This window comes from Crocodylus siamensis, chromosome 1 (assembly GCF_052110815.1).
Source record: "Crocodylus siamensis isolate JL-2025a chromosome 1, ASM5211081v1, whole genome shotgun sequence".
Taxonomy (NCBI): Eukaryota; Metazoa; Chordata; order Crocodylia; family Crocodylidae; genus Crocodylus; species Crocodylus siamensis.
The window spans coordinates 399651330-399722081 of record NC_143395.1 but is presented as its reverse complement, the minus strand read 5'-3'; the positions used below and the strand labels follow the sequence as shown (position 1 = coordinate 399722081).

General features: G+C 45.2%; 1 protein-coding gene across 2 annotated transcripts; it reads right to left on the bottom strand.

The window, feature by feature from the left end:
- Nucleotides 1-41352: 41352 nt before the first annotated feature.
- Nucleotides 41353-66506, bottom strand: CWC15 (CWC15 spliceosome associated protein). 2 transcript variants are annotated; one of them, XM_090030418.1, is made up of 7 exons: nt 66370-66506; nt 65639-65774; nt 62038-62150; nt 60269-60357; nt 57849-57959; nt 44891-45009; nt 41353-41814 (listed from the first exon to the last, which is right to left on the bottom strand). In XM_090030418.1, the coding sequence occupies exons 2-7, from the start codon at nt 65767-65769 to the stop codon at nt 41685-41687; spliced, it is 693 nt and encodes a 230-aa protein (XP_089886544.1). In that variant the 5' UTR covers nt 65770-65774; nt 66370-66506; the 3' UTR covers nt 41353-41684. The 2 variants fall into 2 exon arrangements, with proteins under 2 accessions (XP_089886544.1, XP_089886551.1); XM_090030425.1 differs by having other exon boundaries at nt 65639-65777; nt 66370-66501.
- Between the last annotated feature and the right edge of the window lie 4246 nt (nt 66507-70752).

Here is a 70752-nt window from a genome sequence, read left to right as displayed (position 1 = left end):
ACAAACTGTTTTTTTTCCAACCTGATCTTCAGTTTAAATCTTTGAAAAATGAGTTTTACTAAAAGCAAATTGTTCTCGGGTCAAATTAATGTTTGCTTAGGCCCCAAGTTAGCTGTGTGTCATATAGCTCTAATGAGAACCATGTGCTTGGAACAAAGGTAAGAGGAGTCAGCCTTAGCCAACTGGAAACAAATAAAGTACATTAAGTTTTCTAACCATAGATTATTATGTCTTCAGCCTATCTTGCACCTATTGAATTCAATGACAAAATAGAAAAAACAGAACTTGCCCCTACGATTGCGTTGCCAGTGCAATGAATTTACATGACACAAAAGAGAAAAGGGATAATGGAAAGTTCCTACGTCTTTTCACTTGGTATACTATTATAAATATTGCTGGTTCTGCAACTAAAACTACTGGAAATAGCAAATGTCACAAAAGGTTCCTCTCCATCCTTAGCAGAGGGTCATATGATGCACCAGTGAAATGGCAGGTGGCTATCCAACTAATCTCTTCATACCAAAACATTTGGCTAGACGGGACACTCAAGAGCTTCTTGTGAATTCTTGTTCTGACAAACCATGGGAATGATGAAGGGGATGTCAAGCCCAGCTGTATGGGAACAGTGAACTGGGCCAGGAGGTGAGCAGAAGAAGACGCGTGCAGTGGGAGAACCTAGCACCAGGTCATGCTGAGCCTTGTAGCTGAGGACAAGGAGTTTGAGTTTGATTCAGAAGTGGGAGTGGAGGGAAGCTTGTGCAGGCATTTGCCAATTGACTGGAAACAAGATACTGTTGTTGGCAGTTTTCTGAGTGGTTTAACTGGGAGTGAGGCAAGCATCAGGGAAGCTAGAGAACAGCAGCTAACAGTGCCTCTGAAGGGAGAGGATTTTGGAGAGGCTGGGGGTGGGAATGACTGGCAGGATCTAGCAACAGCATTAGTCAGGGGGTGAGGAAAAAGGAATGGAAGAAATACCAAGTATGTGGGCCTTTTAGAGAGCATCAACAGTGGTAGGAAGGGAGGAGTGGCAGTTTGGAAGGAGAGAAATATGAAGCGATTTCCTGAATAAAACAATCTCTTTGGATCTCTTTGAGGGATGATAGCAAAACAGTTTCTGTTGGGGTCATGTTGGGAGTTGCCAGGGTTGAAGCTGCATAGAGAGCTCTCTATAATGTTATTTGGGAGGGAAATACTGCTGGGGATTGTGCCAAATATAGGAATCGAGCCCTAGAATCCTAGGCGTGAACGCTGACTGATTTCTGCGTTACAGCCTATGAACTGACAAGATGACATGCTAATTTTAGACTTGGTTTCGGTAAAAAGCAAGGATCTCACAGAAGTGTCAGTCATAGAAAATAACCTTGGACTGGGTGATCACAAGTTGATTCAGTTTAAATTAAATGGAAATTTAAATAAGTAGGTAGGTCTGTTAATAGGTTCTTAATTTTAAAAGCGCATATTTGGAGAAAGTAGCAAGAGCTAGTTAGCAAAGTCACCTGGATTGAAGAACAGAGGAATAACTAGAGCAAGTTCAGTGCCCTGGGTAGAGATGCTGTTGAGTGCTAGGCTAAGGACAGACATTCAAGCCCGAGCCTGAATTGATTCAATCTTTGCAGGTTAGTCTCACCTGCCTAGGTTGAACCACTTTGCAACCCACAGACATTCCCTCAGGACTGAAGCAGTACAGGCACCTGCCTGCAGTGGCTCAAGCTAGAAGCCAGGGGGCGCTAGACTAGCACTCCTGTGTCTTCCTCAGTGCTGAAATGAGGGGGCGGGGTATGGCCAGGCCCTGGCAGGATGTTCTGATTAGGGTGGGGTTTAAATCCTCCACCCTGGCCTGCACCATCCCAGGCTTTTCCCCATGCATTGCTCAAGGGGCAGGAGTGGCGCCAGCCCCCAGCCCTGGGCTAGCGATCTGAGGCAAAGCTGGGGTATGCAGTGCATGCATCTGCTGATGACAATGAGCTTTTCAGTCTCCCTCTCTCTGCTTCCTCATGCTGTTTGCAAACCTGACAGGGCTGCAAATCAGCAGGGGGCCGATAACACAGTGTTTATCAGCCAGTCACCAAACAAAAGCCTCTCTCATTAGTTCAAGCTCCTCTTAAACAGCTTTTTGTAAGGGAGGAATGGGGGGATGTTACCAGCTGACCTGTTTTTAGCTCCAAAAAGCCCTAAGCAGACACTGTTCTATCTGCCTGTCCTAGCAAACTTTGAGACACCTCTCAGCATTAGCTAGCATACCACAAGCCTAGGGTCTGTGGGGCTGGGGTCCATGCTGTGGGAGAGGGGAGGGAGGCAGGGGGAGATCTGCTTGAGCAATGAGCAGCAAGGGAAGCCAGGCAGACCCTGCTGTGCCTGCAGTCCCCCCCGGACCTCTGGCTAGGGAGAACAGGGGCAGGACCAGCTTGTTCTCTGGAGCAGAGCACAGCCCCGGGCTGCAAAGCATCTGGGATGCTGCGGGACTCTGGTTTAACTTAAACCAAGAAGTGGTCTGGGACAGACATTGCATAAGCCAGTTTGACCCGCAACAGTGATCATTGCCTGCTGGAATTCACCATCCAGTGCAAGGTGGCAAAAGCATGCAGTAAGGCAGCGGCCCTAGATTTTAGAAGGGCAAACTTCAATGAGCTAAGGAGGATAGTTGGAGAAGCGCTGAGGTCCCAAGGGGGAGGGGAGCCAGGTGTCCAAGGAGAGTGGTCGCTCCTTAAGGAGACGATCTTCCAAGCCCAAAGGAAGGTAATCCCAACAAGGGTCAAAGGGAGCAGGAGAGCACACAAGCCTCCGCGGCTCACCAAATGCATCCGGGAATGTCTCCTTGCTTAAAAGGAGGCTTACACCCAATGGAAGGAAGGGGTCATCACCAGGGAGGACTATTCTGTAGTTGCTCGGGGATGTAGGGGGGTAGTTAGGAAGGCCAAGGCAGAGATGGAACTGGAGCTAGCTTCCCAGATTAAGGACAATAAGAAGTCCTTTTTTAAATACGTAGGGGGTAAAAAGAAGGTCCCGGGTAATGTGGGGCCCTTGCAGGACGCGATGGGAAACTTGGTTGTCACACCAGACGGCAAAGCTAACATGTTTAACAATTTCTTTGCCTCCGTCTTCCTAAGTAGGGACCAGAACAGCCACCTCCCTGCTGGGCCCCCCTCGGGCCCCGGGGGACGCACACCTGGGCCATGGGTTAGCGAAGATTTAGTTAGGGAGCTTCTGGAGGGGTTGGACGTATTCAAGTCAGCCGGCCCAGATGATCTCCACCCTAGAGGTCTAAAGGAACTGGCTGAGGTCATTGCAAGTCCCCTGGCACGGCTTTATGAGCACTCGTGGTGCTCTGGTGAGGTACCGGAGGACTGGAAGAGGGCCAACGTGGTTCCCATCTTCAAAAAAGGCAGGAAGGAGGACCCGGGAAACTATAGGCCGGTTAGTCTCACCTCTATCCTAGGCAAGCTGTTCGAGAAAATTATGCTGGCACACATCCAGGAGGGGCCAGCAGGAGACTGCATGCTTAGGGGCAGCCAATGCGGGCTCATCAGTGGCAGGTCCTGTCAGACCAACCTGGTGGCCTTTTACGATCAGATCACCAGATCATTAGATGCAGGGGTAGCAGTGGATATAGTCTTCCTGGACTTCCGGAAGGCTTTTGACACTGTCTCTCACCCCATTCTCATTAAGAAACTGGGGGGCTGTGGTGTAGACACCCACACAGTCAAATGGGTCGCCAACTGGCTGGAGGGCCGCACCCAGAGGGTGGTAGTGGATGGGTCCTTCTTAACCTGGAAGGACGTGAGCAGTGGGGTCCCGCAGGGCTCGGTCCTCGGCCCGCACTGTTCCACATCTTCATCAGTGATTTGGACAAGGGGGTAAAAAGCACCCTGTTCAAATTTGCTGATGACACTAAGATGTGGGGGGACGTGGGCACACTGGAAGGATGCAACAGGCTACAATCAGACCTAGACAGGTTACAAGGGTGGGCGGATGAGAATAGGATGGGTTTCAACGCCGACAAGTGCAAGGTGATGCACCTCGGGAGGAACAACCGGCACCATACCTACAGGTTAGGGAACTCCCCTCTTGTCAGCATGGAGGCGGAAAGGGATCTGGGGATCATCATTGACTCCAAGATGAACATGGGCCGGCAGTGTGGGGATGCAGTCAGGAAGGCCAACCGCACCTTGGCATGCATCCACAGATGCATCTCGAGCAGGTCCAGGGAGGTGATCCTCCCCCTCTATGCGGCACTGGTCAGGCTGCAGCTGGAGTACTGCGTCCAGTTCTGGGTGCCGCACTTCAAGAGGGATGTGGACAGCATGGAGAGGGTCCAGAGGAGGCCAGTCGCATGATCAGGGGACAGCAGGGCAGGCCGTATGAGGACAGGCTGCGGGACCTGAACCTGTTCAGCCTCCACAAGAGAAGGCTGAGGGGGGATCTTGTGGCCTGTTATAAACTAGTCAGGGGGGATCAGCAGGCATTGGGGAAGTCCCTGTTCCCCTGAGCACTGCCAGGAGTGACCAGGAATAATGGTCACAAGCTGGCAGAGGGTAGATTTAGGTTAGATATCAGGAGGCGCTACTTCACAGTCAGGGCGGCTAGGGTCTGGAACCAACTTCCAAGAGAAGTGGTGCAGGCTCCTACCTTGGGGGGTTTTAAGAGGAGGTTAGATGAACACCTTGCTGGGGTCGTTTGACCCCAGTACTCTTTCCTGCCATGGCAGGGGGTCAGACTAGATGATCTGCTCAGGTCCCTTCCAACCCTAGAAACTATGAAACTATGACCCAAATCAATTAAGCCTGATACTACTTTTAACCAGGTTTATCTTAAACCAGTTTCAGCCATTTTGAAACTGGTTTATATACACTGAACTTAAGTTCTGTTACAGCTTTAAACAAGTTTCTGATCACTTAACTGGGTTTATGTGTAATGTTTGTCCCTAGCCCTAGAGATCAGGGGTGAGGGGATGTCAAAGAGCCAGGGGAGTGGGGAGTGGAGGTGTAAAGTGCTATGGGATGCTGTTGCAGGGCTGTTGGTTTTGCCTGATGAAGGGTGTTTGTGCCCAAAAGCTTGCAAAGAACTTTTTAAATTGGTCTAATAAAAGGTATCACATCTAGTCAAAGAACCTTGCCTGCCATGGCATGCTGTTGGCACCTCTCCAAATTTGGATTTGGGACTGGTGCTACAACTCATCTCACCCTAACTATGAAGAGTTCAAGGACTTCAATGAGGAAAAGCTGCAGATGTATATTTTAGGTCAAAGATTTTGTCAAACAATGGGGAAAAAAATAATGGGAAAGGACTCCAAGCCTGCCTGGATGAATTATCACCTCAGCAAGAAGATTAAGAGTAAGCAAAGATCCTACAGGAATGGGAAAAACAGATGAATCAGCAAAGAAAGCTAAGTTTGTTAGAGGTCAGGAAGTGTAGAGGTAAAGTGAGACTTGCCAAATGTCAAGCTGAGTTAGATCTTGCAAAGGATATTAAAACAAACAACAAAAGGTCATATAAATAAAGAAAAAAAAGGAAAAAAAGGGGTAGCTATGCATGGGGAACAGACTAGCGATTCAAGATAATCTAGGTATAACAAATACTTTGCTTCAGTTTTCAGTTAAGACGATGGTGTTGATAAGGAGGCAAGAACTAGTAGGAATGAAGGTATGGGAGGGAAAATTAACTTTGTCATAACTCCATGATGAAAGCAGAGCTCAAGACCACGCGATCTCCATCTCAGAATACTGAAACAACTGGCACATGAAATCACAGGTCTGGTAGAGAGGATGTTTAATAAAACTACCCAGTGAGGGGTACTACTATGTGCTTGGAGTACAGCAAGTGCAATAACTATGTTTTAGAAGGGAGAAAAAAGTGGTCCAGGGAATTTCAGTCCCTTCAGTTTGATCCCAATAGCACTGCAAGGTTTTGGAATATATTTTTAAGGAAAGAATAATTAAAAGCATAGAGTTGAATGGAAAATGGAGTAAAATGCAGCATGGGTTTATCAAAGGAATATTATAACAGACTAATGTGATATCTTTCCAGTTGAAGGAAACGTGATACAGTATATCTAATCTATATGGACTTTGGTAGAACATTTGATATAGCGACATGTAAAAAATGGCTAGTTCAATTGAAAAAGATGGGGATAAATACAGAAATCTGAAGGCAGGTAAATTTGGCTAAAGGGGAAATGACAACAGGATGTGTTAAAAAGGGAAATATTAAGGTGAAGGGCGGTTACCAGTAGAGTTCCTCAAAGATTTGTCTTTAGAACTATCTATAAGACTGGAGTACTCTGGGATTGTACAACGGGTAGAAAAATAGGATAAAATTTAAAAACCAAAAAGGAAGATCACAAGCCTAAGGAATAATCAGAATTTTCTCTACAGTTGGGAACTCACCAATTTGAAATGATTAAGGTGAAGAAGGACCCCACAGGTATTAATTGATCACAAGATGACTGTCAGCCAGCCAAGAATGTGATGCTGCTATCAAAAGGTAAATGTGATCCTAGGTAAGAATCATCTTTATCAAAAGGTAAAATGTGAACGCATCAGATGAGGTGTTTCTAATAGGAGGCGGCATTCATGCCTTTTTATGAGGGATACAGGCTGTAGCCATATTGGTCTACAGGCAAAAGGAATCAGAACTCATGGTAGAGGTGATATCTTTTATTAGACCAACTAGAGATTTCCAAAAAAATGCCTTTATTTGCAAATCTCTAGTTGGTCTAATAAAAGATATCACCTCTACCATGAGTTCTGGTTCCTTTTGACTTTGTATAAGGCACATCTGAGACCTCATCTAGAATACTGTGTACAGCTGTGGTCACCCATGTGGAAGAAAGGTAAATTTAGATGGGAACAAGTGCAAAGAAGGGCTACAGTCAAGGGGAGAGGTCTGTCTTTCCAGAGGATCGTAAAAAGAGGTTGGCATATTTAGCTTAGCAAAATGAAGGCCAAGAGGCAATATGGTTGCCTTCTCCAAATACAGCAGGGAGTGCAAAGAACGCTTCAAGGACAATGCTAGCACAAAAAACAATGGGTATAAACTCACCATGAACAAATCTAGGATGAAAATTGGAAGATTGTAACCATCAGAGCAATGAGGATCTGGAATGATTTTCTGATAGGATTTGATGATTGAATTTATGTGCCACTTTGTGTGAAATATGGAGTGGAACAGACATTGTTATATATAACATCAAACATATACCAGTGATAGGCATGTGATAGACTGTACAGATACATGGTCAAGTTGCATTTATCCACAGATCATAGGAAAACAGCTGGAAATGATTTCATTAAATCATTTAGTTCAGCTCCCTGTTCAAGGCAGGAGCATCCCTGACTAAACCATCCCAGCTAATGGTGCCTGTGCACGTGCAGGAAGGCTGGTCTGATGTGCTGCACGTTGGAACAGACTTGATTAATTGCTAATTAGCATGCTCCAGCCAGCCTCCACATCTCATGCTTCAAAATGGTGGTGGGGGCACTTTAACTAAAGCACCGTGCCTCTCTACCATTTTGAAGGGCAGGGATGCTGATACATGAGACACTGTGGGCACTTTAATTAGAACAGCTCTCAGAACCACTGTAATTAAAGCACCCCCCGACCCCAATCCCACCCCTGGAGCACATGTAAAAATGCCCTAAGAGTGCATCCAGATGAGTGGGAATGTATTTCCCCAGGGACAAGAAGCAGCAGCACACCTTGTGCTGCTATTATTTGTCCCCCGAGAACACCCATGCCACATGTGCTCTGGCATGCAGCAGGTTACCCCAGGTGTGGTACAGGAGGCTGGGGTCAGCAACTGTGCTGGCCCCAGCAGCCTTACCTGGGGTCCTGGGGGCCTCCAGGAGCTGCAGCCGTGGCACTCCTGCAGCAGGAAGCCTGGATACCAGAGTGTGGCTCCAGCTGCCCAGGCTCTGGTTTTGGCCAGTGCACACTGCTGCCTTGCTTTTTGGCATAGGTTTTTTCTCCTGGGGTCAAACCTCCGCAGCCGCAACACCTGCATGTGCAGTGCGTGGCGCAGCAGACCGTCTGCAGCACCACATACATCACTTTCGCACTCGTCTGGATGCACCCTAAGGGTCTAACCTGCTCTTGAAAGGATGGAGAGTCCATAACTTCTCCAAATAGCCTGCTTCAATGCTTGACCACCCTCATAGTCAAAAAATTCCTCCTAATTTCCAACCTAAATTTCCTCTGCTTGAGACTGCAGCTTGAGACTGTTGCTCTTAGTCCTTTCCCGTACAGGTACAGGAGAAAAGCCCATCTCCATCCCCCCAGGATTTGAGGAGTTAGCAAATCCCTCCTCAGTCTTCTCCAGATTATCTATCTGCCTTTCCTCAAAAGTCTGCTTCCAAGGCCTAATCATTTTTGGTGTTTTGCTTGCCTTGTCCTGTTACAGAGGCAGGCTGGGTTACTGGTTAGGGCACTAGCCTGAGGTGTGGGTTCAAGTGCCTGCTTCAGCACGAACCTTTGAAGAGGTAGATGATCCTTGAGCTTCCTTCCAGCTTTCCGGTTCCTGGAATTGCCATTAGCATTCCAACCTCCAGGCAGATTCAAACAGCTAACACTTAAAAAACCTCACTGTCCCCAACATGTGGTGCACCTCTCTCCCCTTTCAAGATGATACGGTGCCAGAGCGCAGAACCCAGACCCATAAAGGAGCTGGGGAAGAGGCACATAAAGTCAGCAAGAGGCCAGTTCTCAGATCCTGTCTGAATGCTAGTCTGCAGAAAGATGGGAACGACCCTAGCCCTACTTGGATTCCTGAGCTTCAGTTTCACGAGGGCCTTAAGGGGACACAGCCTTGCAAAAGCAACACAAGTTTTCAAGGCACAGCTTTCCCCCAGAGGAATCAATTGGAAGCGTGGTAGCAAAAGCTCCCCCTCTTTGTGCCCTCCGCAATGTGAAAAGAAGCGGTCACAAGCATCTTGTTCCAACTGCAGCGAGGACTGCATTGAAGGGCTTCTTTTCATCTGGTTTTTAGTAACAGGGTCAGGAGGAACCTTTGGGATTTGCTGTTCTCAGAGACAAGACCATGAGAAAGCACTTCCCTGCACTATTTCCAGCTGCAAACACCCTGCCTTCTCTCAGAACTGCCCTGAGAAAGTGCTTTCCAGTGGGATTTGACAGGACGGGGTCCAGCATGAGGAGACAGGGAAATCCCCTGGGAATGGGAGGGGATGCGAGCAGCGAAAGGAATCGTAGGAGCTGGTGCTGTGTTCAGCTGTGCTTGGAGCCCACCAAAACCAGGAATTATTTTGCTTAAGAACTTAAAGTGGCTGCCTCCTCCCAGTCCATGCACCCTTTGAATAAAGAGGGGATTAATAATGATAATGATTAATAATGCTCTGGGAGTGTATAGAAGACTTCTGTCATCACTGTGTTTTGCCCATATCTAGATCCAGACAGTGGAAACCCTAATTGCTTAAGTCTACTATGACCATTAATGCTTGTTACTATCTCTGCTTCATTTCTAATAATGTGCCTTATTTTGGATTACTTAGCAATCTTAGAGTGCCCTACTTTTTCCTTCATCAACTTGCAGAAGCACTGAATGATGTATTGGAAAAGAACAGAAAATATCCGCCAAATAACATAAAAATCAACCATTATAACAGGGAATGTTAAAAACAAATTAATTCTAGATAATGCTTTTACAAATTCTTATTGCAGAATCTGTTGTATTACGTACATAGTCTAAAGAGGACTGCTGCAGAAGCAGAACTCTAGAGTCTTTTTCTTTTGCCAATACATTCCCACTGATGATTATATTAGGAGTCAGCAATTTAACTTGTTCAGATTATATCTTCAGTGCAGTACGAGATAGGAGGCTTTCTAACTATGGCCTTCACTTCTGGAATATGCTTCCCACTTTTATTTCTAAATCTCAGTCTGTGACAGCATAAAAAGCAAATGCATACGCTACTGCTACCAACCCTCATTTGTTTTAGTTGTCAGCAAAATATCAGTGCCCATATCCTCAACAACAACTGTGACTGGTTCAGGCTGAACATAAGAAAGAACTTCTTCGCTGTCCGAGCCCCCAAGGTTTGGACTAGACTGCCACCTGAGGCGGTTCAAGCGCCCACTTTGAACTCCTTCAAAACACATTTGGATGCTTATCCTGCTGGGATCCTGTGATCCTTGCTGACTTCCTGCCCCTGGGGCAGGGCCTGGGCTCGATGATCCTCCGGGGTCCCTTCCAGCCCTAATGTCTATGAAATCTGCTGGCCAGAAAATGAACTGCTGACTTGTGTCATGCACCCCATACAGTTAAAGAGAACAGCTAAGGGAAAGTATCCTTTAAGTGGTAATGACTGGACTTGAGGGTTTAATTTTTTTCCCTGCTCCTCTCAGAAAGTTGAGGGGCAATAAGCTGCACACAAACATAGTCACATAGCTTTAGAGTTGAAATGAGAGATGGTCCCAAACCAGTGGCCTGAATCTGAAAGGCAGAAATTCTGGGGTCATTCATATCCACTTTGCAGCTCAGTCTCATTCCTGCAGGATGGAAGTGAACCTGAAAACAAGATCTGAAACCACTCAAAACCTACAGCCACTTCTGAACACGTGTCTTGGTGCAGATTCATTTCTGCTACTACGGGATCACTCTGTACCAGGAGTTGGTAATATATGGCTGAGGTCTGGGAAGCAGCAGCAGCAACAGCAGTGACCCACCTCTGACCACAGCTGGGCTCCTCCAAACTCTCACTTAAAAAAAAAAATTACCAACTGCTGCTTCATGCAGATCCAATTCCTCAGTACAATACTAGCAAACTCTAAGCCTCCTGGCACTCTGATGGAGAAAGTGGGACCAGATTTTATTCCACCTATTAGATGGTAGAGGGGATTTGTGTGTCTACGTGTGATCCTATTCCAGCCTGCTCAAGTCCTTGAGGAACAGTGCGTCCTTCTCCTTCTCACTGCTTTTTTTGAGACTCGGTCTCAAGGGTCAGACAATGGTGCATTACAAAATCAGGTGCATTAACAGATTTTCAGGATTTGAACAAGATAGGTGCCCAAGTGTGAGTCTATTCTAAGTCCATTTAGACAACTAACAGGTAGAACAGAAGCTGGTCCTAGGACCCACAGTCTTAGTCCCTCAGCCTGACCAATAGATGATACTGCTTAAACGAGTGCTGCTTCTGATCCTCGTTGGTTCTGACATGGGACTGCTTAGGGACCTCCTTAGTCTCTGTTAGAGGGACTCCTCACTAAGAACCGATGCTCAGCTATGAGCAGGACTGGTTTATTCCAGTGCAACTATATATGATACTAGACCTTGCATTTCAAGAACTCCTTGAAATACTAAATAATAATACAACATATTTATTAGAGATGCCTCAACTAAGACTGGGGAATTGTATTAGGCATAAAATACTGAAAGCCAGTCACTGCTGTCATTGCCTGACAATCTAAATCTTACTCTGCTCATATTAGCATTTCTATATTAAGACTATAAGAAATGCCAGACTGGTTCAAGCCCATGGTCTGTCTAGCCCAGTATTGTGTCTCCAACAGTGGCAGAAATGGATGCTGAAGAGCAGAGGGTGTCAACCAGGGGTACTTGGGAAGGCTCTGGGGGTACGCGTGGGTGGGAGGGAATGGAGTGTGCCTCTCAGGAGCAGGGCCAGGGAGGCGAGGGGACGAGGGCAGTACTGCCTCTCTGCAGGCTGCACACACAGCATCCTCCCTGGTACCCATCATTACTGGGTTACAGATGCCAGCCAGCCCTCATGTTCAACAGCCACTAATAGGTCTATCCCTCATGAATTTATCCAGTCCTTTGTTGAACCTGGCTGTGCTATCTGTGTCCACCACCTCCTGCGGCAATGAATTCCACCAGTTACCTACATATTGTATTTTCTCTTGTTGGTTTTAAACCTGGTTGCCCCCTAGTTCCAGTATGTTGGGACTTGGGGAAGAACAGTTCCCTGCTTACTTGGTCCACACCCTGCATGATTTTATAGACCGCTGTCATATCTTTCTTCTGCCTTCTCCTTTCCAAACTGATGAGTCCTAGCCTTTTTGGCCTCTCCTCGTATGGCAACAGCTCCTGGTCTCTGAGTGTTTTGGTTGCCCTTCTCTGTATGCAAGGAACAAGAAATGATTAACACCATTCAGATTGCTGAGGCCCCTTAGACACTGCTAATTACAATAAAACTAGGTTAACGTGGTCCCCATCTTCAAAAAAGGGAAGAGAGAGGACCCGGGCAACTATAGACTGTCTTACCTCTAACTTTGGGAAACTCTTTGAGAAGATCCTCAAGGAGCACATCTGTGATGTGCTGGCTTCAGGGATGATGCTCAAGTGCAACCAGCACGGTTTCATTAGGTGCAGGTCATGTCAGACCAACCTGATTGCCTTTTATGATCAGGTCACAAAGGCAATGGATGCAGGTGTTACCGTGGACGTAGTCTTTCTGGACTTCAGCAAGGCCTTTGACACCGTCTCCCACCCCAGCCTCATTAAAAAACTAGGCGACTGTGGCATTGATGCCTACACAGTCAGATGGACTGCAGATTGGCTGAAGGGTCGGACTCAGAGGGTGGTGGTGGACAGGTCATATTCGACCTGGGGGGAAGTGGGCAGCGGAGTCCCCCAGGGCTCGGTCCTGGGGCCTGCACTGTTCAATTTCTTCATCAGCAATTTGGACAATGGGGTGAATTGCAACCTGTTTAAATTCGCTGATGATACCAAAATCTGGGGTGAGGTGAGCACGCTAGTAGGGAGGGAAAGACTGCAGCAAGATCTGGATAGGCTACAGGATGCGTTTCAATACTGACAAGTGCAGGGTGCTGCACTTGGGCAGTAGAAACCAGCAGCACACTTATAGAATGGGAAACTCCCTTCTTGAGAGCACAGAGGCAGAAAGGGATCTTGGAGTCATTACTGACTCCATGATGAACATGGGCCGACAATGCGAGGTCTTGGTTGGCAGGGCTAACCAGACCTTGTTGTGCATCCACAGGCGCATCTCAAGTAGAGCCAGGGAGGTGATCCTCCCCCTCTGCGACGCTGGTCAGGCCACAGCTGGAGTACTGCGTCCAGTTCTGTGCGCCCCATTTCAGGAGGGATGTGGACAACATTGAAAGGGTCCAGAGGAGGGCCACCCGCATGATCTGGGGACAGCAGGGCAGATCCTACAATGAGAGACTGCGGGACCTGAACCTGTCCAGCCTTCACAAGAGAAGGCTGAGGGGGGACCTGGTGACAGTCTATAAACTCACTGGGGGGGGGACCAGAAGGGTTTGGGGGAGACACAGTTTCCCCTAGCTCCCCCTGGCATGACAAGGAACAATGGACACAAGTTATTGGAGAGTAGGTTTAGATTAGACATCCGCAAGAACTACTTCACAGTTAGGGCGACTAGGAGCTGGAACCAACTTCCAAGGGAAGTGGTGCTGGCTCCTAGCCTGGGGATCTTTAAGAAGAGGCTTGATGACTACCTGGCTGGACTCATCTGAGTCCAGTCTTTTCTCCCACCCAGGCAGGGGTTGGACTTGAAGATCTACAAGGTCCCTTCCGACCCGACTTCTGTGATTCTATGATTATGAGTGAGGCACTGTTATCCAATGGCTAGTAAAAATACATTTCGAAGGGATGCATAAACAGCACCCACCATCACTGCCAGCCCAACTACCACAACTGGCCCAGTTCCTGCTGCTACCCTGCAGGTGCTCAGGGCACAGACTTTGGCTATTATACCTGGTAAAATGTGCTGGGAGCCCAGGAGCCTGCACTCTCTTTCTGAATTAAGTACTGGTGTGCTGTCAATAAGTCATTTCACTTCTCTGTGCCTGCGTCTCTCTGTCCATAAAATGAACACGTTAACACTGTTATTCCCTTTTCAAAAGTGCTTTGTGACCTATAGCAAAAAGTTCTCCAAGACCAAAAGTGCCAACCAGTAGATTTTCTTCCCCACATGGCATAATACAAACAGTGGGCACCATCCTGAAGAGTGACGAGTGATTCTGTGTCACAAAATCTGAGATGCCTGACTGGTAATACCTGAAAGGGCTTGTGTTGCAGAAGACACTCCATCTGAAAACCTCTGATTTTATGGTATTTCAAACTGGCTCAGCAAGGGCATCCAAAATTACTAGTTAATCTAATAAAAGGTATCATCTCTGAACCAGGAGTTCTAGAGTTTTGCATTTCTTTTCATCTCAGACCAACACAGCTACCAAATACATCTCCCAAATTACCAGTCACTGCTGAAAATCTTGGCCGGTTTGAATGTATGTTTTCCCCAGCTCCATTTCACATGCATCACCAATCCAGGTTGTGAACTGGGGTGCATAAAATGCACACTTTGGGAATAGAAATTACTGGCAGTTTAACTCTCAGTGGAAGAGAGGTGAGTTAATACAGTTTAGCTTCCACTTACCCTGGGTAAGTGTGTATTAGCAGTTGCTGCTGAGCTGCTGATGCTGCATGGTAAAACCCCACCTCTTTTACCTTGCGATAATTGTTCCTATGTCCATATCCTCAATTTGCATCACTATGCCCAGAAGACTCATGGAGTAAAACAATTATGCTATATGATTGTCTTGTGTGTGTGTGTGTGTGTGTGTGTATTCTAATATAATAAAAGACTTTGTCAGTCTATAAGGCTTTTGCCCAACTGCACATATGCCGATTGGCTGTGTGGGCCAGGGGTGGGGCTATCTGAGCTAAAACAGGAGCACCTCTGCTGTGTCACCTCCCTCCATCCCACCTCCACAGAGGCAACACAATAAAAATAAAAATTGGGTAGAGCATTTTAAAAGCAGCAGGGCCAGCTGAGAAAAGTGGGAGCCCCTCCATCATAGCAGGGTCGGACGCGAATCTGAGGGGAGAGGGGGGTGCCAGGTTGGAAGGGGAGGGGAGCAGGGGGTGAGGGGTGGGGTGTAGGTCTGGACACTATATCTTTCTTTTTTTTACTCCACAGCAAAGACTCTACCATGATGCTTCAGGCTTCTCACAAGAGTGCTGCCAAGAAAAGCAATTGCTTAATCAGATCAATTAGGAGCCCTCCCTTTACCCCAGTCACTCCTATTCCACATTCTCCTCTATCTAGCAGCAACCTCAAAACTGCTCCTTTAAGCTTGCTGCGTTACAGCAAACTTTCCAGGTGCAGGATCATTAGACTCCTACAGAACAGAAGCGCTCGTCATGAAGAGTTATTGCAGGCAATAAAAAAAATAATTCCATTAGATCTGCAAGCAAGCAGTTCCTTTTCACAGCTTTTATTATTTCCAATAGGGAAATGTTGCTATAGGCAACAAGGCAACACAACTGCCTTCTGGCAAGGTGGAATTAAAAAGGGAGTTGTGAGTTTGTCATCAGATTTAGCACTTCCAGAGCATGCTCTATCCAAGGATCGCATAGCACTTCACAAATCTCAGTGAATTAAGACTTGCAACACCTTGCTGAGAAAGCTCTGTATTATTGTCCGTTTGGCACAAAGGGGATCACAAGTGCAGAGAGCAACAATTTTTTCAAGCCTGGATGCATGAAGTTAGGGACTCACATTTGGCACCTAAAGCGGCCACATTTTTTAGAGGTGCAGCTCCAGCCCCACTTCCCATTGGCACCACCGAAAAGTTGTGGATGTCTGACCCCTCCAGACAGCTTCTCCCTTATTCAGGTTCCTTTTGGCTCCTAGGCTCCTACTACTATCTGTAGTAAAATCTGGTCCCTCACTGCTACTATAGGTACAGATGCATGGTATATTTACTACTGAGTAAATTGACTGTAGTTCATAATAAAAGTGGAGCAGACACAACCTTGCAATGTGTTAGTCATTCCTCTTGATACCCCTTGAAAAGTGAGGAGTAGCTATAGCCTGCTGTAATTTACACCAAGTGTCCACCACTTCACTCCCCCTAGCAACTGAATCCAGAGGTAGCCGTTTACTTGATACAAATGAGCTCCTGTACCACCTCGTGACCAGGAGAGCTACAAGAGGACCTACAGTAGGCAACCGATTTATGCAAGCTTGTCATGTGTCTACTCTTTACTAAGGAGTAAAATCCAGTGTAAATTACTTTGTAATAATTGTTTTGCGCCTTCACTCTATATTTCCCAATAGCATTGGTAATGCATAGGGGGTGCACGTATACCCCCTGAGCATGGCAGTGCACCCCCTATGAAAAGGCCCCTACAGTGCCGGTGGCGCCTGCAGGTGGTTGCTGCTTGCCACCCCACCCTACCCCACCCCTCACCGCTGACGGCATTTGCAGGTGGTCTGCTGGCCTCTGCAGACGCTGGCCAGTGGTGTCTGCAGGTGGTCACTGACCACTGGTCAGTGCCTGCCAGTCACCAGCTGCGACTGTGGGAGCTCCCCACTTACCATCACCGTGCTCCTGTCGCTGCCAGGGGCACACGTCATTTATGCCCAGTCAGCCTAAGTACCTTGCTGAATTGGACCCAAAGATCATGCATCCTTTAAGCAAGTAAGCAGTCTTACAGGGCATGTCTACACATGCACTTTTAATGTGTATTAAAATACACTAATACACATTATGTATCACAAAAAAAATGCACTTTTGCTAAATGCACTTTAAAATAGGCTAATGTGCCTTTTTCTAGTACCTCACAAGGGAGGTACTAAATTTAATGCACATTACCAAAAGCGCATTAATGAACATATAGATGTGAGCAACCATGTCCCAGATTAAAGTATTTAATTGGGTCAGTAAGAGAGAACTATTTTATAGACTATTGAGCTGGAACATTTTACACACTTTGGAAAGACCCAGAAATATCACCAACCTAGGGTCTGGACACCATGTTTATGGTGGTCTTACTCGTCTTAAATGAGTGTGGCTGTGACTGAAGAAAACTGCACTTTATTGTGGCCGAGATATTCGATAATGGTTCTCTGGCGACTGGTAAGCTGTTTTTGCCTGGAGCATATGGTTACTGGCTGAGCAGATGATAGTAGATATTGTGGACTGGGATAGTTGATCATAAGGTTTAAAATTTTAGCACAGATGCTTTGCTCTGCATTCCATATGCATTGGTTCTCAAAGTTACTTAAACCATCACACACCAAGTTGTATCATATCTTGCATTCACAGGCCGGGTCCACACAAGCAGGGGTGTGCCATTTCCAGCACCACAAATAGTAGCAGCACAAATTTGTACTGCGAATGTGTGTCCCAATGCACATCCCTGCCCATGTGCTTTGCAGTGGGACACATTGTCCCACTGTTCCATGTGGTGCAGTGGGGCTGGCTGGGGCACAGGGTGCCTCAGCAAGGGCTAGACATCCCCTGCGCTGAGGAATCCTGTGCCCTGGCCAGCCAGGGAGCAACACATGTGCTCCAGGGCCCTCATGCCTGGCAGCCACTCCCCACCTGGCTGGGGTGCAGTGTGCCTCAACATGGGGCCTCCATGTGCCCTGGTGCAGGGACTCCACAGTGGAGCCCGGTAGCAAATTGGTGCCTCAGTGCTGCAAATTAGCAGTGCCAAGCACTGATTAATGTGCAACTCATGTGGCTTGTGATGCTATGTAGAGGTTTGTATCACCACAAACCACATGTGCCTGCACATCTGGATACAGCCATAGAATTTTTGTTCTCTGTTTCAAGCATGAATACTGCATTGATTCAGGTTTTTTTTTTTTTTTTTTAAGTCTTTACCTTTTCTGCTGCTTACCATGTGATCTGCCAAGGCACGAACAATGCATGCCCCTGGCAGCTGGGGGGCATGGTGGTGCTGGCAGCAGCAGCAGCAGGAGCATGGGGTGATAAGCAGAGAGCTCCTGCAGATGCCACTAGCACTGTCGGCGGTGGGGAGGTGGTGCGCACCAACCAGGGGTTGGTGACCAACCAGACGCCACCAGCAGCAGCAGCAGTGGCCAACAGTAAATCACTGACCACCTGCAGATGCCTGGGGGGGACTTGCAGGCAAGGGGGAGGCATGGTGAGTGGCAACTGCCCACAGGCACTGCCGACACTGTCAACAGTAAATTTCCCCTTTTCCATCAGAAGGATGTTTCCACTGGAATTTATGATGAGGTAGAACCATTTGCATGTGCCCCATATATTGTTTTAAGAGCATCATCACATTTGGGCATCTGTTTCTGGTCAAAGTGAGGTAAAAAACTCTCTCTCGGTTCGTTTCTTTGGAAGCTCAATGCATATTAATGATCCTTCAGGCACACATTGTTGGTGATACAAAAGGGTATATATTTGCAACTAGGGTCAGAGAGAGAAGACAAAAGATCAAAACCCTCTGCCCCCGGGAACAATCATTAGCAGGCTTTTATCCCCTCTCTTCTGGCACGTGTACAGAAGCAGGAACTCTTACAACTCATTTCCGGTTCATACAAACATGCATGTGAATACGTCACATCATACATCCCATGTGTATTATAATTAACTACTTAAGTATGCGGGGCGGATAGGCTTAATATGTATTAGCTTATTGCGCGTGCTTAGAAGGGACCCGAGGTTATGAAGGGTTCAACCCCAAGGCTAAGATTGCAATTACTCTTATCTTAGCCTAAGAAATGTGGGAGCCATGAAAGAAAGTGTGATTTAGTGTAACAAAGAGATAGTAAATTTGCAGAACAAAGAGAGAGTGATACCTTAGTACAAAGAGCCCTTGGTATTTTTCCCTTCAATTTCCAACCCCCCTTCCCTCTCCCATTAAGGAGACAAGGAGGACTAGCAGCTGTGTTTTTCTAAATCTGCTATTGATAATGCATTTTTAATAATATTTCTAACAATATCCCCCCTCAAGATGCTTTCTGATCTTTACTTCATTTGGGCATATCAAGATAATTACGAGGAATTTTTCTGAGGACCATGACCTTTGCAGCAGTCTGTGCTTTTAAAGGTACTGCTGCGACCTGCATCCCTTCTACTGTGGTGGTTATCAATCTAGTGAGACAAGGAATAAGGCAAGGGATAAAAATCAAACCAGTTAGAGCACACAAAAGCACAAACCTTACTTTTTTCCACCAGGGTCCTCCAAATAATTGAAACCACCAGTCCTTATTCCATGTGGTTTCCCACGTTTGTATTGGTACATGGGCTATTTTCCTAATCTTTTTGGCAATCTCTAAGACCGCTTTTCCGTTGTCATCTATTTGGAGGCAACAATTAGAAAGGTTGAGCTTTCCGCAGACTCCGCCATCCTCTGCAAGTAAATAGTCTAAGGCCATCTGATTTTGGTATATGGCTGCTCTCATCTGAGAACTCTGTCGGGCCAATAACTCGAGAGCAGTGGCGGTCTGGTTAGTAATTACTTCCAAGACTGCCTGCAACCGGATGATTCTATTCAGCATATATATTGGTGTCCGGTATCCCCAACTCCCATCATTAGCCCATGTAGCTGGTCCATAATACTCAATAATCCTCTGAGGAGGCCACTCATCCTCCTTCCACTTTTGGGAGCTACCCTGTGTCAAACTTACATCAATACTTCTCTTGGTCCTTTTCCAATAATCATACAAAGAGACTCCCAGCTTATTTCCAACCTCAGACGGTAACAAAAAGAAAGCTGGTACAATTACTCCCATATAGCAAGTTCCTGTCCACCCCTGTGGTAGTATTGTATAGGCCCGTCGTCCGCAAATCCAATAGTATCCTCTTAAGGCCCTATTTTCTCTATTGGTGGCATTTGGAGGGGCCCAACCATAGGGCATCTCGGGAAACCCCAAGCCTCCTTCTGGACCCAAAGGACCAGCAACTGCGTGGCCTCCTTTCATGGAACATTCCCATAGCCCATCCTGGTTCTTGTCTGTACAATCTGTCCGATCATCACTTCGATTTGTGGCACTCCAATACTTATTAAACCACACAATTGTTCCATTGGGATGCTGCCACACTAGCCGATTATACCCTGGGCTATTAGGATAATAAAGCCATTCTAATCTTGTAAGGTTCATCCACCTTACTTTTAAAGTCCATATGCAACAGCTGTGTCCCAACCTTTTTCCTGTACCATTATTACTGATGCAATACTCTCCTAACGCCACTTGGGAAAGTTCCCAACTGTGGTTCTCATCCCATTTTTGACTAGTACTTTTAACATCTGCCTTACTACTTACTAGCCATTTCGGGGCCAAAGGAAAAGCCCTCCAAGGCCACTGGCCTCCGGCCTCCCGAAGCCCCCCACAGGCCCAGCAGTTGGTAAGATTAAAAGTACCTGGAATTCTTTCCATCATGTCAACATACAAATTTGTCCCTGGGGAAACAATTGGGGAAAGCGGGGGCATAGGCCAGCAGTTAAGGCTACGCAATCCTGCTTCTTTCATTATGCAGATAACAACAAGGCACATTAAGATTCCCACCATATTTTCCCTTTTATGAGATCAAACACAGCCTAAATGTTTCCCCTTTACTTTCTTGTCTAATTTTCTGAACTTTGATTAAGCCGTCTCAGGCGCACTTGGAGATCACCAGTAGGTTCACAGCTCCACTTGCTGGCTTCTTGTTCCGAAGACGACTCAGCTTCCAGAGTGAGTTTGTCTTGGGAGTTGTTGTCCTCTGACGCTTGTGGATGTCGTTTCACACGGGTATGGTGTATCCAACGGTCATGGCCAGCAATCTTTACAGCGGTGTGGGTTGTTAGAAGTACCTGGAAAGGGCCACTCCACCTCTCAGTCAGAGGTTCCTTTTTCCACCGCTGCACCAAGACCCAGTCTCCCGGGGAGAAGTCATGTACCGGTACGTCTAAAGGCAGGCGCTGAAAGGAGGCTGCATACCTGTGAAGAGAAAACAGGACAGACTGCAAAGCAATAATGTACATATGAAGCTCACTATTACCTAATTCAAAAGTTATATTCTCTCGCATCCCAGGAGGTAAGACTCGAGGGGGCTTGCCAAACATAATTTCATATGGGGTCAATTTAAGGCCCCGTCGGGGAGTGTTTCGAATGCAAGTAAGAGTGAGCGGCAATGCTTGAGGCCACTTAAGACGTGTTTCAATACAGATTTTGGTGAGCAAAGTCTTTAAAGTCCTATTCATGCGTTCCACTTGTCCTGAACTCTGTGGTTTCCATGGTGTGTGTAATTTCCAAGTAACCTTGAGAGTTTGCGCGACTTCTTGAACCACCTTTCCCACGAAGTGTTGTCCTTGATCCGACTCAATGGACTCAGGCAGGGAATACCGTGGAATGATCTCCTGCAACAAATACTTCACTACTGTAGCCGCAGTGGCAGTCCTGGTGGGCCAGGCCTCGACCCAACCAGAGAGCTGGTCTACCATGACAAGTAAAAACCCGTGATGTCCGGACCGTGGGAGCTCGGCAAAATCAATCTGCCATGCCTGTCCAGGGTACGCTGCCCAGGGTCTACCTCCCATTGGCACAGGGGGTTTCCTTCGAGGGTTTACTTTCTGGCATGTGATGCACTTGGTAGCAATGCGCTGAGCTTCTACATATAGCCCTGGGGCTACTGCTTGGCGGATCACTAGATCACCCATGGCCAAGCCTCCCATATGGGTTCTTGCATGGAGCTGTTGCAGCACCTCCCGAAGCAATGGCCTGGGTATCATGACTTTCCCTCCTGGTACTATCCACCACCCCTGGGAGTTCTTTTCTGCACAAGCTTTCTGTGCAAATTTATCTTCTTCAGGGGAATACTGTGGGACTAAATCCTGGATGTCTGGCCATATGGCATGGGACATGGCCTGCTTGGATACCTCCTCCGCTTCTCCCCCAATAAATGCAGCTTCCTTTGCTGCTGCATCAGCCTTTGCATTTCCAAGCTTATGCTTTTCCTCAGCAGCCTTCCCATGGGCCCGCACATGAATGACTGCTACCTCCTTAGGCTGGTGGAGTGCCTCTAGTAGCTTGATAATCTGGGGGCCATTAGCAATCTTATTCCCAGAGGCCGTAATGAAACCCCTTTCTTTCCACAATAGTCCGTGTGCATGGACTGTAGAAAAAGCATAGCGAGAGTCAGTGTATATATTAACCCGCTGGTCTGTCCCCAGCTGTAATGCTCGGGTGAGCGCAGTGAGTTCTGCGGCCTGTGCCGACCATGAGCTCGGCAATGACTCCCTCCATACTACCTTATCCAAGGTTACCACTGCACATCCTGTTCGTCTTTTTCCATTGATGACAGAGCTGGAGCCGTCTACGAAGTATTCAACATCTGGGTCCTCAATTGGGTCCTCAGCAAGATCAGGTCGCACCTGCATAGTTTGATTCAGGACCTCAAGGCAGTCATGCGTCGGTTTCCCTGGCTCCGGCAGCAAGGTTGCAGGGTTTAAGGCTGTAGTAAGTTTGAAAGTAAGTCCTGGATTAGAAAGCAAAAATATCTCATACCGTGATTGTCTGGAGGGGTTAAGAAATTTCCCTCCCTCAGTCCCTAGGATCTGGGGAACTCCATGAGGAGTGAGTATTTCCATATCCGCACCCATGACTATCTTCTGGGCTTCTTCAACAACCACTGCTGTGGCTGCCACAGCTCGAAGACAGGCTGGCCACCCGAGTGCAACTGGATCTAGAACCTTTGGAGTAATATCCCACGGGTCTCCAGGTCGGGCCCGATGGCTGTGTCAGCACCCCTGATGCAACCCCTCGATTCTCATGAACATACAGTCGATATGGCTTTTTACTGTTTGGGATGGCCAGGGCAGGGGGCTGGGTTAATGCTGCCTTAAGCAGATCAAAGGCATGCTGCATTTCTTTATTCCATTTCCATTTAGTGAGACTCTCCTTAGTCAGTGAGTCATACAGTGGTCTAGCCTTCCCACCATAATCTGGTATCCATAGTCGACAGAACCCAGTTAGCCCTAGGAATGCCCGCAGCTCCTTGGGTGACTTAGGTGGGGTTAGACCTTGGATTGCCTGTATGCGATCTGCACTTAGGGCTCTGACTCCTTTTGAGAGCTTATATCCCAAAAATGTGACTTCAGGCTGACATATCTGGGCTTTCTCTCTAGAGACTTTATATCCTCTTCCCCCCAGAGTGTTTAGGAGTGACCTGGTGGCTTCCTCGCAGAGCTGCAAGTTTGGGCTTGCAACTAGCAGGTCATCCACATACTGGAGGAGAGTCACTGCGGGGTGTGATCCCTTCCACTCCTCCAAGTCCTTCTGAAGGGCAAGTCCGAAAATATGAGGGGCTGCTACGAATCCTTGTGGGAGAACTGTCCACATGAGTTGGGCTTTATGGAAGGTGTCTGGATCCTCCCATTCAAAAGCAAACAATTTTTGACTGTCTCGGTGAAGGGGAATAGAGAAGAAAGCATCTTTCAAATCTAGCACTGAAAATATTTCAGCTTCCCCCGGTACTTGTGTCAAAATCGTGTGAGGGTTCGGGACTACAGGATGGTCTGAAAGGACCTTCTTATTTACTGTCCGTAGGTCTTGGACCAGTCTGTATGAGACCCCATCTGCCTTCGGCACTCCAAGAATGGGGGTGTTATAGGGTGAGGACCCTTCCACTAGCCATCCGTACCTCTTGTATTTCTCTATTAACGGCTTGAGTCCAGCTCTGGCCGCTCGGCTGAGTGGGTACTGCTTTACCCGAACGGGCCCCTCCCCATCCTTGAGTACGATCCTTACCGGGGAGACGAACTTAGCTCGCGCAGGGGTTCCATCAGCCCATACTGAGGGGTCTACTCCAGTCATGTGATCTTCTGGACTTACTGCAGGGCGTCGGTCCTCCAGGAGAGCCATCTGATAGTTCGAGCTCTGCTTGACAGGTAGCTGGACCACCATCTGATCGTCTCTGAAAAAGATCTCAGCTTGCAATTTTGTGAGTAAGTCCCGCCCAAGGAGTGCAACCGGGCAAATTGGAGAATACACAAAGGAGTGCTCGAGCAAATGGTCCCCCACTTTCGTGAGGAGTGGTTTACAAACAGGGAGTCGGGTCTGTGTTCCCTCAATCCCTTCCACAAGTACATGCTGTTCACTAGTTCCTGCACAGGGGGGTTTTTCTGGAATCATTGAAAATGTAGCCCCAGTATCCACCAAGGCTTCAAAGTTTTTGCCACCAACCCTAATGGTTACCATGGGATCTTCTCGGGCTCCAACCCGAAGGGTAGTGGTCTTAGATCCCTGTCCCCTTCATTCTGAATCCTCACCCTTGTCTTCTGCCCGCATGAGGTGACCTCTCAGTTCCCTCTCTCTCTTCTCTTTCAACTTCGGGCATTCCCTCTTCCAGTGTCCTTTCTCTTTGCAATAAGCACAAACATCTGCTCCCACTCTTTCTCCTTTCCCCTTCTGTATCCCAGCCTTTCCAGAGTTCCCTCCAGTTATAGCAGCTGCTAGTGCTGCCATCTGTCGCTGAGCCTTTTTATCCTCCTTGCGCTCCTGCACTTGCTCACGATTCCCATACACCTTATATGCAATTTCCACCAGCTCTGAAATCGGTTTCCCAGCACCTCCCTCAGTTTTCTGTAACTTCTTACGGATATCAGCAGCAGATTGACCAATAAACATAAGATTTACCATACGGTGGTTATCTGGGGCTTCTGGATCCAGATCCGAAAACCTGCGAAACGCCTCATACAGCCTCCCAAGGAAAGCTGAGGGATCCTCCTCTTTTCCCTGTCTCACTTCATACAACTTAGACAGATTGGTAACCCGAGGCACTGCCTTTCCCATTGCTTCCACTATAATTCCCAGATACCATGCACTCAGCTCTCTGCCTTCTGCAGTATGATTGTCCCACCTCGGCTCTTCTACAGGGCAGGTATCACGCAGAGTACGACCAGCAGCACCCTCTGACTCAACTCTGGCTGCCGCAATATGCTCCGCTGTACCCAACACTAATCTCCTCTCCTCCGGGGTTAGGAGAGTCTGGAGCATCATCTGGACATCAGCCCAAGTGGGTCGATGAGTCTGCCCAATAGATCGAAACAAGTCCCTCATCTTTTCAGGGTCTTCACGAAAAGAGGGGCTCTGATTCTTCCAGTTAAATAAATCTGAAGTGCTAAATGGGGTGTAGACAAAAGTTGCAGTGCCTCTTTCCCCAATAACCTCTCGCATCGGACAGTTCAACACCGGCTGTGACTCTACAGGCTTGCGCAAATAATAACCCTTATTTCCTGATTCAGATGAGGCGCTTGGCTGAGGCTCACGCTCTAACTCATTAGGTATGCCTTGGTACGTCGGTGGTGGTCTCTCTAAGGGAGGGGGCGGTGGTGCAGAAGGACTGGATGCCGAGGAGGCGTCTGACTCATCTTTGCTACCCGACAGGGCAACCGGAGCACGGGTCCAGTACTCAGCCAATTCAGAATCCCCCCCCTCATTAGACTCAGGGAGTACAGGCGGCCCCCCCCGAGTCTTTTTCTTAACAAGCATCACATGAGACTTTGCTAAGTAATTCTTAATCCAAGGTGGCTGATTTTGAACCACCCACAACCAACAATCAATATAAGGAAACTGATTCCAATACCCATTTTGCATAACAATTTCATGGATAGCTATCACTTCTTTTAGCACAAAGGATCCTTTCGGGGTCCAGTGGACCCCAAATGTTGGCCACTCGAGTTGGCAAAACTTAGTTAAATCACCTTTTTTCATTTTTACTCCGTAATCGGCCGGCTTTGCAAATTTATTAAAATGACGTAATAAGCACCTTAGAGGGGTATCTGTGTTTTCTACACGGGAGATAACCGTACCCATTTTGCCCACAAAAGTGCACCCAAGGCACACCAAATACCAAAAAGTCCCTTACAGCAGATGATTTACCATGAGAGCTGAGCCTAGAGTTCCTCAGCAAACATGCACACCTCCTGCTCTGAACCCAGAACCAAATTGGGCAAAGGGAATTCGTATACTCACTCAGATACCCCAGAGATCTCGATCCAAATCCAAAAATGTGTACCTGGAGACTCCAAAAAAAAAACCAACAAAATTTGCATAGGAGCCCTTAGCGTCCTGGATGTCCCGACTCATGCCTCAAGCCCCACCCCGGGCGAGCCAAAGGGGGCTCGGTGCGCACCCCCCAGGGTGGCAGAGACGATGCGCTGATAGACCCCAGGGTCGTCCAAAGAAAGCCCCACATTGGGCGCCAGGATTGAGGTAAAAAACTCTCTCTCGGTTCGTTTCTTTGGAGGCTCAATGAATATTAATGATCCTTCAGGCACACATTGTTGGTGATACAAAAGGGTATATATTTGCAACTAGGGTCAGAGAGAGAAGACAAAAGATCAAAACCCTCTGCCCCCGGGAACAATCATTAGCAGGCTTTTATCCCCTCTCTTCTGGCACGTGTACAGAAGCAGGAACTCTTACAACTCATTTCCGGTTCATACAAACATGCATGTGAATACGTCACATCATACATCCCATGTGTATTATAATTAACTACTTAAGTATGCGGGGCGGATAGGCTTAATATGTATTAGCTTATTGCGCGTGCTTAGAAGGGACCCGAGGTTATGAAGGGTTCAACCCCAAGGCTAAGATTGCAATTACTCTTATCTTAGCCTAAGAAATGTGGAAGCCATGAAAGAAAGTGTGATTTAGTGTAACAAAGAGATAGTAAATTTGCAGAACAAAGAGAGAGTGATACCTTAGTACAAAGAGCCCTTGGTATTTTTCCCTTCAATTTCCAACCCCCCTTCCCTCTCCCATTAAGGAGATAAGGAGGGCTAGCAGCTGTGTTTTTCTAAATCTGCTATTGATAATGCATTTTTAATAATATTTCTAACAAAAGCTTGGCTGTAGATCATCCATTCTCTTGCTCCACCAGGTATCATGTGCAACTCCCAATTCAGATTGAACAGTGTTATACATATTGTTAACTGTGGTTTTCTTGAATGGTGATCTGTTGCTGGTCATCTAGGATAAACATAGGTTATGTTTCTCATTAGGCAATCTCTATATATTCTCAGTATCTTCCTCCAATTAGTGTTGATGTCTGTGAACTATTGAACCCAGAATGGTCAAAGTAGCTATACAGGCAGCCTCCCTGAAGCATGTCCACTCAACTGCAGTAACTCCATGAGTTGCACTAGTGATAGATAGCTGCTTTCTATAGATCTCATTTTACACTGTCAATCCTCAATTGGTTGAGATTTAGCTTTAGAGGGTTTTTTGTCTTGAGGTTTTTTAGGTCAATGACATAGAGAGAGACGAGACAACAATTGCCCAGCACTCACTTCCTTCCATGATCTTTCCATCATTGATGTCTTGTTGCTTGACAATGAGTTATACAATTACTTACCAGTGCTTGACTGGGAATACATCTAGAAGTGTTCTGAGATGCAGTTCCTCAGGAGTAGAAGGCCACTGTTGTTGCATTTCCCAACGCCATGTTCACCGACAACAGCCTTCCAGCTTTGCTAATCTGTTGCTAAATGGACATTGAAACTACCCAGGATAAAAAGCCCATCTTTGCTGGGTACCCTAGAGATGGTAAATACCAGGTCTTCATATAAAACTTTTCTTTATACGTGATGGATTGTTATGGCTGATAAGCACATATTAGTCTAGGTAATCTGACACTTCTCAGACAGTACTAGTTTTAAATTCATTAAGATGCAATTTGTGCCTTTAGGCAGGCAGATTATTTTGTTAAAAATAGCAGATCTGAAAGCAAAACCAATTCCAGTTTCTTAATTTTCCACAACTACTCTAAAGTACTCCCAGACTCCCTATGTGGTAAAAACTACAGTGATGTGGTACACCAATTTGTATGTCCTACATCTGCAGCCTATTATGGGTTTGCTCAAGGCAACTAGGCTATTATGTTCTCTTCACCATCTAGGATCAAGGCACTGCAATAGCCACCTCCTATGTAAAGCTACTCCAGGACAGCTGTGTGTCTATCTACTTAAAATCCTAATGAGATTTACTTTGATGTCTAAAACCAATATAAATTACACCAGCATAAATCTGTCATGTATTCAGGTTATGGAAGGTTATCTGAACATTACTGGCACCATATGTACACAAAGGTGTAAAAAGCATGTAAGTGGCTACATTGGCCTGTGCTGCTTAGAAAACTGCAAAGGGACTAGCATCTAAACAGGAAGCAGCAAATGGCTAAAAATAGTGATGTCACACATGATGCTATGAAGGAAGAATACTGGAGTGTATGTGACAGAATCAAGTAGCTCAAACACAGAGAGGAGTGGATTAGGCTACAGAGCATATGAAATAAAGAAAAGCAGGAGTATGGTACATTTTGTACAACAGCCACAAAAACATAAGTTAGGTTTGTAAAGGGAGGTTTAATATGAGCTATGAAATGTTAAAGTCTATCAGAGAGAATCCACTGGAATATAACACTATAATTTACGTCCCAACCCACAGTCCACAGCTGGTCCATGGATCATACCAGGCCCTGCACTCTAATGCTCCCTGCTAGGTGACATTCCTCAGCCTGCAGTCTCACCCTTACCAGGGCACCCAGCATGCCAGACATGGCCCCTAGCAGTGACAGGCCCTTCTTGATGGGGAAAAGAAACAGGGATACAAATGGTAAGTGGATGATGTGGGATGTGAGAATGCTTTCTAGGGCTCCTGGCAGTCATTACACTTAAGATTTGATTAATCAGTTAATTAAGTCTTAAGTAGTAACCCAGAACTCTGTTTATGCAATTAATGGTGTGATAAAGCAAGGAATAAGCCACAAAGTTACTATGCAAAATATGGTCATATTCTCTCCCATGAAGCACCCGATGTCCATCATATTCAATGTATGTTGTGCATGGAGGTCTGAGAGCAGATTTTTGACCCAAAGGCAAAAAAAGCAGTAGTGAAGCTTAGTTTCTATGCCAGAACTTATAGGTTATATGCTGTCTATGAGATTCTTGACAAGCAGAATTAAGTTGTTCAGTTTGTTGTATAGCTTTTACTTGGGAACAGATACATGTGTTCACTGGCTTAGAATAAAAGCACATATGATTTTAAAGCATCTAAAACTCACTGCTTTGTTGCATGCATCCCAAAACCCTGTCAATCAATGTGCTCTTTTAATAGCACTGATGCTAACTGGATAAAATTTAACCACAATAAGTGGTTTAACTATGATGGCAGAGAGATTAAGGCACAGTTATCAAAGCCAACAAAGAAGATTCCAATTCACTTCAGTGGAGTTTGAGTAGGGTCTACAGTGAAAGGGCCATTTATGGAGAATCATCTCTGAAATCATCTCTGAAAACTCATGGTGACCAGGAGAGGTCCTGGACAATTGGAAAAGGGCAAATATAGTGCCCATATTTTAAAAAAGGGGAAAAGAGGATCTAGGAAACTATACAGCAGTCAGCCTCACCTCAATCCCTGAAAAAAATCATGGAGCAGATCCTCAAGAAATCCATTTCTAAGCACTTGGAGGAGACAGTAAATAGGAACACTCAGCATGGATTCACCAAGTGCAAGACATGCCTGGCCAACCTGATTGCCTTCTATGATGAGATGACCCTGTGGATGCAGGGAGACCAGTGGATGTGGTGTAACTTGATTTTAGCAAGGCTTTTGATACCATCTCCCAGAACACTGTCACAGGCAAAGTAAGGAAGTACAAGTTGTATGAATGGACTGTAAGGTGGATGGAAAACTGGATGAAGTATCAGGCTCCGAGGGCAGTAATCAATGATTCAATGTCTAGCTGGCAGCTGGTATCGAGTCGAGTGCCCCAGGGGTTGGTCCTGAGGCTGGTTGTGTTCAATATCTTCATCAATGACCTGGACCATGGATTGGAGTGCATCCTCAACAAATTTGCAAATGATACCAAGTTGGGGAACAGTAGACACACTGGAGGGTAGGGCTAGGATTCCTAGAGACCTAGACAAATGGGAGGATTGGACCAAAATAAATCCTATGAGGATCAACAAGTACAAAGTCCTGTATTTAGGACAGAACGATCCCATGCACCAGTACAGGCTGGGGGCTGGCTGGCTGGGCAGCAGCTCTGCAGAAAAGGGCCTGTGGGTTACAGTGGACAATAAACTCAATATGAGCCAGCAGTCTGCTCTTATCGCCAAAAAGCCTAATAGTAGGGCTGTGTGAAATGGCTGTTTCACTCTGGATTCAGATTCAGCAATTTTGGAGGATAGTGATTTGTTTCAGCGTTTCAGCTCACTGTCCTGTTTCGTTTCAGCTGAATCTGTTTTGGAGATTTGGCTGTGCCAAATTTCCTCCAAATCTGTTTCAAATGGGCTGCAAGGGAAGCTTTGCACAGCCCTACCCAGCCAGGTGGGGCTTGGGGCTGGGGCCCTGGGTGGCTTGTCCAGGAGAGAGGGAGGGCTGCAGCCCTCCATGCAGATCTCTGATCCCTGTCATGCCACGTCACGGTGCAGGGAAGCAGTGCAGTCGCGATCAAGCCTGCTGTTCCCTGCCATGCAGCTCCGCTCCGCAGGGAGCAGAGATCCGCACCGGGGTCTCCTCGCCACCGCTGCCTGCCCCAGATCTCCACCCCCTACTGAGCCAGGTCATGCAGCAGGGACCAGCACTGCCCTGCCACTCGACCTGGCTCCACAGGGAGCAGAGATGCATGCTGGGGGTCTCTTAGCCACTGCTGCCCGCCCCGTGCAGCCTCGCGTGGCCAGGGCAGTGTGGGGCAGGCAGCAGCAGCGAGGAGACCCCCCGAGATCTCTGCTCCATGTGGAGCAGAGTCACGCGGCAGGGCAGCAGCGTACAACTGTTTCCCTGCAAGCTCAGCTCCAAAACTCTGAAGTTTTCTGAAACATTTCAGATGCTTTGTTTAGTTTCGAAGGTGTTTCTGAGCCTTACATTTCAATTTGGATTTGGTGTTTCAGGTGCCGAAACAGCACAAACACCTATGAAACTAAACGGCTGCTAAAACTTTGCACAGCCCTACCTAACAGCATACGGGGCTGCATTGGTAGGAGGGTTGGCAGCAGATTAAGGGAAGTGATGCTTCCACTGGTGAGGCCATATTTGGAGTACAGTTCAGTTCCCCCCCCCCCCAACTACAGAAAGGATGTGGACCTATTGGAGTCCAACAGAGGGCAATGAAAATGGTGGGGGGGTCAGAAACACGACTTCTGAGGTGAGGCTGAGGGAACTGGGCTTATTTAGTTTGGGGAAGAGAAGACAGAGCGGACTCAATAGCAGCCTTCAGCTACGTGGAGCGGAGTTGGAAAGAGAATGGAGCTAGACTGTTCTCAGTGATGGCAGATGACAGAACAGGGAACAACTATTTTAAGTTGCAGCAAGGGAAGTTTAGGTTGGATATTAGGAAGAATTTTCTCATTAGGAAGGTGATAAAACACTGGATCAGGTTACCCAGAAAGGTGGTGATCTCCATCCTTGGAGGTTTTTAAGACCTGGCTAAACAAAGCTTTGGCTGGGATGACCTAGTTGGGGATGGTCCTGCTTTAAAGCAGGGGGTTCGACTAGATGACCTCCTGAGGTCCCTTCCAACCCTAGTTTTTCTATGATTAGCAGTTTCTTACAGTTCACAGTGTCCATACAGCCCCCTTGACGTTACATAATAAATGTGACAAGCATACTAGGCTGTATGTATAAGATTGTCTTCTTGTTCCACCTAATCTTCTGTGAGAAGATCTAATATACAAACAGCAAAGATGCAGCTGAATAAGGCCAAGTCTTGGCTTTAGGATTTGAACTCCAACAGTAAACACTTTAAAACAGCTAAGAAGTTTTGACTGTTTACATAAAAGCCTGGGATGCATCTACTCACTCAAGAATTGGAGGACAACGGACAACACTATTTCTACATAGGTTTTCACTTTCCAGCTGTCCTATGACTCATATGTATGGATGTGAATCATGCAGGGAATAACCTGCAGTTCATGGAAATACATCTAGTCTTGGGTGTGATTCCTTTGAAAAGAAACACAGTATTGGTACTGTTATTAACACAAGTACTTGAGGGAATTTAAAACACTGCAACTATAAGCTCATTAAAGCTGCCCCAAGCAAACAGGGAAAAAAAAAAAAAAGGACAATGTTCAAAGCCAACTGGATTCAATTTGTAGAAAATCAATGAGAGTCAGGTTTCTGCCTAGACCTGCATTTAGGCAGAGGCCCACGTCTTCAAAGGTATTTAGGTCCTGCTAAAAACAGAGGACGTTACAATTCCAAGTTCACAAAGCACTGCCTGCACGCAAAGCCTGCCTAAACCTGCCACCCTCAACCTGGGCTTAATCCACCCTGAAACACAACATTTATATCCTTAAAAGCCCCACTCAGTTGTGCTACCTATCCCCAGAGGTGCCCACATCTTACCAGTATAGCTCCTTAAGTGCATGAGGGGGGGCAACCAGACCACAAAACTCAACATGCCCTGCAGCTGTGCCCTTTAACATGCCACTCCACTCTGCACACTACCAAACCCTCAGGTAGCCTGGTTATGTGAGGAACAGGCAATTAGCTCTGCAGAGCGTAGGGCTCCTTACCAGGTCCCTGCTGATTCAGGGGGGCTTTGGAGTAGCCACTTTACTGGCCTGACTTAGCTCCTGTAGGGTTTTAGCTCAGTTGTGTACATGTTGTAGGCCTAAAAACTGAGAGTACTCAGAAAAAAATATTGCTGTTCTGATTTTGGTTATCATCATTACTCTGGTAGCCTCTAGCAGACCTCAGTAAGTACAGGGTGCTAGTGTGCCAAGCAAATATTTTCCAATTTTGGTCAATGATTTCTAGAGCTTCAGGTACAACCTGTATATACAATATGTATATTAGGGTGGGTGTGAGGGGCACCAACCTAAAGGGAGGCCCTGTATGTTTTTTCTCTCCCACCCCCCCTTTCAAAACCTCTCTCAACCCCACTTCTTGGATGATGCCAGATGGTAACTTCATGGGTTTTTGCAGAACATCCTGCCTCAATCACAGATATCTTTTTCTTGACAAGATGTACACACTTTAAAAAGGGTAGAGGATAAATAGTAAAATGATACTACTCCAAACTAATTCTAGCTGAAGATGAGACAACCAGCCAGTCTAGAATTGAATGAATAGAAACCCCTCCACCCCAAGAATGCGCCTCTCTATGGCCATTACTTTGTTAACACTTTTCTATTAGAAGGAAGAATAAAAGTAGAGTGTGCTTTTGAAGCAGATCATAGTTAAGTGACAAAAAGTTTATCTTTGACAACCTATAATTTTGGGAACAAAAACTGACACCAAGGGAAACAACTCACAGTTCTCATGCTAGACACATTATTGCTTTTGTGCTTTGCTGCCACCATTGAGATCTCCAGCAAGTCAGCAAAGAAAAATTGAACCTTTCAGAATACACTAGGAAACAAACACAGTTGACACCATTATGCCTTGTACTTATCCTATTCAAAGGTACATTTATGGGATCTGGGTGCCATTCCTAGAAATTTATGCCCTTCCTGGGTGCCATTCCAAGGTATATTTATGGGATTTGGGTGCCATTCCTCTGCCACAAATCAGGCTTAACCCACTCACCCCCATTCCATGCTCACTGCCTCCCAAAAATGAGTCACCATAGCCGCCTCAGGCAGCATGAATAGCAGCTTGTTCATGGTCTGTCTTGGCCATGCTTATTGGCATGCACCTGGGGACACATCTTCCTTTCTCCCTCCCTCACCCCCTCCACCGCCAGTAACATTAGAGGTAAACACCAATGCCTAAGTAACCATGTCAAGTCCTATCTATAGGAGGTACTGATACAGCGACTTCATCACTAGCATGAGTGTCACAATCTTCAATGCATTTGTCCTCAAAAGACCCCCATGAAATAAGGAATTACAAAAATCTCCATTTTTACTGATGGGGAACTAAAGCATAAAGAACCAAAAATTCAGATGCTCAGAAGGACTCATGTTCTAGGATGGCAGCATTTTCAGAAGTTCCTTTTGAAATGGTTCCATTTTTCCATGGGATAATAAAAATTCTCTGACTCAGAAAGGAAGCATAAAACTTTCTAGCACAGGGATCTCAGACATAGCCCTGCAGGCTAGATCTAGCCTGTGGGCCTCGAAGAGGGGCCAGGAATTTGAGGGTGGGGTGTTTAGGGGAGCAGTCTGCTGCCAAATTCCCAGAAACAGAGCCCTAGAAAGCACAGCGTGGAAGCAACCATCACTTGCCTTAATCCCTGCCCTGCTGCTTACCCCATCACCACCAGGGCATCCAGATCTGGCCCAGGAAACTCCTTGTAGTTAACTCGCATGCTGTCACTCACCCCACCACCGCCATTTGCCCTGTTGCTACTGCCAGGTCCAGATCCAGCCTGGGAGACTCCATAAAGAATCATAGAAAATGAGAGCTGGATGGAGCCTCAGGAGGTCATCTAGTCCAACCCCCTGCTCAAAGCAGGACCAGCCCCAACTAGATCATCCCAGCCAGGGCTTTGTTGAGCCGGGCTTCAAAAACCTCCAAGGATGGAGAGTCCACTGCCTCTTAGGTAACGTGTTCCAGTACTTTATCACCCTCCTAGTGAGAAAGTTTGTCCTCATATCTAACCCAAACTTCCCTTGCTGCAACTTGAGCCCATTGCTCCTTGTTCTGTCATCTGCCACCACTGAGAACAGTCCAGCTCCATCCTCTTTGGAACGCCATCTTTCGGGTAGTTGAAGGCCACTATCAAATCCACCCTCGCTTTTCTCTTCTGCAGGCTAAATAAAACCAGTTCCCCCAGGTTCTCCTCAAAAGTCAGGTGCCCCAGCTGGACTCTCTCCACTTTGTCCACATCTTTTCTATAGTGCAGGGCCCAAAACTGGGCACAGTACTGCAGATAGTACTGTGCCTGATAGTCCAGATCTAACCCACAAGGAGCTCAATGGTACATATCCAGCCTTCAAAAATTGTATATTTTATCTTTAAAAAGTCACTAGATAAACCTCAGGTACCACAGCCCAAAACTATTGCCTGGTTAGAGTATTAGACTAGAGAAACAGGAATGTAGGTTTGAATCCCCACAGGCAGTGGAAGCAATCAAATAAAAAGGTGCATGCATCCTGGATGAGTACTCAAACCACTGAGTAACTGATTTAAAAGTGGGGGAGGCATCAGCACCACTTTCCTGCCAGGACCACTACCTTTGGTGGGGTACTCAATACATTAGGTATGCATCCCACAAGATCAAGCCCTTCAGGAGAGACAGGAAGAAAAATGCCTAACTTATGGTGTAAGATCGAGCCTCTGGCATGACTGCTCCAAACCATCGAGAGGCTCTTTTGGGTGTGAGGAGGAAGAGAACTGAATCTGAGGTCTGGGATTGTGGGGGGGAGGCTCTAATTAAAAAAAGAAAAAGACAATATTAAGGCCCATACAGACAGCTTCAGGATTAGGTGGCATCTGATCAGGGATTTTGAGGATCACAATTTGGGACTTCAGTAGGCCAGAAGTGCCCAGGTCACTTTGCAGATCTGGTTTTAAATGACTGGCTCAAGGTCACACAGTGATCTATGGCAGAGCCAGGAAATGAACTCAAGTTTCCCTAAGTCTCAGAATAATGCCCTAATCACTGCACCATCCTTTCACTTAACTTCTTTTCTTAAAAATTTAAATTAATCTGTCATCTGGGTAGGTAAATATTATCCTTCTCCTCCTTATGACAATTGAAAAATCATTACTCTGCTAATATTCTGATAAATAAATACTAGTAAGATAGAAAGGAGAAGAATCTGGCCCTCAGGCATCTGTCCATTATCCTGAAGTGAGTTAGGCTGCAGGTATCAACTTTATGCTCTAAGCCCTTTGCTGCACCACAAATGCTTCCATTTTGTGACCATGATGGCCCTAGTCATGATTTGTACCACATTCTTGCAGCTGACAGCTGCTCGCTTATGGTTTCCAGGCACGCCAGACAGAAGCTCCCATGGCTTCAGGGGTCCAATTCTGTGAGACAATGGCAGATGCACCATGAAATTTCCCTGCAGGAATCCCCGAACCCTGACTTTGGGGCTACATCTGCAAACAGGGTTTCCCTGACTTTTAGGTACATGCCCTAGTCAGGACATTGAACCCAAGGCTGTTTTCCTGCAGCGTCAGGCCCCCGAAGTCCTGGCTTTGTGTGTAGATGCCAGTGAAGTGGACCAGCTGTGCTATGACACCATGAAGTGGTTGATAGCTCCTCAAGGACATGTTTCCAGCCCTGAAGACCAGATGGAAACAGAATCCGAGTTGACTTGCAGTCCCCTGCTCTAACTCCTAGGTCAGCAACTCTCAACCAGAGGAGATAAGCGCAGGCTCCAGTGAGCAGGTGGCACAGGCTCTTCACTTCCAGTTGCTCCTCCTCTCCCAACTCACTGTGGCTGAGGCTCGTCCTTGGCCCCTCTTCAAGCAGGCAAGCACTATAATAAATCAGCTTTTGAAATGGAGTGCCATTCAATTCACAAAAGTAGAGTAGGGGACTTAAGTCTATAAAGGTTGAGAACTGTTGCTCTAGGTAAAGTTTGTGAATAATCAGGGCAAACAGCACAAAAACTGTATTAAGTGTTAAATAAACACTCTCTTTTGTATATTCTGAGCTCTTTAGCTCAAAGCTCTAGAGTACTCCACAAATATTTTTCCTTTTTTCTATTGGGAGAGGCATAATACATGTATAGCAAAGCCTAAGTTTAGAAAAGGGAGTATGATTTAAAATAGCAGTCAGGTGAAAGGAGAAAAAGATCAAGGCAATTGAATTATCTCTAAAGCTCTTAAAGAACAGGATTTATCATCACCATCTTGAGTACGTCTCCACTCTAGCATGACTGTTGAAATGAATTAGTCTAAAAATGTTTTCTGCTATAAAGATTTTTCCATTATACATCATCACCCCATAAATCAAGGAGTTAATTTTCCTCTCTGTACCAAATGAAGTCTAGCAATGAGCAAACTGACAATTTCTGTGCATTAATGGAAGGCAACCTTGCTGCAGAAATATAGTCTAAACAGTCTTCTAATCAAACTGAGTGACTCCTGCTCTTGGAAACCTTAGGGACAACTAATCAATTCTGCTTCATGGGGATGACCTTCAATGCCCACTGATTCCAAATAAGATTGTTTTTTTTTGCAACTCTGGAATTAGACCCTAGCATTCAAAAAGGTCACAAAATAAGATCTATTACAAGACGGCTTAGTTTGGGGAACTGGAATGTAGCTCTAAGAATTTCATCTCAGGTCCACTTATAACTTAATTTGCTATGCGTGGTCAGTTTTATCCTAGGCCTTAGCCCTTCTGATCATAAGATGGACATTTTTAGCACAATTACTCTGGGTAGTACAGGTCAAGTAATTAAATGGCAATGTTGCTGCCCCTCAGAATTAGAGACCTCAAGGCAGGGCCTGACTTTTACCCTGTATTTGTATACAATTCAGGACAATAGCCCTTCAATGCTGGTTGCAACCTGCAGATACTCTGTTGTAATACAAACAGTGCACATAACCTCATCACACCCTGGCTGATATGTTCTGAAGCCAAGTTTCATTTGGCACCCACTAGAGCTACTACAGTGCTCCACTTCACTTATGCTCGTATTTACTGCAGCACTGACCTTTTTTCTGCTTTGAGAAATACTTCTTTACTTTGGTGGGAATTTTTCCTTGTGGGTGATTTAGTTGGTTTAGATTCACATAAATCTTCTTTCTGGAAATAGCTATATTCCACACTCCAGAATTCCTGGAAGAGGTTCTCTCCTCTCCCCTCCATCCCCCTCACTTTATATAAAAGAAATATAACTTGATAAAGATCAGTGATATTTGGTTTCTCCTACTGAGCTCCTGGTCAGAAGCCATAAAGAACCCCCCCCCATGTAAACATATGCTCTTCTCTTTTTATAAACATACTCTGTGCAATATTGGGAATTTAAAACACATTACAAACTTTGTTCACTCATTTCTTCAGCCAGCTTTCATATCCAAAGCACTCTGTTGTTTCCTTAGGAGTAACAGCTTCAATGCTCTTTGCCAAATTCCTCCGTTACATATAGGAAGAAATATTCTTCTTGACTGACACTAGCTCAACCATTAAAATAAAGAAAAATGACAATAGATAAAGTGACGACTCCCTGATTAAACCCTAAACAAGTTAAATTCTGTTAGCATTTATCCCCCATTTTTTCTATACTGTAAAATCACCACTCACTCTGAACAGTGGGGAGTCTCAGAGACCACTGATGATGTACTTTTCAGAGCATACAAGAGTGACTTCAGTCATAGTAGTAGCCCCAAATCCATTTTCATGATCTGAAGCACTTTGCTTAGAGACTCAGCTCATATCTTCTAGCTTGAATCACATAGTTACTTCTTTTGAAGTGCTGTGCTTAAAGAATATCCCACATCCCAGTGACAGCTGGACCCTGTACTCTCTGGTACCAACCGAGAGGATTTTCTGTTAACTACCTGGCCTCCCCTAAAAACAAAACAGTAAAACAAAAACAACAAAACAAACCCCACCAACCAACCAAAACCCCAAAACCCCAAACAGTGCATTCAGCAATTTGACAGAGCTTCAAAGATTTTCCTGGGATATCACAGAGACAAGGTACTGCAGACTACTTGGTTGTCCATGTTTAATACCCAAGATGACAAATATCTGACAGATGACAAAATCTGTTCTGCCATTTTCCAAAAGAATTTCATATTACTATGTCACTAGGAATACCATGAACATAAAAGGTTTTTAAAAAAAATGCATCTTCTCTTGGGTTCCCAGTTGGGATGCGGGGTGTATGAATATCATCTAACATGTAATACATTGTCTTGAATGGCTCAGTTTATTTGTTGGTAGCAAAACACAACGACTTCTGAGGCTGATTTGGGGATTCAGAAGCTATCAAGCTACTATTCTTGCTTTGTGTATTACTGAACAACTAAAAGATATTCTTAGTACTTACGGATACAATCTACTTGAAATCTAGTCAATTTAGAATAAAAAGATGAGAAAAGAGATTTGTTGTTTGTATTACAGGAGTACCATTGCAGCCAGTGCTGTCCTGAAAGAACAACACGCACTTGACGAGCCTACAGCATTAAAGAGCTCAACATTCAACAGTCCAAGACAATTACAAGAGAAGGTTTGAGCCAGAAACAAGACAATAAAGCCCATATTACAAGGAATACTGCAGACCTAAGAGGCACATTCAGAGGCAGATTTTCATCTTCAATAGCCGTTTCTTCAGAATCCAAGTAAGGGTCAGTGGGAAGAAACCCCCCCCCAAAAAACCAAAAACTCAGGTACCAAATAAGTTTATCTACATATTTCTAAACACATTTCAGAGATTAATTTTATATTTCTATAGGATAACCTCATATATCTAGAACTTCACTGAACAAAAGTCCTTTGATGCTTTATAGTATTAAGTCCAAGAGATTCTTCTTTTATATGTGAAAAAGACTACCATGTTTTAACGGCCCAGAAAGAGATGGATATGCATTTCAGACTTCTCCCAAGGCACTGAACTAGCTATAAAAATTAAATCTTAATTTTTTTTCCAATGTGCATTTCCTTGCTTTTGGGGGATTTGGCTATATTATCTTGCAATATTGCCTAGAAGTATTTTTATTGCTGCTATGGCAACGCTATTTTCTTAGGTCAGACATACGCAGCAGCTGGCTTCTCTGCTGCCAGGTTTTGCCAGCCAGCTGCTCTTAACTCAAACTTCAGCTTTTTAATGCATGCTCAGGAGGAACTGTGGCTGGCCTCTGGCCTCCAGAGTGTTAACATTGTTACCCAGAGACAGATAGTACAACTCAAGAAGAATTTTTTCCTTAATTCCAAGTAAAGTAAGCTTAGAGGTTGACATGACGTTTTAAAATGCATATACAATTCCTCACTCTCAGTATGCACTGACATTACCTGTTTAGAATTTAGCTTTGATTGGTTCAATATGTTATCATAAAATGGGAAGGAAAAAAAAATACAGCAAAGAATAATGAAACTGCCTGTGGGACACAAATAGCCCCAAAATGCAGGATACCACTTAAACACCATGAAGAGCACACTCACAAAATGCATCTGATATTTTTAAGATGACAGACAATAACCTTGAAATTGAAGGACTGACATGCCAAATCAGAAGTGTGAAAGTAATCTTTATGCTATAGGAAAAAAGAAAAAAATTGGACTAACAATGATCCATGCTAGTATAGTATAAATAGGCCAATCAGCAAGAACTCTTATGGCACCTTAAATAGAAGCCTGCAACAACAATTATTCCACACTAAACTTTCGCAAGCAGACTAACAACTATGCTGCACCGAGGAGGCTTTAAAATTAATTCTAACAGAGTAGGAAGTCACTTAACACTTTCACTTGAAACCCAGAGTAGGAATGGAACTCGGATCCTCATAGAAAAGAATGGCATCTCACTTCAGTGCATCACTTAGGTTCTTTTGTGTAAAAGGATCTTGAATTAATGTTTTCTTCTGGTTATATTTCATATTTCACAGGAGGAGGTGATGGATGCTCTCCTGAGCAGGAAATTCTCTTGTGTTGAGCCACTTCGAGCTCTGGGAACATGCAGATTGAGCTGGAACAACAGGCAGAAGCCAGGGTGTCAGCTTTCAGGCTGTTTCAAAGTGGCGAATTTGCTTCCTTCTTATATCATCGTCCTGTGAAATATGAACGATCATAACCTGAAAGAAACATAATTCAACACCCTGCTTGACACCAAATAACATCAAGGTAAACAGACCATTTTAACTTTTATCTGAGCCTAATTTGCACAAAATGAACTATTCCAACTAGGAGAGCTTATAGCTCTCCTGTGAAATATGAATTTTCAGTTCCACCTAGGAGAAATTTTACAATCTTTACTTTCTCCTAGGCCTGAGGAAAGGTGCGTGTGCCCAAAAGCTTGTAAGTAAAGATTTTTTTTTTTTGCAAATATCTTTTATTAGACCAACTAGATAGCATCTCTGCCCCGAGTTCTCATTCCAAAAAAATCAGGACACTTGTGGGAACAGGCCATGCTTTAAAAAAAATATTAATGTTAGCTTGGTCTCTTAGATGAGCTGCCTTCATTAAAAATAAGGCCCATAAGCCATACCTAAAGCCAGAAGGGAGACACCTATCCTTTAACTGGCTTCCCAAGGATTAAACCTTGCAACCATAATAAGGTTCTGTTTCGAGGATCAGGCTCTACAGTGGTTTAAAGAGGACAAAGAATGCAATTCCCAGGCAAAAGACATAACTCTAGTGTGCTGCACACCATCTGAATGGTTCTTGTGGCAAGGTAACAACATTGGATGGCGAGCTCATGATTTGAGAAGGCAGGTTTGTCAGCAGCCTGGACTGCTCCCATCAAACACATCCTTGGCTGCTGAACGACAAAAGCTTACAATATTTTGAACAAAGAAAGGAAGATTCCCATCTACAATGGCTTTCAAGTAGTCAGCCAAAAGAAGGAAGGAAGTCCAATTTGGTGAATAGACAAGAACTCAGTTACACAGATACACACCTCCTACTGTGCAGAAATTTCAATCATCTTGAAGAAACTGAAACTGAATATAATAAGCATACACTTCAAATCACAACATTACGCACAAGTTATTTCCCCAAGACACAGTATTTAGACAATTAAAATATTTATTGCAAACCAGATTCCCTCTTCTAATATTTGCATGAAGGCCATTAAAACACATATCAATTGCAGGGTGGGGGGAAATCATGAACCACAGTATGGTTTAAAGTAAAAAGAATATTGAAAGGGATAACACTCCAGTTATAGGGCAAAAGCCAATTAAAAACCTGTCAATGACCCTGGAAAAAGATTCTGACAGGAGACAGTTTTCAGCCATGAAGTTGGAAGGAAAGGGGGAGGAAAAAAAAACAAAAACCAAAAAAACCACCAACCATGGTGACCCTTTGAGTCTTTGAGCAATAAAGCACATAAAACTGTACTACTTGATGTATTTTTCCATGAACTTTTTGTGAAATTCCGAGCGCAGGGTATCATTTACAAATCTTTTGTCCTTTTTTGTTTCATCTATCCCCTTGGCGCAGTTCTTGAAGACAACATCATCATCCCACCTGAAGGAAAAAAAAAAAAAAAGGAAATATATAGATGTATGGTACGAGATTTACTACACAGAAATGAGGTATGATTCTCTGTAAACTTTCCAGGGGAAAAAACCCAACTGCTTTTAATACATACTAGACACATTTACATGAGATGTTTACTGCACAGTAAACTATTTAGGTGCACAGTAAATGTCTCAGTGTCTACACATATGTCCCTATTATGCTGGAGTAAAACTTAATTTACTCTGCAACAGGATAGTACTTGTAACTACTAAGTATTATCCTACTGCAGAGTAAAAAACTGCAGCACTGCATGTGAAGATGCTGAAGGGGGTTGCTGGGGCAAAAGGGTGCTTCAGTGTGGGGGCTGCCTGCCTGCTAGCTCTGCAATGAAGTACCATCATGTTCCAGTCAGCCCCTCTGCAGCACACTAAGCCAGGGGGAGCAGCCCTGGGCTGGCAGGCTGACCCCGGGGGACCCCGCCAGCTGGGGCTGCTCTGCCCCGGCTCAAAGTGCCATGACCCTGGGCACATGTGTAGACGTGTGCCTGGCAGCAATAAGCTCTGGATGACTCTGCATTTCCAGAAAAAAATCCATATTTCTCCGGAGCCTAAGTCTGAGCATTAATAGGTATGTGTGAACACGCCCACTAAATTCAGTATTTATTAAATAGTAAAACTTCATTTTGTGTTTCTTTGGCCCCTGACAGAAGTTACATCAACTGTGGCATGACTTCTCACATGATGAAAACACTGTGCCCTGTGCATGACTATATGAGGAGGAAAAAGTGGCATGACAGTTTGCACTGCTGCAGACCTCCCGCAGCTGGTCACTCTGGTCAGCAGCACCACTGAAGGAGTTAGATGCCTCTACTAAAAAAAGTCATCCTCCAGGGCCCCAGCCAGACAATGGAGGTGGAGGAATCCCTGCCCCACACTGACCTAAGCCACACTGATAATTCCCCTCTCCCCTGCCAAGCAAGACCAAAGAAATCGCTCCCTGGCACTGAGCAAAGAGCTAAGTGTGTATCTAGGGGGGAGGCAGACAGAAATTACTCCCAGAGAGCCAGGTGGATGGGGAAACATTTGCTTAGCCAGGGCTCAGTCCAGAGTTCTCCCCCAGTCTCTGGCAGCACCAAGCACAGACATCCTCTACCCCTTCTGGCCCTCCTCCTCCCCTTGCTGTGGAACAGGCCAGCAGGGACACTCCTGCTCAGCCCGGGGTTTTCTCCCCATCTCAGGGGAGAGCAAGCCTAAACTGAGGGAACACATTGCTTGACAACTATCTGATGGGTCTCCAGTATCCCAGAGTGCTCCTTTGCTCAGTCAGTGTAAACTTACGTGGAAAAGCACCCCAAGTTTTGAACAAAGACCTTGATCATTTTAAATGTGCACCTTTGGGGGGGAGGATTCCCTCCTTGCTTACCACCCACTTGGACAAAACAAGAGATGGCCCTAAACATCCTCTTTGCCAGCTCTGGGCAGGGGGTGGGAAATAACCCACAAAACACATAGCCAGGCATGGGGAAACTCCTGCCTCACCACAAAGCTCAGCCCCAAGTTCTCTCTCCCTAGCCAGAAGCATTAAGGACAGGGGAGCCTCACCTTACCCCAAGCCACAGAGTTGTTATACCTTTTTAACACTAACTTTGGAACTGGCTGGCTTTTTTATTTTATTTTATTTTTTTTTTATAGCTAGATGGCCATTGGTATTAGGGCTGTGCAAAACAGGCCCTAGTTGACTGATCTGTATCACTGTCCCCAATTTGATTCGGCAAAATCCGAATCCGATGATTCAATGCTAATTCGGTGAATCAGTGATTTGGGTACAGGCACAGCTTTAAAAGTTTTTTCTACATACCTTGAGGTAGCAGCGTGGCTGTGATCGCTGTGGTGCTGGGGCAGATGCAGCGTCCCACAGCAGCAGGGAGGGCTCTCCACTGTGTTCAGCAGCAAACACAGAAGTGGACCGGAAGTACTTCTGGTTCACTTCTGGGTCTGCTGGGGAGTGCGCTGGGGGACCCCCTGGCCTGGTGATTGGCCACAGGGGGATCCCAGGTGCACCCCCAGACCCAGGAGGCACCAGTCACCAAGCCGGGAGCGGGGAGAGTGCAGCATGCTTTTTGGTGGACCAGGAAGTGGACTGGAAGCATTTCTGGTCCACTTCTGGGTCTGCTGCTGAACATGCTGGGGAGCCCCTGCACTGCTGTGGGACGCTGCATCTGCTGAAGCACCACAGGTAGCCCCTGCTACCTAAAGGTACGTAGAAAAGTCATTTAAAGCTGTCTCTATATCCGAATGGCCAAACCTGTCCAAATTTCTCCAAATCAATTTGGACGGTTCCAAATTGATTCAGAGAGATTAAAGGGTCCTCTGATTCGATTCAGATTTGGGTATTCGGCCACTGAATTGAGCCAAATCTCCGCCAAATCAAATCACGGACCAAAGCTTTACACAGCACTAATTGTTATGGTGACAGTTACTTTGCATGTGTAGCCAATCGAAATTTACTGTGCAGTTAGCCAGTTAACTGTGTAACAGATTTAACACGTCAGGGGCCTTTAACAAACTATATGTTGAAAGAGTTAATGAGGAATCCAAAGAGTATGTCAAGGGACTAAAGGGTTTCTAATCTACAGCATGCAACAAGAATTTGAATCAAGCCTATATCCCATTTTACTTAGATGGAACAATAGTTGGACTATTTCTTAACAAATCCTACCATAAATCAACAAAAACAGTGTGGGAGGAGTGGGGAGGGGGGGGAAGGTTTGTTAATTACCAATACTAAATAAACCTTGGTTTCCACTGAGGAATTTGTCACCACCCTATTGTGTTATAATGGCAATGACAAACTTGCTACACAATCACCTTTTGTTCAAAAAGAAACAGGATAGCTGATTTGGAGACCTTTCCTCTGAACAATCATCTTCATATTACAGTATCTTAACTTCATTTCAGACTGATTGTAAATATCGTTTGAGTAGAGAAATAAAACTAATGGAAGCAATGCAATTTTTCCTCCTTTACAGAATGATATGATGTCAAGAAGGGAAAAAAGGACATTACAGAATACAGCACTGTACCTCCTCTTCACTTTGAAGTTTGCCAGGGGCTGTGCTGGGCCGGTAAGATTCAGTAAAGGGTTACCACTCAGAATGTTTTCCATTCTAATCCTTTCCTCTTCAGCTTTTTGCTCTTGTTCCTGACAATGAGAAAAAGATGCTTTTTTTTTTTTTTTTTTACTCATCTTTCCAATCTAGTTTACAGAATATAAACTTAGCTGCAAACTCCCACACACAGTTCTAACTCCTAGCTCAGGTCATCCCTTCGAGCTGATTTAAGACACCTGCGTATGCATAAGTTTGTCCTTAGTCTTAGTTTTCCTGCCCAATGAATGTGCAGTCATCTAGAAAAAATGAATTCTGCCTTTGTTTTGATATTCCAATGCTAGTAATTTACGTTCAGTTAACAATGACATATATACATATATACACGCATACTCCCCAATTTCTTTAATTTTAATTCAATATAAAATGAAAGATAAAAAATTATGCATAACTCTGACATGTGGGAAGACAATTTAAAAGATGAACTTTAGAACAAAAATTCTTAAACTGGCTGGACACTAAGAACGAAAGTTAACACTGATATTGGTTTTAGGGCATGTTATAGCCAATCCAATTCCCAAATGCCCCCCAAACATGAAAGGTGATCATGACCCTCCTCGTCTCTTTTGATAGGCCTTGACCTTCCAAGAATCAGCTTCTTTTTTCCTGCTGATTGTGCATCTGCCACCCCTGAGAATCTCTCTCATCCCCTCCTATTACTGCTTTTTAATATGCAGTGCCTGGCTGGTTCTGATCAGACTCAAGGAAGAATGTCTTGCCTTCAGAGGCTTGCTTAACTCTATCCCAACTATGCAGTTGGTCCAGTAAAAGAAAAACAAAGTCACCCTAAAAATCCTTGCTCTCACAAAATCTATGGGTTATCACAGCTACATGACTAATACTACAACCAATTAATTTTATGACACCAAAGTTTTAAGCATTCCTATATTCAGGGTCTCCATTGCTCACTGCTCCCCACCACCGTAAATAAATTCTAACGGAAGCAGTGTGACCACATGTGACAAAACTGGTTTCACTGCCTTCTTTTATGAGCAATCTTAGTATCCAGACCTGTGATCCATCATTATACACAAAATTCATTTTGTAAGTCAACATTTTTTTCATGAAAATGTTCAATGCGTTACAAGGTTCACTCTTTGATGTAAACTCCAGAAAGTTTCCCCTTTTCTTGGGATAATTAAATAAACGTTTGCATAATAAACACATTTTTTAAATTAATACCACGTTCAGTGCTACAGTTCCACTACACAGCAGTAAATTCAGGGCTTTTACAAATGATACAAAACGATGATACATGCACTGTCTGTGACTGTTTTTTTAAACTGCAAAAATTTATGGATGAAGGACACCAAGGAACCCAGAACAGGAAACATTTTTTTTTTTTTTTTTTTAAAAAGATCAAGCTTACAAGATATTCAGCATTATAATACTTGGAATACTGACACAAGCCAGTGCCTCTGAGCTTCATACACTCAACATGGAACGGCATGTTAAATGAAGCTCCACCTATGTGACTGACATATGCAAAGCTTTATTTCTCCAAGAGGCTATTAGTACAGTATTAACTCACCAAATTTATGAATAGTAGGCAATTTAGCAGGAAGTACAAGATAGATTTACTATGCGCTAAAGGCACTCCACTAATATATCATATACAGAATAATTTAGGAAACCAGGATTTTCAATCATTTATTCATGAAGAACTCTGAGATGATTTTGAAGTTATCAGCATAGAAAATTTACAGATCTGCTCACCTGTAAAATCTTTACCTCTTTACATCTGGAAAGACTGAGACATGGAAACAAACCCTCACTCTCTCAGACTTCCTTTCACAAACAATTTGAAACCAATATCAATTAATTGTCTGAGGAATAGAAAAAGTTCCCAAATTTATTTTTAAATCAAAAGTATATTTCTTACTAACATGTGACTAACCCTCAAACTTCATATGATCCCTAGTTAAAAATATACAGGTGGGCAAAGCTCACTCTACCTGTGAAGTTTTAGTGTACAATGCAGTAGCTAGAAGTCACTTCAAAGACTAAGAATTTTGTATATTCAAGGTGGCATTATACTAACAAGAAAATCCGTAACATTTTCATTTGATCATAATTATCATTTGTTACCATTACCCTAATGAAGAATCTCAGACATATCATATATTCAATAGCCAATAACTTTTTAAAAATTAAACTGGCACTCCATTTCATATCACTGTCTTTAGTTAAGTCACCTTGTGGTTCCAGCTGTATCATGCCTTAGGCACATTAGTTTCTTGTATAATACATGGGAGAGTTAGATATCTCAGAATGGGATACAAACTCATCAGCGCACTAAGGAGGAGAATACTTAAGTGATTCAACAGAAAATGCTGAAGAGGGGTGTGCACCAACCCATCCTACTAATCCTTCTTCCCCTGCTAAGGACTAAGTGTCTAACTCATCTGTAGAGGCAAAGCATGAAATCCCATCTGGAGTTTGGTAACCTACGTCATCTCTTTTGGAAATAGGTGGTCAATTCACTCTTGTCTTTTCAAACACTGAAAGGAGGAATAGAGTTGCCAGTCACCTTTCATGTAACAACCAAAAGTCAGAGTACTCACCCTGGATGCAGGAGACCTGGATTCAATTTTAGATGAAACAGTCACAGGATAAAAAGCTGAAGCCGTCCCAGATGTAGCAGAGAGAGACTATAGGGTGGTAACTCAGTCACTAGGCTCCTCTCCAGGAAGAAGAGGGAAGTGAACAGAGGTCTCCCACTATCTGGGAGACCTCCTGCCCAGTCCATTATTTAAAAACGGTGGGCACCATCACCACATCCTCCATTTTTGAATAAGAGTGGATGTAGCTACAGCATTTTGTCAGTATGGTGAACCTGCTTTGGCATCTGTACTAGTCCTATCCATCAGGAGACTTAGATGGTCCATGCATGTAGCGCAAAGATCCTGAACAGGTTTAGGTAGGATGTGGTAGAACTGAACAGCTCATCCCTCAAGACAGCAACTGGTCTGTGCATAGGCAGAAATGAAACTCAAGGAGCTCCGGGAATTTTACCAATAAAAACTTAAGAGAACCTATGGACTTCTGGGCTCCTGAGAGGTTAGGCAGAGGAGTGGTTGAATTCTTGGATTTAGATGTCTAAACTCCACCTAAGTTCTGCTTTCTGGGGTTAACTTCCTTTTGTGGATCTGGGCCTAAGCTTCCAGAAACAGATTCAAAGTTGTTCAAAATATCAGGCAGATGATGCCACAAATTTGCAAAGATAAAATAAAAATTAATCCCCCCCAAAACAAAAAAGCTTGCATTTTTGGGATGAACTGGTTTCACACAAAAGCATGCCACAGGCAGATGCTTCCTACTGCTATGGAGAGAAGACTGTTAGCACTGAATATTTCTATTAAGTAATGTTTGGGGAAACCAACTATGTGACGTTCAGCTCTACCACATCCTACCTAAGCCTGTTCAGGATCTTTGAGCTACATGCATGGGCCATTTAAATCTCCTGACAGGTGGGACTAGTACACACACTCAGAGTAGGCTTACCATATTGACAATAAATAAATAAATAAATAAATAAATCAGGAATCTGATAAAAATCTGTAGCCACATCTACTCATTAAAAAACAACTGAGGAGGTGATGATGCCCACATTTTTGTGTGATGGACAACTATCCCAGATAATTTGATCTCCCAGCATATTTCCTATTAAATGTTTGATTTGATTGAGGAATCAAACTAAGTGTTGAAAAGTATGAAGAAATGCTAGTTACTCCCTTCAGTGAGAGCTATTCCTATACTTTACTGTGTTCTGAATTAACTGCATCAAACCAGCTCAGAGACCATGGCAGCGCTGTGGACAGCGCAGGGAAGAGTTCTGTCCAGTTATGCAACAGCATTCAGAGAACGTGAACAGTTAGGATACATTACATAACAATCAATCAGATGACGAATAATACACAAATATACCATTTAGGTAATCAGTACAGCGAGCCTGTTCTGGTTACTCGCCTCAAGAGAGAAAGATAGTAGGGTTCAGAGACAAGCAAGGAGGCTGGTTAGCAGTAAAAAAACCACACACAACAAGAAACCCCAAACACCTCCCCCCCCCGCCCCCCAAAAAAGCAACAATCTATCAAATATGAAGACGGACAGCTAAGACTAAGGCTGTTAACCAAACACTGTGGGTACAGGATGAGAACTTCTATTTGCCTTACTACAAACGCATGAAATTAAAGAGGCAGGAAAATCAGAACCAACAAAAGAACGTATTCCCAGGGGGCAGAGGACCCCTTACCCCCCAGATGTGTGTACAGGGTGGGGGCAGGCTGCCTGTTTTGGGCTCAGGCTTCTGACCCTGCTGCCCTGCCCTGGGGTCTCTGCAGCCCAGCAGGTGGGACCTGGCATGGCAGGGCATAGTGGGGCCAGGCAGGGAAGCAAGCTCCTCACTGCCCTGTCAATGCACCCCTGCCGACCACACAGCAGGGAGGGGCACAACCCCATACCACTGCCCCCACTCTTCCTTCCAGTCCTATGTAAACTGAGAACTTTATATACTGTCATAACAAATTTAAATAATTGAAACTTTAGAAAACAAAAATAAAGAAAAAAAATCTAAGTAACAGTAATTTGAGCCACACATTTGATATAATTCCATCCATATGCTATGTGGGTTTATTATTGTTATATATTAATGAGTCTAAATATTTGCTAGTGTCCAAGAAGTGTGGAACATAATTACAGTTGATCTTACACACATTTCTCATTACCTATTATGGCATAGTGAAATGAACATTTGTTAATCATTAGGAATAACAAACTAAGTATTTCTCAAACCTTAAACTACCAAAAACAATACATTTTAGAAGTGAACAAAAAGGCTAACATCCAACAAAGACTCAACTATCATATTATCAAAAAGAGTTGAAGTTTACACTAAGCTCAGAACAAAAGCCAAGAGCTGCAGTGATTTTGCTTTGGGTATAACAAGTAAAGTCATATATTCAGGTGTGAGATAAACAGTAGGATAAACAAACACCTGAAGTCTGTTTTCAGATAAAACAGAAGATGATCCAATTTTAAAATGACCTGGTTTGAACTCCACACACACATTCAGCTTCCTATTTGGAATTTTTCAAAAACAAAACATTTTTATTATTTCAAATTTACATTTGAAGCAAGTCTCTGAAAATTGACAAGCACAAGAACAGTTTTTCTGATGCAGAATTTGGAACTTTAGTTTCAAAATTCAGAAGAAATCTGCTAACTATATATGGCAAGTTCAACAGTTATACAGTTCTTAATAAGTCCAGAGGAACTTAGAAGGAATAGTTTGCAAAAAAAAATAAAGTATGTAAACTAAACATTCATGGGTGTAAAAATATTTGTATTGGTCACTTCAGATAATTATAAAAAGTGCAAAATGAAGACTCAAATCTCTCAAGGGTTACGAGCTCTCAAATTTTGATTTCGGAAGGATTGAGGAGTGGAAAATGAAAGAAAGGAGGCTTGAGAACCTGTATGCCAATCTATTTTTTATTCTGAGTAGTTCACTGGTTCTCATTCATCCAATTCGTTGTTCTTTAGAACATTTTACAAAAGGTACTAAGCTCCCTCAGCCCCCACCAAGTTCCAAAGGAAGCAAGGGCTTGTAAACACCAAAGACTTATCCAAAGTTCAGCGGACTTAACAGCTACAATAGGTTTTGGCCCGGCCATTGATTTCCACTTTTTTTCCCCCACTATAAAGAAACAGCTTGATAAAGGTTTGAACACTGTGAATTTTATAATATGAATACTGACTGAACTTTGGAGACACCATGCAAAGAGATCTAGAAAAGCCAGATTTCTCTTTAGGTTTCCATTGATATTTATTGGAGGTATACTTTAAAACAATTCTTCTGATTTTATATCAGACTTGGAAGTAGCTAGAGAATATGAAAATTACAAAATCATGCAATGTACCCTAAAGGGGACTCAAAATAACAGTGTTTTAGGGTTAAAACTCAACATAAAATTTTATTTAAAAAAAATAAATCACATATCTGTAGCAATATTTATACAGGATATATGCAACCTGATATTGAACTGTATTTGGACTCAGGATAGCTTTAAGATTTTGGCCCCGCATGCTCCCGACAGAGCAAAGCCAACAAAAATCTGACCGCCAAATATATGCTCGTGCGCCCTTGTATTGTGCTACTCAACAAAAGCCTGTGTGCCCAGTGATGTTTGTCTAGGATTTGTTCCACCTTTGGCTTTCATAATTATACTGTAGAGGCAAATAATACAGCAGAATGGAGGACTAGTGAGGAGACAGCAAAGTAACTACCATATTTATTCAAATCCAAGACAAGGTTATTTTCCTTCAATCAACATGGGGCGGGGGCGCAGAGAAAGTCTTTTCTTAGATTTGTAGACCAGTCCAGGGCAGGTGGCTGCTGAGTTGCAGCTTCAGCCTCAAACCCAGAGCTGGGCTGCCACCTACCCCAGGCTAGGCTGGCTCAAAGTGGGAGAGGGGAACACAGGGTGTATAGCTTAGAAGAAGCACACGGCAGACAGCACAACCTGGCCTCTCCTCCCTCCCCACCAATTGCTTATGTTTAGCTCCGGCCCAACTAGGCCCAGAGCTGCCACAGCTGATTCCCTCTAGTTGGGCCAAGCAAAGCCCACGGTCACGGCCAAGGCCACGGCCACGGCCACAGCTGCTGCTGACTGCCCCAGAGCAGGAGCCAGAGCTGTCCAGAAGGTAAGCAGTGAAGGGTAGGGGGAAGAGAGACAGCCAGGGGCAGAATTCTATTTTCCATGTATAGAATCTAATTATTGCAGGGGTCATCTTGCATATGGGTAGAGTAGCCAGTCTTCACTATCTTATCAAAAAAATGCTGTCCAAATATACTTAATCAAAAGCATGTTGTTCATAACAAAACATGCTCAGTGCATTGAGCATATTCTTGATACAAATCCCGAGATAAAAATAGAAGAAAAAAGCAAAGTAAATCTAAACTTCAAGTTTGAAATATCAGTTTCCTGGAATTAGAGCCAAATCAAATTTGACCAAGATTTTTAGATGGTTTAGTACAAAATTAAGTCTCCCACTGTGCCTGTTCAGGACAGCCCTGCACAGGCTGCAAGCAGCTGCAGCAGGGAGCACAGGCCACGGGGCAGGGGAAGGGCAGCTTCCCCCCCTCACCTCCATGCTTAGCTTTTCCACAGGCTCCTTCCCTGTGCAGAGGAAAGCGGTCCCTCCCCTGCCCCATGCTCCCTGCTGCAGCCACTCGCAGCGCACACAGGGCTGTCCAGAGCAGGCATAGCTTGCATGGGGCTGCCTGTGCAACTGCAGCATGGGGCATGGGACAGGGGACTTTACCCTCCCTATACTCAGTACCAGGTTGTAACCCGGCCCCGCTGCCAGCCTGAGTCCCATGCCGGCTCTGGGATCACCCGCTGGGGCTGTGCACAGCAGCAGTAGCTGTGGCCCCCCCAGCTTGCCACGGCAGTGTTTGCCACTGCTGCCTCTGAGCTGCCTAGTGCACAAGCTCTGGGAGGGCAGCAGCAGCCAACATTGCCCAATGCAGCAAGTGGGGGGCCACAGCTACTGCTGTCACGCGCAGCCCCAACGGGTGAGCCCATAGCCAGCATGGGGCCCAGGCTGGCAGCAGGGCCAGGTTACAAGCTGGTGCTGAACGCAAGGAAAAGTGGCCCCTCGCTTGCCCCATAGCCGGTGCCCTGCACTGTAGTCATTTGCAGCCCACATGGGAGTGCCTGTGGCTGCTCCAGACAGCCCTGCGTGGGCTGCGAGTGGCTGCAGCAGGGAGCGCTGGCCATGGGGCAGGCGAAGGGCCGCTTTTCCCCATGCTCAGCACCAGTTTTTTCCCTGCTGGCAAGCAGGGGGTCGGGGCTGTGCGCTGCCCCCCCGCCTGTATCACAGGGCTGGGGGGCACTGGGAGTGAGTGGGCAAGGAGCCAGCAGGAACAAAAGGCCCACACTGGTGGCCCAGGGCCAGTGCTGGCAGGGCCCAGAGCAGGGTGGTGGGAGCACGGGGTCCCAGCCAGCAGGGGCTCTATGGAGCCGGGCCAGCTCCCTGCTCCTTGATGGTGCAGCCTAGCCAAGCTCCACAGACCCCTGCCAGCCTGCACCCCGCTTTGGGTCCCACTGGTGGTGGCCCTTGGACACTGGTCCCAAGACATTGGGGCATAGGTTCCCAGATGGTGACCAGGGGGCAGGGCACCTGTCAAGGGGTGGGGCATGCCATGTGGCCCTTGACAGCCTGCCAAAACTGAGTAAGCAGCCCTCTGCCCAAAATAATTGCCCACCCCTGAGATATATGGTAGTGCCCACTGAGTCCACCTTACTGCTGACTCTTTTGCAAATCATGGGGAGCAACTACACTGAATACATTTCAACTTTCTCTTTACTCCCACAGTCAAACTGCACCTTTCTTTCCTATTTCTGAGCCCCGTTTCTTCACCAGACTTACATTTCTTGCAAATATCACCAAATGGGGCCCCAAACAGTGCACTCAGCATCCCTCTGCCACACCATCTCTCAGCCTGGTACATAGGATTACTGTGGCCCCGCACCTCATCTGAACATACATTTTTTGAGAATCCCAGGACTCCTGAAAAGAACACCCAGTTCCAGTCATGAGCAGGGGGCTAATTAGCACATGGATCCTTGTGGGGGGAAAAGGGGGGGGAATTTAGAGTACACACACACACACAGTAGTGCTGAACTATGGGGTCACCATGGCTTGACATGGTGTTGACTCTAGTGGGGCCCAATCCAATGAAATATATGGCAAATCATGAGACTTTTGACTTTGGACTAATATCGTACGTAATTTGGACTATATGCACATTAGGTACAAAGTACTGCTTAAAACTGTGTTTATGAAATATCTATGCTAAAAGGTGCAGCAGTTTTAAAAAAAGGAAACATGCATCAATTCTGGATGAACTAAATCAATGGGTACTACATGTAGATTTCTATAGCGGTTTATTTCAAGGTCAGTGTTTTCAAATTTGCTTCTCACTTGTGCTCAGGGAGAGCAGGGTCTGACAATAATGGGGGGAGCGGCTGCAAGGGGAAGAAGCTGGGAGGAGGCCAAGGGCAAGGAAACTACTTGACCCTCCCAGATCTGTTTTCCTTGCTGAAGCAAGGGGAGGTGGATAAATTCAAGGCAAATCTTCAATAATTATATTCCATACTTGGAAAATTATAACAAATTTATAAATGTTCCATATACAGAATATAATTATTGTAGGAATCATCTTGTATTCAGGGACATTTTATATTTAAGTAAATAGGGTATTACCCTGAATTTAATTACATACACAAATATTCCTAGGCCAGAGTTTATAAAATAATGATAACCTGAAAGACGTCAAACTCCATGGATGCGCAAAGCACTTCACAACCACATCACACAATACTGTTAGCCATAAAATACCCATAGAGGACTCTTCTAAAGACACTTTGTTATCTATGAGGATGCACCCACTGGGGCAGGAGAAAACTTGATGAACCAAAGCTGGAGGCTGCAGTCCTATATTATATGGGCAGGACTGAATGCAGGGAGCCAATGGTTTACTCCTGCACAGTATCTCCAAGAACTAGACAGTAACACCTTCTCATAATCCTAATTTTCCCCTCTTATGAAACCCACAACTAAATATGGAACCCACTCTTTATGCGGGGGACCTAACAGCCACTGTGGCTGCAATGGAGCTGTACTGACTGGGAGCAAGGGTTCTCTCTCATGGCAGGAGAGAAAAGGAGAAAGAACTCACGCCCAGCAGCTGCGAAAACAGTTCCTACAAGAAAAATTGATTCGGCTTTCAAAAAATTAAAGTGTCTTGAATAAAACTGCATAGAAAGTTTAAGAGCAAAATAAGGGAAAAATCCTCAAAGATTTCTGCATTCCAAGTTCCTTGCGTCAGCCACCAAACCACGCTAGCCTGTTTTTAAGCGCTTCTTTTTCCGATTTCTTGCACTGATACCACTACAGTGAGCTTTGTGAACCTGATGTCACTAACAGGGTGATGGTCCCCTCCTATGAGTCTTAGGGAGCATATCTACACTTAAGGAATTCTTAAGTTACATTATTTTGGAATATTTTGCAAATTCTATTTTTACAGACACTGTACTGATTAAAATGGTGAGGTCAAGTTCACAAAGCTCATTGTGGTGGGTCCAGTGCAGATGAATACTTTTTTCTTGTGTAGTTCTCTTAGTTTTTTTAAAAGGTATGCTCCCACACAATTGTCTTCCTATCACTTGGCAAGTAATGGATTGCCTGTTTTTCACACTGACTTTTTGATTAGCGCAGTCTAAATTTTTGCAGAAAAATGAAGAATAAAACTGAGTTCTTGGTAGTCATCAGTATTTAATGAAAATGCTTTTATGTCAACAAAAGAACAATTTTCAGCCTTTTCTAGCCATTATCTGAGAGACAGCAAGTGTGTTACAGCTCATACCTCCAGATTAAAAATATTATATATTTATTCAGCAATAAAGAAGGAGGCAGTGATTCACTTCAAGTCTTTGCCCGTACTTGACATACACATGTTCTCTTTCATGTTGACTTACTCCTAAAATAGGCATTATACTGAGGATAAAGAGTATTAGCAGTTGAGGGGGGGAAAAGATAGCAGAAATAAGATGAATATTGTACTAACCAGAAGATGAATATTGTACTAGGCACTTTACACCTTTGAGTGCCCTCTACAGGCATAGAAAAAAGACAGTTTAGAAATCCGATTGATCTGTTGTCTCCATGTTTTGTATATTTAATATAAATCTAAAAATATAAATGTAACATTGTGTATAGCAACTCGCAGCCATAAATTCAAATTGCAGTGCCACAGGCACTTGGGTGACTGCAACAAGCTAAGCTGTTAATACAAAAATATATGAGCTTCCACTCAAACTGAAAACATATTTTAAGTTTTCATTGTAAGAAGAACCTGCATTAAGGTTATCAAAACAGAAATTTCTTTTTATTCTTGAACATACAGCTAAACACAGAACCCACTGTGTTTAAATAAGTTTTAAGAGTAGGAAAATTGTGAGGTAACACTGCCAGAGTGTTAAATAAATCCTGTTGTGCCAGGTCATTACTGCAGAGCATAGCTTCTCAGATTACTTGTATAATTATGCATGGTGGGTGCTGTAATTCTTATCCATATTGGTAAAGTATACCTGAAAATGACTCAAGTTAAAAACAGCTAGTGCAATAAGCTCAATAGCTGGTATTTGAAGTATCAGTAGTTTCAGAAACCAAAACTTCAACAGAAGTAAACAACACCCCCCCAAAAACAAACAAACAAACAAAGGAAGGTTTACTCAGCCCTTTACTTCTCCCAAACAAAATTTCATGCAGGTAGCTGGTTTTGAAGGTCTTTTAGGGATTGACAAGATAAAGATTTAAAAGCATATTTTTAAAAGGTTAGCATCTACATTTGAGTAAGTTTGGAATGTTGTTGTAGCTGTGACGGTCCAAGAAATATGAGGCAAGGATTTTTCAGTGATATCTTTTACTAGACCAACTGTAGAGCTGGGACAAATGATAAGACAAGCTTTCGAGCACAACCCGAGGAAGGGCACTTTGCGCTCAAAAGCTGATTTAATCTTTCCCCCAATTATACAGTTGGGCCAACAAAAGATACTATTTATATAATGTATAAATTCAGGTTCCCTGAAAGGGATTAAACATAACCAGCTTGATATATCTTAACCTATACTGCCTTTAAGAACATCCTACTTATAATGTATATATTTTATTGGACAAACTGCATGGTTTGGAAAGAGATTTTCCCCAAGAAGAGAGATGATAGTTCCTCATTTTTTGTTTCCTTGTTTACAATACACCATGCAATTCCAAAAATATGTCCAGTGCCATCAGTGCTGCGGGCTAGGTTCTTGACTGCATTCAGCAGGAGGGAAAGCTAGAACAGACTCTGAGGTCCGCAATTCTGGCAGATTCTAGTTTGGACCCAGCTGTTCTAGAGTAAATCCCTCTGCCCCAAAAAGTATATTTGCTAAGCAGGGATAATCAAAACCCAATGCACTCCAGACACACCTTCCCAGCACCTACACCAGTAGCTGTAAGTGGGGTTAGCATAGAAGCCATTCCCTGCTAGGGGAACCACCGAGGATCCTCTCTTCCCCACAGTAGTGCAAATGAACTCGCGACAAAGTCCTGGATCAAAATGTGAAAAGATTAATTCCCATACTATAAGCATTTAATTTGGTTCCGTCTTTGATTACAACTCATGTGCAATCACATCAGTATGGCTTGAGGATGTGTATTTATGACTTGAGCTCCCTCTGATGGCAAAATTGTGATCTGTCACAAAAAGCAGCTAGTTAAATAAAACTCAGGCATAAGGGTATACACATCAAATTAGTGCATTACCTTCTACCAGGGGAAAGCTGAATCTACAATTCTAAATTAAATTACCAGAAGCCCAAATCAATGCTAAAAACAGTGTTTTTCCAGTTAAGTAGTACTTGGCAAGTGAAAAGCCAAAATTGCCATAGGCTGCAACTAAGCACGCTGGCAGAGAGTTTAGGGAAAGTTCATGCAGCTGCCCATCCTACATCTGGTAACTGCCCATGAATGCAGGTTTTAGCCTATGTAGGTTCAACCAACCGGCACCTGGTTACACCAATAAACACTTATTACCACCAAAAATGTTTTTTGTAATGGCTAGTTGCAAAAGGAAGTCTATGATATATCTGGGAAGTGCTCTTTCAAAAGGACTACAGCAGCACTAAAAACTTGCTACTTACTCACTTCCACCAGTTCTAACCATCATCCCATCTTATGGTGTCATTTCTAGTACTTGGTACCACAGGATTTTTTTTAAAGTTAATTTTCAAGCAAAGCAGCAACTTAATTTGGGAGAACTTACCTTTCGGGCCTGCTCCTCAGCTCGCTCTTTTTTTATTTTTTCTAGTTCAGCCAGAAGAGCTGCAGTGTCATCATCATCACTCTCATCTAATTCGTCATCTTCATCATCTTCCTAACAGAAAGAAAAAAAAATAGTGGTCTAGTTGCTCAATATAATCAAAGATAGCTTCTTTTTTGCAAGATGTGAATTATTCATGGGCAAAAAGATACAGAGAGCCTAAGCACTTGTCCAAACACTAAAAACAACCAGTCTTGTGGGGGGAAGGGGGATGAGATGATAACCCACACCAACCAGACTGGATCTTGCTAGTAGAGTCCTGAAGCATTTAGGAATTTGCAATGCCAGCAAGCACAATACAATTTTTTTTTTTTTATACAGAATGTGCGTGTACATACACACACACACACACACACACACACACACACACTCTGAGTAAAAGCTTTTTTTTTTTTTTTTTTTTTTAAAATCTGGCACCCAGGGGGAACGGATAACAAAATATGCCGGATAACTGAGTGGCCCAAACAGGCATCTTTGCCTGTTTGGGCCGCCACTTATTCCACCACGTCTGGGGTGTTGTCGCCCCTCCTGTGGGCTCCAAAAGGTACAGGGACGGGGGGACCCACGCAGGCTGCTATGCCCCAGGCCATGAGGGCCTGGCAGTGCAGGCTGCTTTCCCCTGGTTGTGGCGGCTCCGCAAAACTGGAAGTGCCATGGTGGGCACTTCCGGTTTCACTTTTCTCTTACAAGCCAACATGCCGGTTAACAGAGCATGCCAGCCTGTAAGGTGCCAGATAACTAAGCTTTTACACACATACACACACACGACACAAATGGAGGCATTTGTTTTCAACCAAGTAACTGCAACTGTTTTTACGAAAGGCAGATGCTATACTGACACAACTAGCTGCAAAATAACTATTGCACTTGCACACAGTCCTCACTCCTTCCCCATTTGTCTATTTTAAACCACCTATTGTCTCTGGTTGTGCCTTCAGATTGAAAGCCCTGTTTAGCAGAAACCGCCTTTGGTTACAGGCATGTATATCATCTTTCACAAGGAAGCTTTCACTAGGAACTACTGCCAAAACAAAATTATCATTATGCTAGTAAATGTGTCACACATCCGCAGAACAGAATAAGCTGCAAAAGAAAAAATCCTTTAATAAATAATAAATGTTGCAGAAGGACAGTAAGAGTATAGAACACAATCATCACATTAGAATACACTTTACTTACTCTGATCCCTCAAATCTAGAACTCTGGCTACTTTGTGCAACTGCCAGGCATGCAACAAGTTGGCAAATGAGGAAAGTAATGCCATTTGATCTTTAAAACAAAACTGCATTGTCAGGATTAATACTCACGATTTACAAAAATCTAGCAATACTGACAAAAGTGAACAGGTTTTTTCTTCTTCTACTCATTCTTTAGCAGCATTGTGATGGAAACAACACGTAACAGGGTCACTCTAACAGGGTAGCATCAAGTCCTCACTTCAAAGCTCAAGGGAAAAAGTTTTACATTATTAGGGTTCTCACTCTGGGGACAACGTGACAGCAGTGGGAGCTGGCAAGAGAAGAGAAGATGAATGAAGAGAAAAAGGAATGGGATCAATGCTTGTCAACAACCCTCATCCACAAATGGATTTATTTCCAGGCTTCTGTATTGCATGATTGTAGTTTTCCACTACTGCCATTTGGAATCAGTGGTATGCATCTCCTCCACCTTTCCCTGTACAACTCATCAGAGAAACCTAGAACATTAAACTAAAGCCAAGTGCAGCTGTAACTGAATAGCAACATCGCATATTCTGAAAGGGTATAATTTTAGCAGTTCATGGTTAGTTTCGTGTGCATCACTTCCAATACTGGGGCATCCAGATGCAAACAAGGTTTAAAAGGGGGATTAAAAAAACCCACAAACACACACACAAAACAACAAACCACTACCACTATTTACCAAGCAAATTACTAGACCTCCCAGCTAGAGCCTAGCATGATATAGGAGAGAAGCCAAAGCCAAGATTCAGTGCTTGGACAGAATAAAGGGAGGGTCCTAGGGCTTCATTTGTCATGAACTCCAGCTATTAGGTGTATTTAAATGTAATCCAAGTCTCTTCTGTACTTATTACTGTAGAAGTCCCCACTTTGCTGGTGTATGCATACTCCACACATCTCACTGATCTGGGCTATCAGGCACATGTGAAGAGGAACTACACAAGTTTTGTACTGGTATTTGGGTTTGAAAGCACAACCTTCTCAGCTACTCTATACTTCCAAACTCCTCTACTGAGAGGTGTTACAGAAAGATGTGCTTGAACCATTATCTGGTGGTTACCTGTTTCAACACCCTCAACACGTATGCAAACACAAAATGTACCTTTAGCAAATACCCCGTGGAGGAGAACAGAGAATACATACGTCTGTAAGTGGATCATCTGCATCCAGATTTGCTGCAGGAATTTGATCTAATCGGGGCTTCTTAGACACTGAAGATGATGTTGTATGCTCTGTGGGGAAAGAAATAAAAAAAAGGGTTTTGAAACAAAAGGAACAGATGTTGCAAATGTCTGATAAACCTGTCCTTACCGCACCCAAACATAGGAACTACATAAAAAGACCTTTTTTGGAAGTCATTTGTCACTCCTTAGATTAAAAGCCTGCACAAATTTTTCAGCACTCCTATTGCTGAGCTGAACCCTTCCACAAAGATAACCAGAGAAGGGCTCCTGGTGCACCCAAAAATCAAAGAAACACTGAATGTTTAAATTCCAAAGTCAGCGGTTCCCAAACTGTGGTATGCAGACAACCTGCGAGTGGTATGTGCACAGGCAATGGAAGGCTGGTGAGGAGTGGCGCACACAGCGCAGACACCCAGCTGTAGCCTGCTGCAGGTGGCCAAGTGTGGAGCAACACCCAGCAGGCGAGTGTGGGGGGCAAAAGGGGGAGCACAAATCAAGGCCCCCCACAGTGAGGGAGGGAGGGGTAGAGGTAGGGGCTGGGGTGAATGGGGCCCTGGGATGGGTCATGGGACAGCGAGAGCCCTGGGCAGCTCGTTCAGAGGCACGAGGCGGGCTCCCAGCACTGCGTGCACCCCAGGGGGAGGCATGGGGGGGGGGATGTGCCCCCCAGATTTGTGCATGGGGTGGAGGCAGGCTGCCCACTGCATGCTGGGTTCTGTGCCGTACTGCTGTTGCCTCAGGAGTTGTTTGCGATGCCATGTGCTTCCCGCTGCCAGGCAGGGGATACAGTGCAGCTGGCACACAGGAGGTGCATGGCATCATGTGTGGCTCCCGTGGCAACAGCAGTGGGGCAGAGCCTCCATCTGATGGCCAAATCCGGGAGGCACATGCCCCCAACGCTTCCCCCAGGGTGTGTGCAGTGGCAGGAGCCCCCCTGCACCACTAGATGAGCCTCCCAGGGTTCCGACCATCCCACAACCTACCCTGGAGCCCCATCTACCCCAGCCCCTGCCCCTGTTTTAATTCATAGTCTGTTACCCATGTATATGAAAAATTTACTGGTGGTACTTAAGGCTGTATCATTTTAAACTGATGGTACACAATCAGTCAGTTAAGGAACCACTGTTCTAGGTAATATGTCAAAAGGGGAAAGAGGTTAACAGGGGAAACTATAGCTAAACTGCTCAACTTCCGAGATCCAAAGAGAAAGCACCCCCCAGTGTTGCATGCAGATTGCTGATAAGCACTGAGGATTTGGAGTACTGCAGGCAATACATGTTTTGCAATTTAGAGTATGAATGTCCTTATCTTCCAACCTCTCTAATGGATGTTGTATTAATACCTAGAGACGATTATTGCTCTAAACTACCAGTAGTACATTTTTACATACATCACCATGCAGAATAAAATACTAAATTGCATATGTTCATTCCCATTCCACGGTACACTAGCACTCAAGTATTATTAATATGTCTCACTAACACCATAAGGAACATGAAAATATGAATTTCTTTCAAGGAGTAAAAGATCCTTTAGTATTGTACCAATCTGACACCAAGTATATTTTCTAGTGCTTGGCCTAAAGACAGGTCTTCTGGTAGCAGCAATACTTAGGAGAAGCTCTCTTTCAGCTCAGAGAGTCTGGGCCTGCATTTCTGAAGCTCGAGTTCCTAGATTTTGTCCTCCTGATGCCCAACCTGGATTTGTTACAGTATGTAATTCTGTTACCTCTTGTTGGTCTGTCTCTGTTCTTTTCTCTTGCAGCAACACGTTCTCTCTCCTCCAGTTCCCTTCTGAAGTCACGGTTACGCACCTCCTCAGGAGCATCCTGAGTGGCCTGTCTAGAACCAGACATGGAAAAAGGAATGAGAAGAGATGGCTGTCAGTTGGTAACAATTTCCACATGCAGGCCATGTGGAAATTTGCATGTGAGAAGTGGTTACTAGGAATCAAAATATTCTTTTGGGCAATGCAGAGCATGATATGTCATTAGAGGGGAATTCATACTCCAGCAATACATTATTTAAACTTCATCTTTCCAGCGGCTTCCAAGTAGAATCAAAAGACCAGATAGGATACCTGCAAATTAGGGAATGACCCTCTCTCTCTTCCCTACTCCTAACACACCTAATACTATAGTATCCAAACATACGGTACCAGATGACACCAGGATCTGGTGGTCTGGACAGCATTCTTTCTTCCCCTCCTTTTATAAATTATAACAGCTTGAGTTATTGCTGGATGCATATGTTTTCCCAGGCCTCTTCAGATAAGATCGAGAGGGCAGTGTATTTTCAGTTAATCCTAGAGAGATGATCACATGACAAATGTTTTTTTCCTAGCCTCCAAACAAGTGTACCCTTGTTGCAAAGAAGCACACTGGGCTGCATTAGTAAGAGCATTGCCAACAGATGGAGGGAAGTGATTAAATTCCCTTCATTCAGCACCATTGAGGTTGCATCCAGAGTACTCTATCCAGTTTTGTTCCCACCACTCCCAAAAGGATGTGGAAAAAAATGGAGAGTCCAGTGGAGCGCAATAAAAGTGATTAGAGGGCTGGGGAACATGACTTAGGAGTAGAAACCTACCTAAATCGTGGCAGAAATGCACTGCACAGCAGCTCCTTTAATCTTGCTCTTTTTGCCATTCTCGCCCACCCCCCTGCTGATTGGTGGAGGAGACCCAGCAGTCCTGCTGCTTGCTGCTGCTTGGTTAGGACGCAAAGAACACGGTTTTAGATATGCCACGGTTTTTTTTGCCTCCCACTGCTGACTGGCTATGGGGCCCCCTTGCTCTGCTGCTTGTCACTGATCAGCCAGCAGACAAAAACCATGGCATATTTTAGAAGTATTTTTTTTTTTTTTTTTATCTCTTGGCTGATCCGCAGCAAGCAGTAGGGCCACCAGTACCGCTCCAATCAGCCTGGGGGCGGGGGGGAAGGAGTGGAGTGGGGAAGAAACATGATGGAACAAAATTAGCACACTTGCACCATAATTTAGGTAGGTCCCTACTTATGAGAAGCTGAGGGAACTGGGGTTATTTAGTTTGCAGAAGAAAAGACCAAGAGGGGATTTAATAACAGTGTTCAACTACCTGAAGTGGGGTTCCAAAGAGGATGGGCTCATGTTGCAGCAAGAGAAGTTTAGATTAGATTAGATATTAGGAAAAACTCTCTCACTAGGAGGGTAGTAAAGCACTGGAACAGGCTACCCAGAGAAGCTGTGGAATCTAAATCCTTAGAGGTTTTCAAGACACCGGTAGACAAAACTTTGGTTGGGATGATCTAGTTGGGGACAGTCCTGCTTTGATCAGGGAGTTGAACTAGGTGACCTCTTAAGGCCCCTTGCAACCCTAATTTTTGTGATGGTACCAGAGACTTCTTAAATATGCATGAGTGGAAATATTGTATATAAAAATTTATTGATGTGCTTTTTCCTACGTAGAAAATTAGGGCTGGAAGGGACCTTAGGAGGTCTAGTCCAACTCCCTGATCAAAACAGGACTGTCCCAGACTAGATCATCCCAAACAAGGCTTTGTCTACCAGTGCCTTGAAAATCTCTAAGGCTGTAGATTCCACAACTTCTCTGGGTAGCCTGTTCCAATGCTTTACCACCCTCCTAGTGAGAGAGTTTTTCCTAATATCTAACCTAAACTTGTCTTGCTGCAACATGAGCCCGTTGTTGCTTGTTCTGTTATCTGCCACCACTGAGAACAGTCTTGACCTCCTAAGGTCCCTTCCAACCCTAATTTTCTAAGTAGGAAAAAGCACATTAATACATTTTTATATACAATATTTCCACCCATGCATATTTTTAAGAAGTCTTTGTCAGCAAAGTTGATTTATGTTAACCCACATTAATATAAGTTTTCCAAGGACTGTTCAATTTTAGGTGCCAATAGTAAAACGTGTGAAATGAACAGGAATGAACTCCACCCCTTTATAAACTCACTTCTAGAAATAAGTGCTTACAATACCTAAAGGAATCCTGGACTTCAGCAGTTATAAAATATACCATAAGTATTAACATGTTGTTCAATTTTCCTATTGTATAAATAAGAACAAGGAACTGGAGTGCCCATAACTGATGTTACATCTGGTACCAACCCAAGAATCCAATACCATGTCATTCAAAAAGAGGTCAGGGACTAGAGTGACCACTTGTAAAGTTTGTGTGATGAAGTTCTGGCTACGTATTTAACAAAGCCAACCTATTAGATCAATGGAAGAATGGCAGAAGATACCAAAGAAGCCACCCAAAAGAACAATAAGTTATGCACTATATGCTCATATGCATTTTTGCCTGCACTCTGAAACTGAAAAATCAAAACAACATTTCTTCTACTTAAAAAGCCATCATAAAGCAAAAGCATCAAACTCCTCCAGCCCAGCAGATCAAATGAGAGGCATTGGGCCAGTCTATGGGCTGAAATCAGGCATACAGACTGCCCCCTCCATGGCTTCCTGGACCAGCCCCACGTACTGCATGCAGTAAGCATGCCAGCCCCATGTCATGTGGGGAGCTAGGCTATTGGTCTGATCTGAACCAGCCCCACATCCCACATGCAGCACATGGGGATGATCTGAGACCTACAGGCAGCACCGCAGACTGAATGATAGGGCTGCATGGGACATATATTTGACACCTCTGACCTAAAGAACAAACACTTTCAGAATGTGGTTGGTAACAAAAGTAAAGGAAAACATTACTCAAGATACTGGAAGTGAACGAGTAAAACTGCAAAATGATCTACCTTGTCCAATGCGAGTCTATTATCTTCCTCCACCTGCCAGTCTCTTCACGGGTTATTTTTTAATCAGTATGTTCATTCAAAACAATCTGTTTCTTTTTTTCTTTTAAGACCCCATGCAACCTCAAAAACCACTTTTAGCATCTCATCACCTTATTTGTTCTGCAAATGTTACCAGTTTTGATATGTACAGTTATGTCTTCCTGTCTAATGTCCCTATAGTCTTTCCCAAAACAACCTCTGGGTGCAGGATATCTTTCTCATCCAGCTCACCCGCTGTGTACCCAGACCACTTCTGAATACTTGCTTCCATCATGGTACCCACACGTCACAAGTTAATAGTACATTTAATAATAAAATGCTGTAATCATTTCCAATCCATTTTATCTTCTGCATCTGCCCTTTAGGCTGACAGTTGCAGAAGTTCTTATTTTTCTTGTTCAGCAGTAAGCCCCTTTTCATGCAGAGGGCTAATAATTATAGTACTTGTTTTTCAATAATTACTCAGGTCTCAGACTAGGTTTGTTAACGAAGAATTGCTGTGCAAAATATTTCAGGAGAAACCAAACCGGTGCTTACCTGTATTTGATTTTAGTGTGAGAAGGAAGATCTCTGCTGGAGTACTGCTTGGAGAGCTGACTTAAGTCTCCTTCACCTTTTCCTCGCCCGCCCCTCGCAGGTTCAAACGTTGGCCTGGCAGCTGTTGTCATCTCAGCTACTTGGGAATCCAATGTAAAATACGGCCGTTACTACTAAGTGCGGCGAGAGACATGTAACCGCGGGTGCGTTACCTTGGAATTACAGTGACAAGAACGCCTCGCATTAGCAAGTGTTCAAGCACCTGGGCTGCGACACGACCTGTCACAACCCACCCAGCAAGCATTTCATTATATTGAAAGGGAGGTAGATTTTCAAGCGGGTCAGGCTGAAGTGTGACACCAGCTGGGAGTCAGGTAAGAACATATCCAAATTTGCCACTTGCTGGACCAGGCCCTCGGTCCAGGCTGCCCAGCAACCGGTGTCACGGGGGGAGGGGGGGGGCAGATGGGAGAGTGCCCAGAGGTGTTTCAATGGCTCATCTCTTGCTCGCAGCCTCCAACGTTGCAGGACGTGACCCGGAGGCCGTGCGGGCAGCTGCGGATGCCCCTTCGCCCCAGCACCCGGTGCCTTCAGCTCCGCCGGGGCCCGGCACTGCGCGGACCTGCCCTCGGCTCCTTCCCCCCTTCTGCCGGCGGGAGGCGCTGCAGGGACCCAGCAACCCCTCCCTCCCCTGCCTCGAACAGGTCTCGTTTCCCCCGCCCCCAACGCACCGTATCAGCCCCGCAGGACCCGGGCGCCGCGCCACTCCCGGCTGCGCTGCGTGGTGCCTAGGCCACCACCATAACTCCGCCACTGTCCCACAAGGCTCCGCGCGCAGACCACAAGAGCAAAGAGAGGGGAAGGGGCGGGGCAGAGCCAGGTTCGGCCGCTCCCCGCCTGTGAGCAGATCAATACGTCACGCCCGGGGCGGGGCCGCGTATCGCCAGGATTATGGAGGCGGAAGTTGCCGACCCGAGGCTGTTCTGGACACGGCGGCTTCCCTCCCCCCCCGGACGCTGATTGGCCGCAGAACCCGCCTGTGAGTGCTCGGTCCCGTCCCCGGTGCGCCTGCGCAGTGGGCGGTCAGTGGCAGAGGGGACTTGGTTTTTGCCAAAATGTTTATTTCTAATAGATAATAAACAGCTAAACATATATATAACTATATAAAACTATACATATAGATAACTTTATAACTAAACATATATATAACTGAACATACATAGAACTGTATATGACTAAACATGGATAACTGCCTCTGACAAGCTCATGTGACTGCTGTGGTTCACTTGAGAGACCAGAAACACACTTTTAACTAGGGTTGTCAACCCCCAGGATTCCCCTAGAGTCTCCAGGAATAAGATATAATCTCCAGGAGACTGCTAGGAGTCACCCAGGAGATGCATCATAGGGCATTCATTAAAATCAGTATGAAATGTTGCATCCAATTTTTACAGTAGTCCAATGGGTTTTTAAAATGTAATAGTCATGTGCATTTGCCTTCCTGAGTACAGTCAGTAGATCTGTCGTTAATGTCATTACATCATGTGATTAAACCTCCTGGAATAGATTCAAACAGAATTGGCACCCTGCTTTGAAAATTATTTTTGTCCCATTACAAAGTTTGCCCGCGCACCCATCACCATTCCCTTGAGAATGTCACAGTTTCATAAAAGACCCCTCAGTGCCCTCCCTCTTGCTCCACCCAAATCATCCTCTTGTTTGTCCAGTCTCTTCATTTGTTACATTCTTGACTGAGGGGACATCTATAAGCACATGCATGGGCACATCCCAGTGCTCCCGAGTTGGCATCACCCCCACTCCATGAAGCTGGCCGCTCACTCTGTGATAGCAATTCTCATCCAGGAGCCGCAGCGCCCAGGGATGCCCAGAGATCCTTTTAAGGGTGTTGGGGGCCGGGCCCACTGTTAGCACAGTTAGGGGCTGCAGGTGCTTAGACATGATTCCCATGGGAATCTCGGGCATGAGCAGCGCTCTCAGGCAGCGAATCCCAGTCTCTGCAGCAGCAGAATCGCTCTGTTGCTTTGTCCTCATGATGACAAACATCAGGGACTGGGTCAGGCCCCAGGGCCGGCTGGCCCAGGGCCTTCTGTCACACGGGGGCAGACAGCAGACACTGGAAGGGAGCAGGACCTGGGCCTGATGAGGGTTTTCTCCCCTGTTCCTCTCTCACTTGCAGCCTCCAGCATTTGAGGTTTAGGAAGTGCTGATTCTGAGGCCGTGCCCCTCCCTCCCAAGCTCAATAGCTCCTGATGCCCCTTTCCTACAAGAATGTGTCTGCTCCCTCTTTTCCGATCCCAAAGAAAGGAGTAAATGCCAAGAGCTGCCACTTTCTGGTTGTCTTGAGCCTAATGAGGGGCGCCTTCAGCAGTGCTCAACCTTTTTCCCTGGTGGGCCCGATCAGCAGCCCCTGGTCTGACCACAGGCCAGATAACGCTTCCTATCCAGAGTCCAGGGTCAATATAGTGGCCACCCCTGGCCATATGGAGGAGGTCGGGCAACAGCATGGCCTGATCCCAGCCAGGCAGGGGGGAAGGGGCTTCACAGGGCTGATGTGGGAAGGAGCATGGCCTTATTCCCCCCAGGGGCAAGGTGACCTGGCCTGGCTGTGACTGGGCACATGGGCTTGGGGTTTGGTAATATGGCAGGGGGAGAGGATGGCCACCACTCCCCCAACACCAACTTTTCTGACCTGTGGGGAGCTCCACAGGCCAAGTGCAATGGCTCTGCAGGCTGCATTTGGCCTGCAGACCAGAGGTTGGGCACCCCAGTCCGAGAAGGATGAGAACCACTAATCTGTGCGCTTGCAGTCTCAGGACAGCAACTTTCCAAGCACCCACTCCTGTCGAGGCTGCAGCTGATGAGGCTATCCAGCAGGGGGCCCCAAAAGCTAAGGGTAGAGAATCAGGAGCTTCCCCTTGGCTGGCCAGCCAGGGTGAGATGCACCAGTTAGTGGATAAGCTGCCTCCTTCCTGTGTCTGACACAGCCCCTTATCTCCCTCTGCCCAGTAAGCATTGCATCACTGGATGACTTGGCATCTGATTATGTCAGATACTGCTTCTTACCTGCTGTATCTGTGCAATGCAGCTCTGCATCGCACAGATTTTGATCTGCTCCACTGGTGAGGTGGGGGAAGGGTGACTGGAGGCAGGGTCACCAGGTGCATCTGTGGCTGGGATGCAGCCAGGCAGGGGGTGGGAGCAGCCTCAGCAGCTGGATGTAGGCAAGTCTGTGAGGGCAGGGGTTGGAGGCCCAGGGCTTCATGACTGTGAGGAGTTGGGTAGGTAGAGGGAATGGGTGTGTAGGGGGTGGGTGCCTGCTGGTGGTGGGGGGTGTCTAGGTGTGAGGGGTGCAGCAGGGCGCAGGGGCAGGATGGAGATGCCTGACCCTCCAACAGGGGAAGGGTTGGGGGGGCCCTTTGGGGGCAGTGGAGAGCGGCACAGATGGGCTTGTGGCACCATGGCTGGTACCTGTGCTCGCAGGAGCAGGGCACCTGGAAAACACTGCCCAGGGGCTAGGACGCATAGATAGCCCACCTGGCGCAGTGCAGGAGCCCCAGCCTGGGATAGGGGGTGTTACAGGTATCGCCTCATCCCACATTCAGCCCGTGCTAGAGGCAGATTTGCTCCACTGCTGCCCACACGAGCCAAAGCCACTGTAGCTGACGCGTTCTGACCCAGTTCGAATGGGGGCAGCTGGAGACCCCCTCCAGCAGGGCTGGAGGGAATAAGGGGGTTGCAGGTCAGAAGCGAGGGGTACCAGCAGGGCCAGGGGTCTGCGGGTCAGGAGTGAGGGGCAGCAGCAGGGACAGGGGGCTGCAAGTTGGGAGTGAGGGGCACTGGCAGGGTCAGGGGGCTGTGGGTTGGGAGTGAGGTGTCCTTCCTGGCCGGTGTCCTCTTTTTTGGAACTGGAAGTATGGTAACCCTACCCAGGGCTGAATTCTGGAGGTGGTGGCAGGACATTCATAGCTGAACACCTGCCCTCCCAAATGTGGTTCCTTCAACGCTTTTCCTGAGCGCAGCTCTAATGGGCCCCAGGGCACGGTGCTAGGTCCATTCATTCAATCTTGGGTTATTTTTTTTAAAGATTTTCGTTTGATATATTTTTAGCATTTCTTCCTTATTCCTGGTTTTACTTTGCTGTCTTTCAGCCCAAGTGACATCACAAAACATCAGGATGCTGGATGATAATTGGCTGCTGCTGTTCATCCCAGCAGCATCTACATTTCTCCTGTAGGTATAAACCTACAGATGTGTTTGCAGGCTCAAAATTACTGAGGAATCTTAAGTGTGGTTGAGAGAATAACTCTTGGGGGGATAGTGAAAAAAATGGAGCAACTGAGGTAGGAGTGAGTTAGCAGACAGGGCTCACTGACGTTTTCACACAGCCTTCACACCAGTGATTACAGAGTATGTGCTCCATAACTGACCAACATATTGCATCATACATCGGGAGGGACCTGCCTACACACACGCACACCTTGAGAGAATGTTTATCTCCATCTCCAGCTCTAGGCAAGATAAACCTAACACAGGGAAGGGCAAATTCTGCAAAGCAAAGGTCCATTTTCTGAGCTCTGCAGAGTAAAAAATGCTGGATAGAGGAAAGGCACTTTGGTGCAGGTGACAAAGAGGAGGGAAAAAAAAATATATATATATAAAATAAGCAATATAAAAATAATAAGAAAATTCATGCTTTTGGGGGATAGGAACCATCTTTTTGTTCTATGTTTACAAAGCACTTAACACAATGGGGTTCTAGTCCTTGGCACAATAGTGATACAGATAAATAGGAACAATAGTAATTATGAAAATGACAACTTTGCCCAGATTCATGATGCCAGATGATAAGGGAGCACCCCTAGGGTGTGGTTAGAAGGGAATTTTTAAAATAAAGCCTGTTATTAAAAGTTTGGAAGAATTAAGAATCTGTTAACCACCCAATGCTGCAGACACTTCTGGATTCTAAAAAAAGATGTTGAGAAACTGGGCTGGATGTAGGGGAAAGCTACAAAAATGATTCAGGGGCTGAAAAAATGTTTTGCAATGAGACAGACTGAAAGAACTCAACATGTTTTTTTTATACAATGATTCAA

Bases quoted from the DNA above. Each gene is read 5' to 3' on its own strand.
- CWC15 (XM_090030418.1), bottom strand. From the start codon at position 65,769: ATGACAACAGCTGCCAGGCCAACGTTTGAACCTGCGAGGGGCGGGCGA. The intron at 60,358-62,037 runs GTAACAGAATTA...CTTTCCCCACAG, and splicing joins CAGAGACAGACCAACAAGAG to AGCATACAACATCATCTTCA. The intron at 45,010-57,848 runs GTAAGTTCTCCC...TCTCATTGTCAG, and splicing joins CTGAGGAGCAGGCCCGAAAG to GAACAAGAGCAAAAAGCTGA.